The 72,089-nt window shown below is 34.2% G+C and overlaps 8 protein-coding genes and 1 long non-coding RNA gene across 9 annotated transcripts; 4 read left to right on the top strand and 5 right to left on the bottom strand.

Moving 5' to 3' along the window:
- Positions 1–21,415: 21,415 nt before the first annotated feature.
- LOC144560194 (ribosome biogenesis regulatory protein (RRS1) family protein) lies at positions 21,416–25,518 on the top strand. Its single transcript, XM_078309374.1, has 8 exons — positions 21,416–21,605; positions 21,680–21,830; positions 22,446–22,497; positions 22,578–22,706; positions 23,023–23,140; positions 24,033–24,219; positions 25,010–25,123; positions 25,242–25,518. The coding sequence occupies exons 1-8, from the start codon at positions 21,520–21,522 to the stop codon at positions 25,383–25,385; spliced, it is 981 nt and encodes a 326-aa protein (XP_078165500.1). The 5' UTR covers positions 21,416–21,519; the 3' UTR covers positions 25,386–25,518.
- A 738-nt stretch (positions 25,519–26,256) lies between these two features.
- LOC144560188 (uncharacterized) lies at positions 26,257–27,733 on the bottom strand. Its single transcript, XR_013513348.1, has 2 exons — positions 27,221–27,733; positions 26,257–27,068 (listed from the first exon to the last, which is right to left on the bottom strand). It is a non-coding gene; the product is annotated as an uncharacterized LOC144560188 (long non-coding RNA).
- A 2,400-nt stretch (positions 27,734–30,133) lies between these two features.
- Positions 30,134–32,566, top strand: LOC144569566 (mitochondrial ATP-independent inner membrane protease subunit 1a-like). Its single transcript, XM_078320292.1, has 4 exons — positions 30,134–30,358; positions 31,209–31,433; positions 32,009–32,119; positions 32,258–32,566. Exons 1-4 carry the CDS (start codon positions 30,167–30,169, stop codon positions 32,324–32,326), a joined length of 597 nt encoding a protein of 198 aa, XP_078176418.1. The 5' UTR covers positions 30,134–30,166; the 3' UTR covers positions 32,327–32,566.
- Positions 32,567–33,845: 1,279 nt separating this feature from the next.
- Positions 33,846–36,420, bottom strand: LOC144560177 (uncharacterized). Its single transcript, XM_078309363.1, has one exon. It carries the CDS (start codon positions 36,345–36,347, stop codon positions 34,425–34,427), a length of 1,923 nt encoding a protein of 640 aa, XP_078165489.1. The 5' UTR covers positions 36,348–36,420; the 3' UTR covers positions 33,846–34,424.
- A 674-nt stretch (positions 36,421–37,094) lies between these two features.
- On the top strand, positions 37,095–38,936 carry LOC144564245 (uncharacterized). Its single transcript, XM_078313861.1, has 4 exons — positions 37,095–37,547; positions 37,672–38,013; positions 38,197–38,585; positions 38,687–38,936. Exons 1-4 carry the CDS (start codon positions 37,095–37,097, stop codon positions 38,934–38,936), a joined length of 1,434 nt encoding a protein of 477 aa, XP_078169987.1.
- Positions 38,937–45,483: 6,547 nt separating this feature from the next.
- LOC144560158 (uncharacterized) lies at positions 45,484–48,280 on the bottom strand. The gene has a single exon (XM_078309341.1). The coding sequence runs from the start codon at positions 48,171–48,173 to the stop codon at positions 45,921–45,923; it is 2,253 nt and encodes a 750-aa protein (XP_078165467.1). The 5' UTR covers positions 48,174–48,280; the 3' UTR covers positions 45,484–45,920.
- Positions 48,281–55,323: 7,043 nt separating this feature from the next.
- LOC144560167 (uncharacterized) lies at positions 55,324–57,855 on the bottom strand. Its single transcript, XM_078309352.1, has one exon. It carries the CDS (start codon positions 57,753–57,755, stop codon positions 55,815–55,817), a length of 1,941 nt encoding a protein of 646 aa, XP_078165478.1. The 5' UTR covers positions 57,756–57,855; the 3' UTR covers positions 55,324–55,814.
- Positions 57,856–63,766: 5,911 nt separating this feature from the next.
- On the top strand, positions 63,767–64,810 carry LOC144564174 (uncharacterized). Its single transcript, XM_078313756.1, has one exon. It carries the CDS (start codon positions 63,767–63,769, stop codon positions 64,808–64,810), a length of 1,044 nt encoding a protein of 347 aa, XP_078169882.1.
- Positions 64,811–68,460: 3,650 nt separating this feature from the next.
- Positions 68,461–71,704, bottom strand: LOC144560149 (uncharacterized). The gene has a single exon (XM_078309329.1). The coding sequence runs from the start codon at positions 71,590–71,592 to the stop codon at positions 68,812–68,814; it is 2,781 nt and encodes a 926-aa protein (XP_078165455.1). The 5' UTR covers positions 71,593–71,704; the 3' UTR covers positions 68,461–68,811.
- Between the last annotated feature and the right edge of the window lie 385 nt (positions 71,705–72,089).

The raw sequence follows: 72,089 nt of genomic DNA, 5'->3' as shown, positions 1-72,089 counted from the left end.
AAATTTGAAATTTACATAAAATCATGATTAAATATTTTTTATGATAAATATACAAATTTCGCAATTCTTAATATGGGATCAGATTTTGAGGATAGGGAAGGGCGCAAGCTGACGAAGATAAAAGATGGTGACTTTGGTCAATTTTATTATGGGAATTTTAACAACGTAACCTTCTCTTATTTATTTAAAAAAAAAGTACAATCAAAATATCCTTCATTTTTTTTTTTTGACAAAATATTCTTGTGGACCCGATATGGGATTTTTTTTTTAAATAGAATTCCTTTAAATTATTTTAACGGAACAAGCCTAGTTTGATCGGATTTTCGAAAACTAGCCTCCACCGATCCTTAGGATCGGTGTAGAAAAAAAAATCACAGATGCACCGATCCTAGGGACCGGTGGAGTCAATATTTACCCCGCCACAGATATCCTGCACCAAAACCACACCAAACATCTGCACCGGTCCACAGAACCGGTGTAGGTTTGAATTGCATTAAATAATACTACCCCTGTGTTGATTTGCGTGACTTTTTGGGGTTGTGTGAGTTCAAACTTTGGAAAATTGCGATTTGAAAAATAAATGAACGGAGCAATTATTTTTTAATGCACAAATCTGCTGCGAACCAGATCCCTCCCTTCACATTCTACAATGCACAAATCTCAAGGAGCAATTATTTTTTATGTGCAAATCTCTAAACAAATGAACGGATGGATTTGAAATCGCAAAGATTGCAGGGATTTTTGGATCGCAGCAGATTTATTTCCCAAACTTTGCTTGAATTCCTTTCGGGTGCGTGACTATTTGAATTACAGTGTATGTAGCGAGTCATTGTTTGATGAAAACTGTATATCATTGCATGATTTTCATATTTTTTGAACGCATAAGATCAATATAATTCATTGATATCTTTGAATACTGTGCAAAATTTGAAAATCAAGCCTCCACCGATCCCTAGGATCGGTGTAGGTGTAGTATGGGATCTTCTGTGGTCAGGCTCTCTTCAGGTGTGAAAATTATTCCAAAATTGCTCCACTGATCCGTAGGATCGGCCGGTGTAGGATTCAATTTTTTTGCTCCACCGATCCTAGGGATCGGTAGAGGCTAGTTTTCGAAAATCCGATCAAACTAGACTTGTTCCGTTAAAATAATTTAAATGAATTCTATTTTTAAAAAAAAATCCCCGATATGCATCCTTATTTATTCTCGTTTTCTTGCTCTTCTCTCATCACCTTCCAGGGCCTTATTTTATCATGTCCTATCCGTCTCTCTGTTTGTTCGCTCCTGAATTCTCGTGCAGCCAGCACAATTTTTTTTTTCCGCATTAGGCCCCGCATACGCATCCCAATCCCAATCGCCGTTATTCGTACCTAACTTTTTAATATGCATGAAAATAATTTCTGCGAATCCATATTTTTTTTTTAGGTATAAGATCGAACTTACAAACTAATTTCTGCGAATCCATATTTTTTAATATGCATGAAAATAATCATGAAAATTTGCTGAAATAAATATTTGATTGTACTGTTAGAATAGTGGTGAGAATCATAATTTAAAAATTATAGTCATGAGAAAATATATTTTTCTTTTCTGAAGACTAGTTCTCAATAATAATTTTTTTGGTCAATTATAATAATCTAAAATTCAATAAAATATAATACTATTAGGAAAAGAAAATAAAATTAAATTATAAAAAAACGTAAAAGTAGTAAGTGATGGTGAGAAAAATAATTTATGAATATACTTAACAGATATCTATTTGCGGATGAAAACAATTAATCGGCCGTTTATTCCTGCTTATTTCCGTTTATTCCCGCTTATTTCCGTTTATTCCCGTTTATTTTTATTTATTTTAATTTATTCCAGTGAAAATATTTTCACATTGATTTTTTTTCTTCTATAGTGTGTAATAATAAGTTTAATTTATAAATCATATATTGTAGTTTTATTTGTATTTGGAGATACATCTAATATTTTTTTATATATGTTTTTGCTTCTTATTTTGAAATTGATTAATTCTTCTGTTATTTATATATCATATATATTTCTTACTCACTGATGTAATTTTTTCAATTAGTATTACATGTTCATTTATAAAATTAATTAAGTTGTTATTATAAACTAAATTTAGTAATTTTATGCTGGAATGTTTCATTTATTTCAAATAGTATGTTATTAGTATTTGAAAAGGCTTAACTTTTGAATATATTTTTTTATTAAATAAATGTGTTACTTATATGAGAGTGTGTTTCGCTCTTTATCGTACCAAATCGCACACGCTCTCTAAAGAGAGAGATGGATCAAACAAAAGTGTGCCAGCGGAGCTAGACGCTCTGAGGCGGGGAGGTGAGAAATGAGTAGGCGGCTAGGGTTCAACCCTCGTATCGCCTTGAAGTCCGCCCACTCCGCCACAATCTATTACTTGTCTTAAATTATTGTTTAGCTAGGGTTTCTCCTATCATATAAATAACATAATTCTTGTCACTTGCTTTTGTATTATTTTCTTCCAAGATCCAAAAATCTATTTAAATAAAAGTCTATGGTTATGGTATGATATTTACTAAGCTGAGCAGATATGCCGTCGTCATACTCATATATCAATATTCTCTTTGGCATTCAAAGCGAAAGCACATTTATGTCTATTTATCTCATTTTCTCATATGCCGTCATACTCATATGCTGTCGTCATACCTCATTTTCTTTCTTCTATCCCCTTTTAATTATTAAAATAATATTTTAATTATTTTTAAACTTTTATAGACCAAATTGCACTCTAGTTTCATATGAAAATTTTCATTGAACTTTTAACATGATTGAATTTACACAAGAGTTGAAATAATTCGTGCCAAATATTTCTTTCTGTCTATTTATCTTCTTCCTTCCATCCAGAACTGGTCCTGAAGATTTTGGAATCCGGGACGGAGAAAAATTTTGGGTCCTTTATATATACAACATTTTTTATAAAACCAGCTAATACACTTCCATATGTATTTCAACATTATATGCCTATCAAGTCATTTTTGCATTTTCAAAGTCCAAACAGTCGATCCGAACCATTCAATATGATATCCATATTAATACGTGCTTGATATGCCAATATATCATACCTATTTATAGAAAAATTTGAGCCTTAATATTTTATTTATTTTTAATATATACAAATTAAGTTTTGAGCCCTTTATACATACAAAATTGCGGCCTTAATATTTTATTTATTTTTAATATATACAAATTATTTTTTTATATTTTTATATATATACAAACATTTTCTTTTTCTAAGGCCCCTTGAATCTTGAGGCCCGGAGCAGTCGCCCTGGCTGCCCAGCACCAGAGCCGGCCATGCTTCCATCGCTATTTTTGTTTCACCTCCCTCTCCTCCTCCATGTTCTTCTACCTCTTGTTAACTCCTATCTTGCTCCTTTTGAACTAATCAAAGGTTCTCCTCTCACAGCCCAAGTTCTCGCTAGTCTGATTTTTGGAAGGACTAAAATTACATATGAAAAACCTCTTTAATCTTTTTCTATACCTGTATCACAGTACAAACCTAAATTTTGTTTATTATTAATCCATTATTGATTTTTGTGATTCTTGTACTTAATTATTATTCTTACGTATACATGTTTATTTTCTACCATTTTTGTATTCAACTTCAATATTTTGTTGTTACATTTTTTGCATTATATTTGATATTAAAGTAAGTTTGTACTTTCTTTTGGATTGCTAAATTCTCAGGATTTATTTCAAGTATTAGAATTATGGACCTATAATTGTTCAATTTTTTGAAAGCTTTTTATATTACTAAAATTAAAAATATACATATTTATAAATTTTTATTTTACTATAATTGTTTTTTTTTTATTTATAAATTCTGATCCAAAAGAGCATGAGTTAAATTTTAACGTCTAGTCTATCTCATCCTCGGTATTATACTTAAAAATAAGGGGGAATTTCACGTATACCCCTCAAAAACTTCAATATTACGTATTTCCCCCTCTAAATTTTAAAATTACATATTTCCCCTCTAAATTTCAAAAACTCACATATTTACCCATTTCATTGTCTTTTATATTAAAACTAGTTCTGAATTTGTAAAATATCTATTTTACCCTTCATTGAAAGTATAGAAAGCCCTACCGTCCAATCCGTGGGCATTGCAATAAGATTATTGCTTGTTCGTTTCAAGATTCGTACTAATCTAGCATACACGATTCTCAAATTAATTTTGATCTGCATGCATCACATTAAAATCTGTGCAGATTATTTCAATATTCGTGTGTTCGCTTCAAGATTTGTGCTAATCTACCGCACACAGATCTTAATGCAATTCGGACGGTGGAGGAACCTTCATATTCAAATTGGCGTCAGATGTGCATTTTATGCTTTTTAATAAATATGTGAGTTTTTGATGTTTAGAGGGGAAAATATATAATTTAAAAATTTAGAGGGAGAAATATATAATATTGAAGTTTTGGAGGGGCGTGGGAAGGGTTCGGCTGAGCCTGAACTTGATGACTACTCCCCGGTAAATCAAACAGACCCTCCAGAAATTGAAAGGGTAAATTTCCAGCCCGGGCATAGAGTTCATTGGGAAGACCAGAGACAACCGTCTCCTCCTGGTATCACCATGGAAGAAATCCAGGAGATGATAAGTTAACAAATGCAAATGATGGGGATCACCAATGATACGCCCCGATACTAAGTAGGGAAACCATATCCCCCTGCTTTTGACATACCAAGGTATCCACCGACGTATTCTGTCCCTCTCTTCACTAAATTCTCGGGTGATGGTACCAATGACCTTAACCCCAAACAACATATCAACCACTACATGATTCAATGTGGAGATTCGGCCAGGAACCCAGCATTCCTCTGTCGACAATTTTCCAGAAGTCTATCTGGACCAGCCTTTGACTGGTACTGCTCTCTAGAACCTGGTAGCGTACGCTCATAGGACCACATGGTGTCCCTCTTCAGCGATAGGTTTGCAACTACAACCAACCAAATCCGGTTGGAAGACCTTATCTAAGATTCAACCAGAAGGGCGTGAAAGGAAATGTTTGCAATAGTCTTGTCTCGCGCTTACGGAGACGGTTGCTTCTCCAACCTTGGGTTTGATATTCCATGGCAAACGACATGGAATCAGGTATTGTATTTCGCACTAAAGATTATGTTTTGGGTCTCTTCGGCATAGGATGGTCTTAGGTTAAGGTGGTGATTATTTCTTCTTTCCCAGGGTGTAAGTGTTTGATCCCTAGATGAGATGTAATTATATGATCTCTAGATAAGGCGTAATTATTTGGCCTTTATGATTCCCAACAAGGGATTCTATCGCGCATTGGCTAGCTAGGAGCCTAGGACTGTTAGGTTGATAATATTTTTTATTCTAAGAGAAGCCATAGGCCTGCAGAAAGGTGGTCGATCCGCCTAGATGCGGCTGTGTCAAATGTCGAATTTCCACAAAATCGTGGTTATTTGGTTTATTATTTTTTTGATTATAATGCACCCTCTTTTTATGCTCCTAACGTGCACCCTCACCTCATATTTTCATTTTCAAAGTTCAAATAGTTGATTCGAACCTTCCAACGTGTTCTTCATATTAAAATGTGCTTGGAGACCAAATTTTACATTTTTTTGGAAATTTTTTACTATGTTTTCAAAAAAAATTATTAAACTAAATAATAAAAAAAAAATTCAACAAAGTGATGATTTTCAAAAATTTTGAAAAAATAGTAAAAAATTTCCAAAAGATATAAAATTTGGTCTCCAAATATATTTTAATATGAAGAACACGTTGAAAGGTTTGAATCGACTATTTGGACTTTGAAAATAAAGATATAAGGGGAGGGTGCACGTTAGGAGCATAAAAGGGAGGGTGCATTTTAACCCTCTTATATTTAAAAATTCCGGGCAGTAAATATGAAGTAATAAAATATATATACTAAATGTTTGTCATAGTTACTGTGAAAGAAAGTTTGTGATTCAAAAATAATTATTAAAAGCTTAAAATTCGTAATTTAAATATAATACAACAAACTATTCGTGAATTATTTTGTATTATATTTAAATTACGAATTTTAAATTTTTAATAATTATTTTTGAGTCACAAACTTTCTTTCACTGTAACTATGACAAACATTTAGTATATATTTTTATTACTTCATATTGATTCCCCGAAATTTTTAAATATAAGAGGGTTACCTTGCTACAGTAGAGGTGGCACAGGCGGAGGCGCGATCCTTCTTCTTCGCGCAGGCTGAGGCAACGGTCTGACGTCTGCTCTATTTTCGCAGAGAGGATAGGGAATGGGAGAGACAGAAAGACAGAGAGGCTAGGGTTTAGGTTGACGATGATTCCCAGTGTCTGGCAAGAGAGAGAGACAGAGCGGCTATGGCGCGCGCGGCTAGGGTTATTCGATCTGGTGGGGAGGCGAATTCGAAGGCCCACATCGGTCGCTGTTATGGTCGCAGAAAGTCGATGAAGGTCTGGTCGTCGGTTCTTTGGTTAATTTCATTTTTTTTTGGAAAAAAATTAGTTTCTGTGACCAGCGTCAACCCCGGTCGCTGATACCGGTCGCAGTAAATCTGTTGTTGTTGTGAAAAAATATTGATACATAAAAATAAATATAAAATATAATAAACAAAATTATAAATTTTTTATTTATAAGGAGACTTAGCTCTCTTTTTTATTCCTCACTATCATATGTCCTTCTTTTAATTGATCTGGTTTAGAAAAAAAATTAAAGGAATATGTACTTGTTCTTAGAAAATAAATAATTTTATATATGAGGTTCAAAATTACAATGAGTATATCAGAAATTCTATTTTTTGTCGAATTACAAGTTCTTACAAACTATGCGTATGTTTTGTTTTAAGAAAACAATTGAAGAACTAAAATTTAAAAATTTAAGAAGTAATGCTTGCTTATTCACGATTAATAATTAGATAAATAAAGGTCATCAAGTTCATAACTAAATAAACTCGACCTTACGTGCTTGTTGGATAGATGAGGCTTAAGACATTACTCTTATTTATTCTCCTTACTCTCTTAATTTTTTCAAACATAGCTCTCAACGAGGACTAATTTTTGTATCATTTTGCCTTGTTATTTTGAACTTAAATATTTATTGTCTTATTTCTTAAGATATATTTCTTGTTTGAATATTTTAAACCTCTAATTCCATTTCACAAAAAGCAAACCAATGAGGTGATAGATACATGGTGAAGTAGATCCATGAGTCCCAAGTTCCATTAGATTATTGTGCACACGCTTCTGAGTTCTGACAAGAAGAGCGATTTCTTGTAAAATTGGTTGACTACATTGCATTAGCATTAGGTTCTGAGTTCTGACAAGAAAAACGATTTCTTGTAAAATTGGTTGACTACATCGCATTAGCATTAGGTTCTGAGTTCTGACAAGGAAAGCGATTTCTTGTAAAATTGGTTGACTACATCGCATTAGCAGTAGCATAGCATAGATAAATAAGCCTGTGCTCTCTCTTTGTCTCCTTGTGTTTGTGTTATATTCTATTCTTTGTTGCATTTTTATGTTAAAGCTGGGCCCTCCCACGTCATGCTTCCTCTTTTCATTTTCATTTCAAAAGCAGCAGTGCTCGTTCAAATTATTATATCCATATAATTAAAATTGCACGCATGGTTCCACCTATATATGATTATCCTCCCTAGCTAGGTCTTGATTTTTTTTTTAAATAGAATTACGTTCAAATAATTCAACAGAACAAGCACAGTTGGATCGGATTTTAAAAAAATCGTCTCCAACGATCCACAGGACCGGTGGAGCAAAAAACACACCTTCTACACCGGTCCTACGGACCGGTGTAGCATACTTTTCTAAGGATTGGTCCATGAGTTTTCAAAATTCTAACGGTCGATCCAAAACGTTCATCTTGTTCTTCATATTAATGTGTTTGGAGACCAAATTTTATGTTTTTTTGAAATTTTTTTATTATTTATTAAGATGGTTTGAAAGTCGTTGTTTTTCAATGATTCAGAAATTTAATAAAAACAACGATTTTCAAACCATCTTAATAAATAGTAAAAAAAAATTTCCAAAAAATTTAAAATTTGATCTTCAAGCACATTTTAATATAGATTAAACATCTAACAGTTTGGATTAACTATTTGGACTTTAAAAATCGGAAAACCGAGTCGTTTATTCCTGAGGCTAGAAACACACGTTTTGAGCTTAACCAATCTCTCTCTCTCTCTATATATATATAACACCGAAATTTTCATTTATACACTTTCATAAAAAAAAACTAAACCAAAACACAGTGTGCAAGGGGTTTTGAGAGGGTCTCCTCTTCCTCCAGTTCCTGTCGCTGCTAATAAATGAGGCTAAATTTGGAGGCTTCTCCTTGTTGTTACATGGAATGACAAGAGAGAGCGCCATTGGGAAACTCAAAGAGGAGACAAGGAGATCATCCCAGCGTGGCCTCACCTACACTTGCACTGTGTCTTTGTTTGAGGGAATGAAGGGATTCAACAGTGACGTAAATATATAGAAGAATATAAAACATAGGAAACTTCTCTAATGACAAGAGAGGGGTAGGTAATTAGGTTAAGTCGCTTCGATTAATAGTTACATACATGCCACTTTTTAAGTGTTTATTAAGTACTTTCAAAGGCAGGGCTTTCAATCAGATAACCTATGTGTAGAGTGGGCAAAATTGCACGGCGGAGACGGCTTCGTTACAGAATGACACGGTTATAGTACGGAACGGCACAGTATGCGTGTCAGTTACGTGCTGTGATTCGCGTGTCGTGTGCACGTGAAAAATCTAGTCACGGCATGAAACGTAGTAACGCGAGTCACGTGTAATTAGGACCATTAGATATTGATTAAATATTGAATCTTGAATAAACTAACATAACTTAAATTATGATTAAATTGTTACACGAGTCACGCGAGGCACGTTTGGTCACAGTGATAAGCCGAAATGATATATGTTGAAACCTAGGATTTGTTGTGTAAATTAAGCCGAGTTTTGTTGAAATTAGAATTTAATTAGGTTAGAAATGTTTAAAAGTTCAAGTTACTGCTCTAGTTATGTTTATTTTGTAGGTAATCAAGTGCTTGGAGCTTAACGGAGCAAGACGGGTGATCTGGAGCAAGACAGCACGAAGTTTGGACGAATTTTCCCATTTATTGCGGACCACAATTAATTTATTGCGGGCCGCAACCAACTTAGACAGAACAGCTTCCAGCCTGAATTTTCTGCACTTCCATTGCGGCCCGCAACCAAGTCTCTCTGCGCGATGGAATGAACTGCCCACTCATTTGCGGCCCGCAAGGAATTTATTGCGGCCTGCAATAACAGTTACAGAACGATATTTTTGCTATTATTAGTTGTTTTTATTTCTGGAAGGGGAGATAACTGTTTTTAAGGACGAATTTTAGACATTAGAAAGGGAGAAAAACAGAGGAGAAAAGGGAGAAAAAGGAGAGCAAAAGAAGAGAGAAGAAGATAGCGAATTCATCGAGCGGTTATATTGTTTTCTTTCTTTTGGAACTCTCTTACTCGTTTATTCTCTTTTGTGCTTTAGCCATGATCGGCTAAGGACATTTCTAGGGTTGATTAGGGTTATACTTGAAACTTTTGTCATGAATTAGTTGATTTTATATTATATTTTCTTGTTCCTTGTCATGATCTATTCTTTATATTATTTGATTGTGATGACTTAATCGAAATCGCATGAAACCCTAGGATTTGGTATTTGCAATCGAGAGATTGAATATTTAGTCCTGACCATAAAGAATAGGGTATTTGATAGGCTAAATACCGAGAGGCGACGCTTGTCCTATACGGGCTTTACCCGATAGGTTAGAAAATTGTACCAAGTACCGAGAGGTGACGAATAGCTTTCTATACCAATTGGGACAGTTAAGAACTTAATGACTTTAGATTAGTGTAGCCAAGTACCGAGGGGTGACGTTTATTCTAATTTAGAGATGGTATTAATATAGAGATATCACTTTGTACCTATAATATTCAACTGTGCCTTCATAATTACAAGAACAACTTTAATAAATCAATTAATCGTGACATCAGTGGATAGGAACTCTAAGAAAACCCTAATTTCTCATTCTTGCTTAAAAACCAAATTTCGCCCTTAGACTTTAGTTAATTCAGTTTGATCACCAACAAACAAACCTCTTAAACAAACACAAACCTTTTTAATTCACTTTTACTAAATTAAATAGCTAGGTTAGAATTAATATTCCAAATTGTCCCTGTGGAAACGATCCCTAAGTACTACTTGACTAGGTTGTACACTTGCAACCGAATTAAGTATAAACTAGGATTTATTACTTGCAATACAACACATCACACAGCATGTTTGGGCATGGTGTGACTCTCGTGGCATGACCATTCGCTTGCCATCACCACTCCTTGATATTTTAGTAATGATACGGCACGTGAAAAATTAATTTGGTCACAATATGATACAAGACCAAAGTCACGACACATGACATGATACGGCCAGGCCCAGCCCTGACCCAGGGTACCCAGGGCGATGGCCCTGGGCCCTAAAATCCAACAGGGCCCCAAGAAACGAAAATAAAAAAGCAAATAATAACCTAGTTCTGTGGTTCTCGCCCAAACAAAAACAAAAACGAAAAATAATAGTGCAAGGCCCAAACAACAAAGCGACAAATAATAACAATTCAGTAGGGCCCAAAAAAAAAAAAAGCAAACGATCTTTTATATATATGTAGTTCTAGTTTGTCGTTTCAAGTGCCCAAACAAAAAAGCAAACGACAAATAATTACTGTATCGCTTTAAAAAACCTAGTTCTGCGGTTCCCTTTTTTTCTCTGTAAATCACGAACGAGAGATTGAGGAAAAAAAGAAACTAAGAAGTTTAGCTTTTTTTTATAAGTCACAGTCTTTTTTACCATAGCGAGTGTGAGATAAAATATTGACTGGGTGAGGCGGAGGCGAAGGCAACGTCTTGTTAGGGCGAGACCGATTCAACGATGCATCGACATAGCGTTTGGACTGAGTGCGGCGAGGCGTCTGGACTGGACTGAACTAAGAATTAGATTAAGAACAAATCCAATTTTATAAAGAATTACGATAACAAATCAAGAGACATACAGAACATTGAAAACAAGTATGAGGGTATGTTAATTATTTTATATGTTTTATTTTGAAAGGTATTGGTTTTATGATTCCTCTATTTTTGTATAATATATTGACATATTAATAAAAAAAGATTGTACATAATGGGTCTAAATTATTCTTCCGTCCTGGGCCTTAAAATCTTCAGGACCGGTCCTGGATACGACACGTTTTTTCCACTGTACTTGTGTTATACGGCTAGTATATATATCATTAAATTGATTCAACAGTGACGTAAATAGAATACGAAACATAGGAAAGTTCTATAGTGACAAGACGGCTAGGTTAGGTTAAGTCGCTTCGATTAATAGTTACACACATGCCACTTTTTAAAAGTGTTTATTAAGTACTTTTAAAGGCAGGGCTTTCAATCAGACAACCTAACGTGGTTGGATCCTCTACATTTCTACGGCTAGTATCAGATGATGTAAGAGTGAATTAATCAATTAGAGGAGGGATTTTTTTGACAATGCTTATTTAAACTAAATTCTAAAATAAATTCAAACAAATCCAAACAAAAATAAATTATATTAAAATCGGAACTAAAGATGAAATTCTATATTGTGAAAGACTGTTACTGCATGCACTGGTTCTGTAGTGATTTTTATTTGTTAATCAAACTAATGCTATAACCAGTACTGTTGTAAATATATAACGTTATGCGGTTATTAACTAGATAGGTTACCATCAAACGATTAATCGTGAATAATCGATTATAATCAGAAATAATTGGCCAATTATTTAGAAAAATTCGTAAAAATTTGATTACCGCTAACGACTAATTGGCCGATTAATCGCCTTTTTACAATAATGGTTATAACAGCATGCAGGAGTCTTGAAAAATCAACGTACCAACTGGAAACTAACAGAGAGTAGTATATTACTGTCACAACAGCAAAGTATTGATGCTAAATAATTAATCATTATCATATATTCAAGAGTTCATAAATCACTACTCCAAAATAGACATTTTGCAACAAATTATTGCAATGAAACATAATTTTGATGCATTAGATCAATGATATTGCTACGAAATTAATTGGTTGTATTAAATATTATTTATTGCAACTAATTATTTTTATTACAACCAATTAATTGGTTGCCCGCAAAATGTAGTATTTGCTACCAAATTAAGTGCAATTGCAACCGAAAATATGTTGCTAAAAATATTCATGCGTTATTTCCTTATAATCATTCATTCTTTCAAAATTTCTGTCGCGCGTTGATTCATATCAGTTCCTTGCGATGTCTTATTCCAAAAGGATTAATTTTTCACTGCTTAACGCTTAATTAATTTTTTTAATGCACCACTCAAACACTTTTATATAGCATTTCTACATAAATAGATCATTTTTGTCCAAAAGCTTCGTCTGCTCATATTAATTCATTTTTTTCAATGCACCGTTCAAGTTTCTAAGAATTTTCATATAACAAAAATTATTTATTTGTTATCCCCATATAAACATGTGTCTTTACATATTGTGAAAATTCCAACCTCTTCCCATAATTTTTGCATAAATGGACTTCAATCATTATGTGATAATTTTGACAAATGTGACTCTAAAGGCACCGATCAGTAAGAACCAAAAAATAAAGAAAACAAAAATAGATTACTTACAGTTTAATATTAAAGCAATGCGCATGGATCATGAAGTGAATTGGAATATTAAGAAGACATACATTAGGATCCACAAATTATAAAATGAATTGAACAGTTCCAAACAGACATACATCATACGCGTTCCAATTCCAACAAAGAAGCGCCAAGCCGCCAAGCACCAGTTAGTAGTACAATTTTTTTTCTTTCTTGCATTATTCTTCTTGTTTGTTCTTTTTTTTTGGATAAACTGATTAGGGCTCCAATTTGTTTCCAATATAAAGGGTACCGTATTGGCTCTTCGCGCCAATTTTTGTAGGGAGTCAATTGTTCTTCGCGCCAATTAAAATTTTGTTTGCCGGTTCATGCCATAACCGCCAGGAAAAGATAATTAAAAGGCCTCTGTTTCCATATTTCACAATATCTTGTTTCCTTATTTCATATATTGTTTCCATATTTAATACAAATTATTTGGTATTTGAAACGAACTATTAGAATTGTACAAAACATTTAATAGAGAGAGGATTGACATAATTATTTGACAAAAATTTTAAAAATATTCATGAAAAAATTAATATAATTATTTGACATGGTTCATATATGTCCATTATAAAAAATATCACTTTTCGACTTTACTTTTATATAAATCAATAGATAAATACTTTTTGTAATTTTTTACATGTTCACAGTACACTGATAAAAACAAATATCATAATTAATAACTATAGTACAAATTGTTTGAAATATATTTACATAACTTGCTAGTTAAATTCTCAATTAACTCGACACTATGAGTATACTTGATAATACAATAACAATCATGAATTTTAGATTTTTGAACAAGAATATTTAAATCACTTATTAGTGAATAAGAAATTATGAATTAAGTCTTGTTATTTTTATAGATATAATGCATTTATTAGAGTGAGGCTACAGTAATTTGCAAAGGGAATAACGGTCTGTACCGTAGATTAATATATCCGTTTACAAAGTTTAAATAATTTATTCTAACTGTACAATGTGATCTTTGTATAAATATACTTGGAGAAAATTTTACATTTTGTAGAATTTTACTATATTTTTAGATAGGCAAAAATTCAACCAATCTAAATCACCCAAATATTGAGATTTCCTACCTATCTAAAAAATGTTGACCCAAAAATTCTAATAAATGTAATATTTTGTCTCCAAAATTAGCCAATATGGTCTAATTAGATCTTTTCCCCCTTCATGCATAGATTTCATAGACTTAAATCAGTCAATGTAATATTTTGTCTCCAAATTCAATCAATGTTATATTTTGTCTCCAAAATCAGTCAATGATTTTGGTCTCATATATATAAAAATTATTTAATGATACCTAACAAATTTTGTTCTTTTTAGATAAAATTTAATTCATTTTGGTATACTATGCTTAACATATATATTCAAATGTTTAATGATTGTTATAAGTAATTTTTTTTTTAAATATATATATATGTATGTATATGAGGAGGGTTCCAATGCCTCATTTTTTTTATACCTCATTAGACGTTATATTTTATATCTTCATTTTCTTCATATTCAAAGTCTAAATTGTTGATCCGAACCGTTCAACATAATATCCATACTAAATTATGGTTAGGGATGAAATTTTATAATTTTTGAAATTTTTTTACTATTTTTTAAAATGGGTAGAAAATCGCTGTTTTTTGAACGGTTCAAAAACAGTTATTTTGTACCTATCTTAAAAAATAGCAAAAAAATTCCAAAAAATATAAAATTTCATCTCCATGCATATTTTAGTATAAATATTTTGTTGAACGGTTCGGATCGACAATTTGGACTTTGAAAACGAAAATATAAAATATGAGGTATGACCCTAGACGGATAAAAGAATAACTAAAAGAAAAGAAATCCAATCTATTAGTTAGTTATTTCCAACCAAAAAGAAAATAAAAAATAAATTAATTTTTTTTGACATAGTTCATATATGTCTATTAAAAATATCACTTTTCAACATTCTTTATTTATAAATCAATAGTTCAAAATATCACTTTTCGTAATTTTTTACATGTGCATAAATTAATAGATTTGGTAGAGTTTCCTAGTGAAGCCTAAGTTTTAATATTTCAATTATTAAAATATAAAAAATAGATTTAGAAAATGTTATGTAAATTTTAAGTTTAACTAATGTGGCTAAATTTAAATTCATTAAGCGTTTCTAGCTATAGATCCATAAAATGTTATGATTAATATGAAAATAATGCTATTAATTTTATAGAGTTATTTAAGAAATGTTATTTGGTCTAATTTTTTTTATGAAAATTTATCATTTTGTATAATTTTTTTGTTGTTCTTTTATAATATTTCCATTGCAATGCACAAACACAATACTAGTAAGTTGTTCGTATACATAACTTGCTAATTAAATTTTCAATAATTCGACCCTTTGAGTGTAGTTGTTGACCAGCAAAATATAAGATGTTTGGCAAAATAAAAATAATTCGACAATTTAAGTATTGTTGATAATACAACAATAAATAAATTAAATTCTCAAATAATTTAGCACTCTGACTTTAGTTGATAATACAAAAAATAATCATGAATTTTTGAGGATTTTTTAAATGTTTAAATTACTCAGTGAACAAAAAAATATATATAAACTAAGTCTATTCGATGTTGGCCAAGAAATGAAATACTGCACAACTTATATAATACATTTATTATATAAATTGTATTATAATGTTAAATTTTAAGTTTAAACTATTGATGTGGCTGAAATTTAAATTCATTACATGTTTCTAGATCTATAAAAATGTTATGGTTGATATGAGGACGATGCTATTAGTTTTATAGAGAATGGACGATAGAAAAAAGTTTTAGAAAAATATTTAGAATATACTTAAAAACTATTTGTCGAAAATATATTTTTACAATACGAACAATATTTTTCCAAATCAAATTAATTTAAGAAGTGCGCATGGTTTCATGCTATTGGTTTTTTTTGTTTTTGTTTTCCTTATTGATAATTAAAAAGTATATTACATGTTGTTTATAATACAAAACTTGCTAATTAGATTCTCAAATAACTTGACACTTCGAGTATATATACTTGATAATACAACAATAATTATGAATTTTATGTTTTGGATAAATATTTAAATTACTTAGTAAATAGCAAATTGTAAATTAAATTATATTGTTGTATAGAAATAATATATTTATTATATAACTTATACTAATTATAAAGTTGTTATATAATATATTTATTATATAACTCATACTTATGAAGTTCTTAATAGATTTGAAGTTTAAATCAATGCGAATAATTTTTAAAGAAATATTATAGCTGGCATCCAGGATATCTTTCCAATTTTTTTGATTTAGGGAAAGACGGTAAATTTGGGTGATATATTGGGAAAGTCCATCTAAATTGTCTCCATAATTCCCTCCGCTTGCAGACATCTATACTAGATGTCTTTCTCAATCTACAATGATTTTGTCGTATTTGAAAGTTTTCTCTAAATTGTCTCCATGCTCTCCGGCGCTAGGAGGCACACATTCAGGCGTACCACTAGAGGCAATTCAGTAGTGAAAAGACGATAATATTTTTTTATCATAATTTAGTTTGTTCATTTATCATGTTATCTGCTCTTTTTATGTTTGGAAATTACATAGGGAGGCAGTCCAAAGGAGCTTGATTTATCATATTATCTGCACAGAGGTAATTCGAGAAAATTTTCTATACTTTGAAGTTTACTTGAACGAAGAAAGAAGGGTCTTTTTGTCCATTTCTCTGATTCTCTATTTATTTATTTTCAGGGAGAATTCACATTAAAGGTTGGAGAAGCACAGTACGTCTTTCTCATTACTCTTTTACTAATTTTGTTATTTCTCTTGAAATCAAATTTGTAATTTTCTTGAATTTATTTTTTCCAAATCCTCATTTAAACATCTGATGTGTTCTTCATTATGTTTTTTTTTTTGCAGTTTATCATGTTTTGAAAGGGATTACAAAAGCAAAATATAACCAAGACACATGATCCAATGTAGGAGGTGATTTTTCATCAAACGTACAAGATAACAGAGGAAGGGTTTGTAAATATTAGTCCAAGCTGTAAAAATTCTTTGATTTTATGGGAAGTAAAATATCAAAACATGTAAATTGTAGTTGATTTTTTTTGTTATTGATCAATGTAAATTATTATTGTTTATGAAAGCCTTTCTTTGAATATTGTATTTTTATTTTGTATTAGAATTAGAATTAATATTATAAATTTGAGAGCATTTATTAATATCAAAAATCTGCTATTTGATTTTTGAATGACTAATTGCAACAAAATATTGACCGAAATAAATTGCGTTTGCATATCAATTTGGTTGCATTAAATTATTAACGAGTTGCAACAATGAATTTTGTTCTGATATATTAAATTATTGCTATCATTTTTCGGTTGCGTTAAATACACAATAGCAACTATTTATTTAGTTAGTTGCAACAAAATATTGCTACGCATTTCTAACAACAAAAATTTGGTTGCATTTATTTAACAAATTGCAACCATAGATTTTGTTGCAATACGCTATCTTATTACTACCATTTTTCGGTTGTATTACATACACAATAGCAACCATTTAAATTAAAAATTGATTTGGTGAATACTATATATACGGTTTATTAATAAACCGTATATATAGTATTCACCAAATCAATTTTTAATTTAAAATTTACACTATGCTCATAAATTAGTATCCATCGTACCCGATCATTGTGCGCATAAAATTAGTCTGGACATTGATACGTACAGAGATGATTAATTCAACATGGACTTGAGGATATAGGTCCGATCGATGTCTATCTGATTTATTACTATGATTTGATAGATTTAATGATCGTCCAATCTAATTTAAGATTCGTGGGCAATATTTTAAACTTTGTGTAGTGTATCTGCTTCGATTTTTGTGTCCACAGATCTTAAGGCAGATCGGACAGTAGAGTGCGAAAGATTGTATGGCGAAGCTAGCTAGTTCCCTCATGGAACCGCACAATTATGGTACAGTACGGCATGGCACATATGCCGGTTATGTGTCGTGACTCATGTGTCTCGTACTGTGACTATTCGTATGCTGTAACCATCTTTATAAAATTTGACATGGCACGTCATGCAAAAGATGCAGTCACGGTACAGCACAACACGTACATGGTTATACGAGTCACATGTAATTAGAACTGTTATATCATATTCATATAGTAAATCTTTAATAATTTGACCTAAATTATAGTCAAATATTCATGCGAGTCACGCAAGTCATGATTGCTCATGGCACGTTTGGGTACGACGTGACTCACATGGTATGATTATTCATGTGTCATGACAACTTGATATATATTTGGGTCACAGTACAGCACGGTACGTAAAAAATTTATTTTGATCACAGCACGACACGAGACTAAAATAACGTCGTATTAATCACAGTACAACAAGTTATGGTATATTTTTTCCACTCTATCAGATAGTCATAGAACCTGTTGAACTCAAAAATAGATCCGTTTACTTTTGTTTTTACGTCCCCAAAAAGGACCGACAAAAAATTAATAGCTTGTATTCGCTTGAATCGGCTTGATTTTTTTTTCCTTTTTTCAACTTTTGAATATACAATCTGTCTCGCTACAGCAAGTTGTCCCATTGATTCCCGACATTGCCCCTCATATACAGCTATCTAGACAAGTTGTATTCTCAAATCTGATGGACACTATTCTTTGGATCAAGATGGAGCTCAAATGGAATGTACTCATCTAACTATGTTTACAAGATACGTACTCATATCCGGAGGCAAAATCAATTGGAAATTCCAATTTTTTTGGCGGTGTAATGCTCCTCTAAAGGTGAAGATCTTTGCTGTGCTGGTTTTTAGAGAACGGATTCTAACTCATGATGTTATGGCACGTAGAGGAATCCAGTGCGAGATGCGATGTTATTTGTGTGACTCATGTGAATTTGAAGATGCAAGTCATCTTTTGTTCGACTGTTTGTATGCTCAGAGGGTTTGGAGAGTAATGGCTGCCATACTAGGCTATAGATTGATGTGCATGGGAGATTCGATGTCACAGACTTGGGATAGATCCCATAGAAATGTAATGCTTGCTGGTGTATCAGAGAAGGAATGGGCTACGAGATTTATATGTGTGTTGTGGTTTGTGTGGAGACAGAGGAATGAAATAATTTTCAGAGGGTCCAATTTACCAGTGGAGATTCTTTGTAATCGAATTAAGTTGGAAGGAGATCTATGGATGAGGTTTTGTAGAGGAGATTGCACAGAGAAGAAGTTCTAGTGTGTCGTTTATTGTTATTTTTATTCATTTTTAATTTTTCAATGCTGTAAGCTGGTAGCTTCTACCATGCCTCTCAAAAAAAAGAACTCGGAATCTTTTTACTGAATTTTATGAATAAAATTGATTCCAACACTAAATTACACTAAATCTGATACATAATATATCAGCTAAGAGTATCTCCATCCCAACAATTAATTAAAATAAATTTTTAAATAACTGTTAACCACTTTTTAAAAATTAAAGTTTTTAAAATTTCTAAACCTTTACATTTCTGAAACTATTTTGGAGTTTCTATTAAGTCACGTCAAAGTATAAATCATATATTCTAAATAATTTGAGTGGATTGTTTGGCCAAAAATCATTTGATCACATATTGGCCTATCAGGTGATAATAATATAAAAAAATAAACAAATTATTAGTATTCAAAATTCAATAGAAAACCTAACTAAAATGCAATTTTACATTTTTTATTTATTTTGATAACTATGTGGTTAATTATTACTATTGTCAAACAAATTTATTAACCATATAAATTATCCCGCGGCATATTTACTAGTTTTCACCTTCATGGGCTAACGGGCCAGAACCCACGGCCCGAAGTGAAAGATGAAAGCCCGAGTCCCACTAGACTCCCAGTCAAGACGAGTATTGGACGTCTACAAATACACATCTCGTGTACGAAAAATCAACACCTCAAACATTCAAATTTAACACTTCGTGAGACAATTAATGACACAAACAATATTCATATAATGTCTCATGTTGGGTCTATCGAATGACGCATTATTTAATACATATCCATGAAATTAAACTAATACTGTTGACATTTTATTTGTAAAACACAATTAATATTTAATTCTCATGCTAATTTTGTAATAGTAAACTAGTGTTTCTTACTAATTATCAAAGTTAAGAACAATTTAGAGTTATTACCATACTTTAATTACGGAGCTTCACAATCAAGTTCTCGACTAAAACCGATTCATAAATTTATTAAACTTGAGAAACAAAACGATATATATCATTCAATATATGAACAAAATTTTAGGATACAATAGTCTAGGGGAGGAGATATTAAGGATAAATAGGAGTCAGTTCATTTTTATTTATTTTTCAATTTTTTTGTATTTGTGTATAATTTTCTATATAGTTTAGAACAAAATATTATAAATAGAGCAAAACTAAGGTATGGTATGCTTATCAAGAGAGGTTGGTGTGCATATCTACAAAAGACTATCGGATTGACTACGAAGTACGAATTCAAATCATTAAAATCTATATACTTCGTGAGTGATGCATGTACATGCAAAAAATTTAAAATTTCAAGTTCATTTAGCACATGATTAAGTGGTCAAAATAGTGAATATTTTGTAAGTTGTTTTTTAAATTGTTTTATATATTTATTTTTCATTATTTTTTTGACCACTTTGATCATGTACTTGATGAATTCGAAACTTTAAAAGTTTTGCATGTACATGTATCACTCACGAAGTGCATGGATTTCAACAGTTTGGTTTCGTAATTCGTAGTCAATCCGATGGCCTTTTATTCACTGGTTTTAAAATTATATCAACCTAGTTGATTATTATCAAAGGTTTAAATAGCGTTTATCGCATCATAGTGAAATAACTAAGAAACAACGTTATATCCATATAACATCACTATAACAACATAATTTTTATGGTCTAAAAACACTATAACAGCACTATAGTATGATGCGTGCTATTTAGAACCTTGATTATTACTATTCTCAAACAAATTTATTGACAATATACCTTATCCTTTACAAGCATATCCACAAATTTATTTGTCTAATTTTGATTATCTTGTTTGGTTGTAGAAATTATTAATATCCCTTCCGTATATTAATAACACTATTTTTGTTGACCGGCAGACTCACAGTCACATTGACTACTTTTCACGTTCATAGACTAACGGGCCGTATCCCGCCCATTAGCAGAGCCCAAGAACCAGAGTGAAAGGTGAAGCCCACCCAAGCCCAAGTACCACTAGGTTCCAACGGGAGCTAAGGGTGTCCGAAAGACAAAGAGTCCAGATGCTCTGAGGTATCTCAAATTTTGGTTTCAAATTGGGGACCGTCTGAATGCTCGATCAGAATCTGGACCAATCTGAGCCGAGGTTGAATGCGTCAGTTTTCTTTAATAATCGTGCTTTAGCAGATCGGACGGTGTAACTATAAACCAAAAATTTGAGTTACCTTAGTTTCTGTAAATTACCACAGACATCGGACTGAGGTGGACCGTTCGATGTACCTCAATATTAGTGCTCTCGATTAAAAGGTTAAGATTTTAATCATTCTCACGAATCATAATGTGAATTGAATGATCTAGACCAAGTATACTCTTGCCAAATTGTTCGTTTTCTTTCCAAAACCCTAACCCCTCCTCCTCCCTCTTCCCGACGGCTCTCCCATTAGAGGAAGAAAACAATTTGATAAGGAGATAATGGAGGGTTCCAGTTATCAAATCGATCTTGGCAATCTACTAGCTTCCGATCCAAATCACCATTTCCAATCCATCCCTTCCTCGCGGTGAATTCTCTCTCTCTCGTTGTAGACTTGATTTCTGTTTTTGTATTTTTTCTCATGGATTTGTTGTGTTTTAGGGAAGAACTGGTGAGACAATGCTTAGAGAAAGGAACAGAACTGGTACAAGCAATAGCGGATTCTCTTTTCTCCTTGCCTTCCACTGAAGATCGTGATGGACCTCTCGTTAAGCTTCCTCCACCAATTACTAAACTTCCCCGGGAGAAACATGTAATTTGCTCCTTGTTTTCTTTTTGTTCTTTTTGTTCTTTTTTGTTTAATTGCTGTATGTACCATCCCAAAATTAGTATCCCACTGTTTTTGTTTCTTGTTCTTATTTGCAAAACCAGTTTAAACACAACTTGGTAATATAATGTTTTACCAGTATAATCGTAAGTTCATAACCATAGAATACATCCCTAATCAAAATTGATTAATCAGCCAGAAATCAAAACATGTGATAACCAAAAATTCAATGTGTAATCTCAGCATTCAATGTGTATTCATTCTTTCTATTTTATTTAGTTCCTAACAAATTTTGAAGTTTTCCTGCCTCCACCAATTACTAAGTTTCCCCAGGAGAAGCATGTAATTTGCTCCTTGTTTTCAATCTGTTCCTCTTTTTTGTTTATATGTGAAATCTAACTTCTACTCTCTCAATGTTTAATTGCTGTATGTTCCATCCCAAATTAGTATCCTGCTGTTTTTATTACTTGTTCTTATTTGCCAAACCAGTTTAATTCATTTTAGAGGACTGATTTTTCCCCCAAGTTTGCTTACATATTTATGAAATTAATGCTTTCTTTTTTTGATTGGTATATATATTTTTTTAATTTGCTGTTGCAGCTACCTAGGCCGAAGCCACCTACTAAGTGGGAAGCGTTTGCTAAAATGAAAGGTTGGTTTATACAAATTTGGATTTCTTTAGTACATTTTTTGGGACTCATTGCTAATTACATGATTTTCTTTTTGATATAGGAATCAAGAAGAGAAAGAAAAATAAGAGAGTATGGGATGAACAGACCAGTACATGGAAAAGAACCTATGGCTATGACCGTGTAAATGATGACAGAGATATTCCTATTCTGGCTGCAAAACCTACTGACGGTATATATCTTGTTTCTGTTTATATTTGTTTCCAAGCTAGAAATTATACCAAACTGTTACAGAGATTTACTGCACAGGAGGCAACTCTAAAGTTGGTTTTGAACATTTTGAATCAACTATAGGCATTTTATGGAATCAATATACATGTATTTTGTGTATTTCCAGAATATTATGAATAGAAAATATGCACAAGTTCGAGTTCAAATTGAATAAAAGAAGGAAAAACTGTCTCAAAGCAATGCTTGGTTTTATATTTTTTTTAAACTGTGCTCCTTTTGTCTAATATTTTATTTTTTTATTTTTGGGTTCTCTATAGAGGTAGGAGAGGATCCATTTGCTAAGAGGAAGGCAGAGAAGAAGGAAGGGGTTAAAAAACAAGAGAAGAATAGGCTTGAGAATTTGAAGCGATCTGCTAAGACTGGTTATTTGCCTAGGTTTAATTTTCTTCTCTTTTTCCCGTTTTACCCTTTTTGTTGTTTGTAGCACATCAATTGCTCTTTTCTTATTAAAATAAATAAACTACTGTTCTCTTTTGGGTAGTATTGAATTCTAGAAAGAATCAAAAAATTATCATTACTGGTAAATTACTGTATATCAATGCCCAATTTGTGAAATCCTTAGAGCATCTGTATTGGGATTTCTTTTTCATTTGTAAAAGTATGTGTCGCATTTCTATTCTAATTTAGAAAGTTTTTTTTTTTTTTTTATAGAAATCACTTTCTAATTGTTTCTATTGGCTCTCGTTTTCTCTTTTATAGTACGTGGCCACTAAAAGAAATTAAAAGTTAATTGCACGAGTGTGGAGGTTTAGAAAACTAAAATTAACTAAATATCTTTTTAGTACTTGACAGCTGTTTTAATTTCTTCTGAATTTTACTAATGTAGATGCTCTTAATTGCAGCATTTCTGTCATCCTTTATATTTGTAAAAAGAAAAAGAAGATAAAATCTAATTTGGATTCGTATTTTAACAATCGATCCGAACCATTCAACATGATATTCATATGAAAATGTATTTGGAGATCAAATGTTATATTTTTTAGAATTTTTTACTTTTTTTTTTAGATAGGTACAAAATCACTTGATCTAAAGATTCTAGACCATCCGATTTTTTTTTAGACCTATCTAAAAAAATTGTTTTAAAAAAAAATAATGTAAAATTTGGATTACAAGTACATTGTAAAAAATTATCATTACTGGTAAATTAATGTTGTCAATGCCCAATTTTGATAAATCCTTAATTGCCACATGTCTGTTATCCTTTATATTTGTAAGAAAAAGAAAATTTAAACCCAATAATTTAATACTTGTTTTCATTTCATTGCAGCCATATACAATTGGCAGCGACATCATTGCCAATTACTGGTACTAAAAAAGAGGTGCCAAAGAAAGCTAGTAAGAAAGAGTTGGAAAGTGTGGCCGGTATGGTTGCAACTTCTACTGCAAGTGGTGGTAAATTTGACAAAAAATTACCAGGAGAGAAGCCTCCAAAGCACTCCGGGAAACATAGAAAGGTGTGTATTAATTTTTTTTTATATTTTGTTTATTGTGTTAGAAACTGATTTAAATAAAATTTTGGTATTTTTTAGTTTGATCTTTCCATGGGTGATCTGATTTGTACCTGTCACTTGCTAAACTGAACTGAATTTTTTAATTCACAAACAACAGTTTTATGAATTTTTTTAAATTTAAAATGAATTTTAATAGGAAAGGCAAAAAAATTGGGTAGTTTTGTGAGTTTCTGAAATTGAGAAGGGTAAATTTGATATTATGAATTTTATAGGGGAAAGTACGTAATTTTGATGTTTTTGAAGGTTTACATGAAATTCATGCATTGAAATTTCCCCAAATTTTTAGTTCACCCAAGGAAGTAACAAACAACAATATTTCGGTTCAATCTATTTGGTACTGGTTTATATCAGTCAATACTGCTACAACTTGACTGGTACACTTATTTATTTTATATAATAGTCTCATTTCCTTCTTAATCAATGCTGGGTATTTGGGTATGTGTTTTTGAAATTTAGAAGGGTAAATATGATGATATTATGAATTTCAGAGGGGAATACGTAATTTAAAGTTGTTTGAAGGGTATACATGAAATTCCTATAAACAGCTATATTGCGGTTTAATCTGTTTGGTACCAGTTTGTATCAGTCAGTACTGTGACATTTTGAGTGGTACACTTATCATTTGGTATGATAGGCACATTTCCTATCTTAATCTCTGCCAGTATTTTTTTCCTGTATTATTTATTTTTTTTCTTTTTTTGACCGAACTAATTACAGTATTATTATTGTGTAGTTTCTGCCAAATGTGGAGGGTAAAGGAATGGGATCTAAAGAGAAGCAACAAACAGACAAGATACTTAACCAGTTGCTCTCTAAGAGTTCACACGAAATTCTTGATGTCAACAAGGTATCAAATTATCTCCTATACACCGCTTATATTCTTTAAATTATCTTGTAAAATCTAAAATATATTATCTGTTACATGTTTTTGACAAATTTAAAATTTATTGTTGTTTGTTGTTTAGGCTGTTACTATGTTTAATGTGAAGAAAGAGAAGCAAAGGAAGAGGGAAAAAGATGCAAATCCTGGAAAATCTGGCAAATTTAAACCCAATAAGAAATCGTTCAAGAAAACCCCCTCGAAATCTCCTGCAAAAAAGAAACCGTAGAATTATATTACTGGGGTTTTAAGTTTCCTGGTGAATTTTTGTTTAAGTTGCCAATTTTAGTTTTACCTTTTTTTGACTCGAGTTTGTACTATCTATTTATATATGAAATGCAAGTTAGGTTTTTTGAGAACAAGGCTTGAGAGTAACTGTAGCCTGCTGACAGCATCATTTTTGCATGATATTTAACCTGGATGCAAACAATAAATTTGCAAAATATCCAACCTGATTATATTTACAAATGTACAGATAAGTACGTTTTACGAAACTTTGAAATTGTTCATAAAATTAAGCACAAAAAGTTTGGTTTTGCACAGGACCAGTCCTGGATTATTCTTACAAAACATAACTTACTAATAATATGTGAAAAAAAAAGATGAGTCTGAATCTACTGTAATTCTGAGTGGAATTACATGATCTTGAAATCCCGATATCAAATGTTCAAATTTTTCTTTGCATGGATCTCAAAAATGTTATCGGAAAAATAAGTTTTTATGCACACGTCTAGAAAAAGACCAACGGTTGGAATCGGAATTACAGGCGAATTACATCAGATTTATTTTCGAAAAAGAAAGCGGCTTGCATGCAGAAAAATTTGATCTTTATTTTTTATTTTATTTTTCTTTCAATATTAATAGATCAGAGAAAGAACAAGCACATCGTAGCTGTTTCATACTATTCTTTTATTGTTAACACATCCAAACAAAATACAAGTATAATGAATACCGACATATTCCAACAAAATGAGCCAATTATTTGTGTTCAACTATCTTTAATCTTATTCATTATTCGTTTGTCATTTTCACCACAAAAAGGAATTGACCTAAATAATGGGGAAAAAGATCAATGGCAGGTGTAAAGCAATAGCATGTGATGTCGTTTAAATTTGAAAGAAATGCCACTTGTTTCATTAACAAACTGGTTCCAACTACAAGATAAAACAACTATTCTTTAACTATTCTAAAAGGCTAAAACTAGTACCACATGTACCAGTACATTATAAAACAGCTACAACCTAATTTACATCGTATTGCCTGTACCAGTTACTCATTTACAGACCAAGAACAGTATAAACAACAACCAAACATTTTGTAAGTCTTGTAATCTTGCAGAGTTCATGGAATTATCAATCCACCGGATCTAGCATGAGAATATAAAAAAAAAAAAGAAAGAAAGAAAGATCAGTACTGCTGTTATACTAACTGATTAATTTAATTCATATATTGTCATTGTTCACCAAGTGAGAATTCTAATACTATTATCAAATGAACTTTTTTTGAATTGAAATCAGTTGATTCTATATGTTTTCACTTTCCAGTTAACAACTAAATCAACAAATTTAATATGAAAATAGATTTTTCACTTACAATCCTTGTATATACATATTGGTATTCTTTGTAGATCTAAAATAGGGTAATTGGAACTTCAACATATTAGCACAAAAAATACCAGATCCAGCTTTTTACAAAACCAATAGGAATCCTGTTTCAAAGTCTCCCAATTTACCTGAGCGCTTCAATCTAACAAAGTTAAATCAGGTCAGATAAGTTAAAATAAAAGAATACCGACTTGATGAACTTGAAATCAAGAGATCAGTCGATGCTCTGATTTCATCAACAACAGAGGGAATCAACTGATCTTATAAATCGCCTCCTCTTCCTGTGACTCACAATGAACTTGAAATCCCTAAGATTCGGAAATAGTTCCAATTAATCTCAGATCCGGGATAATCAATCAGGCAATATAACAAACAGAAAAGCTGCATCGTTCTTGCAGGAAAGATAGATCAGATTGAATCGAATCGAATCAAAAATGATAAGATTTTCAAGATATCCAACCTGTCTTTCCTTCAAGAGCAATACAACAGATCTGATTTCATCAACGACAGAGGGCACCTACATCTCCAAAAATTGGCGATGAACTCGTCAGCCGTCTTCACTTAAATCTCCAAAAACTCGAGCTTCGTTCCAATCAAACGGAAAAGCTGCATCGTTCTTGCAGGAACGATAGATTGGATCGGATCGAATCAGGCACGATCAGATTTGCATTCTGTCCAACCTATCGTTCCTTCAAGAGCAATACAACCAATCTGATTTCTACAACAAATCATAGATCGGCACCCCTTGCTTTGATTCACGATGAACTCCATTGAATCTAATTAATCAGGTAATATAACGAACAGAAAAGCTGCATCGTTCTTGCAGGAAAGATAGATCGGACGAGATCGGATTGGATTTGGAATTGGAAGATATCCATCCAATCCAACCTATCTTTCCTTCAAGAGCAATGCGGCGGATCTGATGTGGGATTCAAGATATCCCAGCAGCAACTGGATAGAGGCATGGAACACGAGATGTGGTTTGAGGTGCTATATATACCCCGATTGGACGCTCCCATTGCTTTGTATGTTCATATTACCTAAGGTACCTTAAATGTATTGTTCGGATCCGAACCGTTAGATCTATTTAGACACGAATATTTGAGGTTCCCAGTTCTGATCGGATGGTCTAGATACAAAATCAAAAGCTGAGATACAACAGGGAAATAACGCCGCATGATCTGATGAGATATTTAACAACCGCATCGCTCAGAACACGACAGCCGATTTGCAATTGGATCGACAAAAAGAAAGATTAGCGGGCCTTGTTTCACTTACAAAACTGCAAATCGGTCCACTAACCTTTTTGACAACATTTGTATATGGGCCGAAGCCCATAGTGCATGTTCTATTAGGCAGTATCCAAGGCGAATTCACATCCCCTCAGATTACCTGACTGAGTACAATTAAATCGGACGGCTCAAGATTGGAAATTTTAACTTGGCACGAATATCAAAGCACAAATAATACTGGCCCCCTCCATCATCCCAAATAGGCACCGGCTGATATTCAATCTGGGCCGTTCATTTCAATTATTTGAGTCAGGTACCTGGGAGGATACGGATCCAAAATGATGACTCAGTCAGGTATTGCGCTGGATCTGAATTCCAAGCGTCACGAGAAGGAGAAAAAATTAATTAACAAAAGCAATGCAGAACGTACTTGAACGGTTGAGATTTGTGCAGAACGTATTTGAACGGTTGAGATTTTCCAAATAAACACTCAAATTTTGAGATATATCAGAGAGTACGAATTCAGTGTAAGAAGAGTTTGTATTTTAGAAACATCAATTTAATTGATTTTGTCTGGTAATTATGTAATAGACTTTATTAAGCTTGTTAATGAATATGAGGATATCCATATTCCATATTAGACATTTTACCTAAAATCTAACATTTGATTGATTTATTTCTAAAATTCACATGATTGGAATCTGAATATCTGATCCATTGATAGGCGCATTTAATAAAACAAAATATCTGAATTGCGATCCGCATTGATTCTACCGGAATTTAATATTGGAATAAAAATATCGGAAATAAATCTGCTACAATCCGAATTACATAACAGTAATCCTAAAATCTCTACTTTTCTAAATTCAACCGTTCAATTTTTTTTGTGTACGCATCTCCAAACAGTTGATTTTTCTGCATATGCATCTCAAAACAAATCGACAGCTGAATTTGAAAAAACAGAGATTTGAGGGTACTGTTCACATGTGAAGAATCGTAGCAGATTCGGATCCAAAAATATCTGACTGAGGCCCAAGCTATTAACACATGGATATCATTCTTATGTGTACCGGATAGGTGAATCTATTGAGTCACATAATGACAAATGAATTATTCAAATTTGATTCGGTGGGATCAAAATTTTGTGATTCAAGTATAATTCAATAAAAATTTGAAATTACACATTAAATCTAGATCGAAGATCTACAAGCGAGAAATTTTTTTGCAAATAATTCATAAAATCAGAAAAAGTTTATAAAATTTGTAAATTATTCACGAATAATTAGGTAAAAGTTTGGTTAACCGAATAATTCGTTCTTTTGTTTGCATGCACCTGAAAAACGAACTATTCATGAATTATTCGCAAAATAATTCGGATTAAGAGAATTCAGAAACATGATTCGCTACACAAAAGGCTTTACACAATTCTCTAGTACATAACATAATGCATTGCTCATGTGTTGCTTGCGGAAACAAATCTGCTGTGATTCTTGAGAATCACATGACCCTGTTTTTCCAAATCTATCCATTCATTTGTTTTGAGATTTGTGTATATAAAACAACAGATTTTGAGATTTGTGCATTTAAAAAAAAAATAGATGGGTGGATTTGGAAAAGCAGGGCCCTGTGATTCTTTTGAGAATCTCAGCAGATTTATTTCCGTTGCTTGCATAGTGACAAATGAATTATTCGGGTTCGGTTCGGCAAGATCAAAAATTCGTGATTTGGGAATAATTTGGGTATAATTCGAGAATGATTCGGAATTATTCGTAGTAGAAATCTTAGTTCTACAAGGGAGCAAAAAATAAAAACAAAAAAAATTAATTGTTCTTGGAAAAATTCGGAAAAAATTCATGAATAATTCATAAAATTCATAAAAAGTTCATAAAATCCATAATTATTCGGGTTTAATTCAATCAAAGTTTGGTCAACTGAATAATTTAGCGTTTGATTTGATATCATCCTAAAAAAAAATCAAACAGATATAATTCAGGTATAATTTGTGTATCTTGTCAATATGGTTGTTGTACCCGGTTGACTCTGTACCAGTTGGTAGTTGGTACAAAAAAGGATGGGCCCAGTGAAGGTGTTTTACTTTGTGGCCCAGTTCGAATTAAATAAGAGGTTACTGGACACTGGGATAGTGAGAGAACGAGTAGGCCGGGAAGGAGACAATGGGATCGCTGCGGAGGCGACTGGCGCAGCTGCCGTGGCGGATGGCAGCGGCGGAGGCATGGAATCCAACGGTAGCGCTGCTGGTCGGACTCAACTTGGGTCCCATGGACATCGGATCCCAGTTGCTCCCCTTCGTCAACGGTCTTTGCGCTTTAAAACTCATCCGCTCTTTCGTCGGCGAGTTCACTCTCGTACGCCTCTCTCTCTCTCTCTCTCTCTCTCTCTCTCTCTTCTCTCTTCTCTCTTTTTGAAACTAGACAAGGCCACCTATGAGATCCTTACAAATCTTACATGATTTTTTATTATAATTAAGGTGACTGACAAGGCCACCTTTATTTGACTTTAGAAATCCCTGGGAACTGGATATGATTTTTTTTGTGATGGGTGACAAAATGTATAATGCTTAAATAGAAACATATTTGAAGAACACAAGATTATAATAAAACATTATATAATGTATTAAAAAAGTTTTTTTGTTTTTTTCAAGGCCAGTGACTTTTATGCTTACTATTAATTCGATTGATAAAAATGTATTTACAATGTCAAATGATTCTAATTCTTAGATCTATTTTTTTATTCTCACAAAATCCTCTAAATTACTCAAAATTACTCTAATCAGCTTTAATCACCCTCTAAATTTCAAGGTCTATTATTTTACTAGATCTACTATTCTAATCTTATTTATTACTCATAATCACCTAATTAATACCTTAATCCCCATCTCGCTCCACGACTGGATCCGCTCTTTCGACCGTCGTCGCACTCTGACGACCAGATCTACTCTTTGAGCTTCAATAATACTGCGTTCTCGGCTCCGGTTGGCTCTCTCCCCTCTCGCTCATTCTTCTCTTTGCTCAAGGAGGTAGAGACGTGAAAGAAGGGAATGTATCGTTGTGTTTGAGATTTATTTTTTTCTAAAAAAAAATATTATAATTAAAATGAATGATGAGTTTTTAACATAAAAAAATAATAATGTGAAATATATATATAATCTATGGACTATATATTGCTCTTGACATACATTTGTCTATATGTGGTCAGGTGATGGGTCCCAGCATGTTGCCAACATTGAACCAAGCAGGAGACATACTTGCGGTGAACAAGGTTCCTAAGTGGTGGGGCCAATTCAATACAGGAGATGTGGTGCTGATGCGCTCACCAGGAAACCCTACATTGCACTTTGCCAAAAGGATTTTAGGGGTTGAGGGAGAAAAGGTCACCTATCTGATTGATCCTAACAATAGCAAGACAACTAAGACTGTTTTGGTATGACACTTAGCCTATGAATAATGTTTGTTTGTTGAACTTGGATTTCACTGGGTCGTTTTTTTTTTTTTTTTTTAACTGTGAAGTTGCGAGGGGGAATCGAACTCTCAACCTTTGAGTAACTAACAGTTCTAAGAGCTTTTTTAAACCAACTGTGCTACCTCTCTTTTCAGATTTGTGGAACCTCTCTTTTCAGATTTGTGGAACCTCTCCTTTCAGAACCGAAAATTACGTGAACAAATCCAAACGGCTCATCACTGCGTGTTTGGATGCAATCCCGGAAATAGCAAGAATAGCGCTAGCCTGGGGTTAGCGGTATTCCATTGTTTTGATGGGTTAGCAAGAACAACACTAACTTCAGGAATAGCTCTATTCTTAGGGTGATCCAAACATAGAATAGTGGAAAAGAATAGTCACTAATCTAAGAACAATGCTAACCCCATGTTATTCTTGACGATCCAAACGCTCCCGGTCTTATAAGGCAAATTAATTTCTGATCTAATAGCTTGCAGTGTTTATAATTCAACCAGGCTTGTGTTAATTTGTTACTCATGAGCCTTATGTTTTCCTATAAGGTGCCGGAAGGGCATGTTTGGGTACAGGGAGATAACATCTTTGCTTCGTATGATTCGAGAAAATTTGGGCCAGTTCCTCGAGGCCTTGTTCAAGGCAGAATCTTTTACCGGGTGAGTATATATTTTTATGTGCTGCCATTGCTCAACTTTGCTGTTAGTTCACTCTAGATTACATATTTGGTGAAATTTCTATGGTTCTAATACCTGTGTAAGTGTTGATTTATGTTTTGCCTTGTTTCCCTTTTATAGGTTTGGCCACCAGAGAAGATTGGCCCAATTGATTCAAAGGTGAATCCAAATGAACCACCAACTAAATGACTTCTTATGTTCATCCCATAGCATTTCCTTAATGTTTCGTTTTCTAGAAGTTTTTACTGACAAATGAAACATGCTAATTCATTAGGCCTTGCTTGTTTCAGTAAAACAAATTTAGTTGTACCAGTGACTACTTGATATGGTTAACATAGGTGTAATTAAGATTTCCAACAATCAAGTTTTATATTCAAGATCATTGATCACATTAGATTTTTGTATGAATTCATTAGGCATTGGCATGCTTGATTAATCTAATCAACAAATATTACTGAAAATACAATAAAATATTTAATGGTCAGAATACAACAGCTAGGATCGCTATCAGTCTAAGAATTCCATAACAAAGACCAAATTAATTTAGTTTAATATATTTATATTATAATAATTTGTTTAGAACCGGTTTAAACTAAAAGTCTAAGACCCGTCATATGCTTGGTTCATACTAAATCAATCATGGACTACCCACAATTAATTATTTCATAAACATACAGAATTCATATAGTCAAAACTTTTCCAGCTAGACCTTGAACAAGTCTTCTTTGAAATTGCAAAGCAAGACCTCATTACCGGTCGGTTCGGTTCAAACCGAAGTAAAATAGTCAAACCAGACTTTTTTTTTTTGGTATTCTTGATTACCTCTGTATTCTTGATTCTGACAAAGCATATTGAAAATGGAGATACAATTTCTGGGTGCACTTAGCAAAAGTGAAACAGGAAAACTTGCAAATTACACCCAATTCTGAAAAAAGGCAAAATATTCAACTGCTCTTTAGTCCAACGGCTCTTTTGAGTCTTGTATCTTATAAATAGGATTTAGAAGTATTGTTAATGTATGAGCAATCAATGAAATCTTTCATTCAATTCAATCTCAATTTCTGACAAAGCGTAGTCTTTTGAACTAGTATGTCCTTGACACATCTTCATAATGCAAAATATTCATTTTTGTAATCCATACTTTACCAATAATATATAATGCATAACTGGCCGCTTCAATTCAATCAAACTTAACTTCAATTAAACTAAGAGTTAGGCTGGGGTGCTATGGATAGCATAGTGGCCTCTATGCTACGGCTCAATATTTGAGTTTTCAAAATCCAAACGGTCGATCCGAACCGTTCATCTTATTCTCCATATTAATATCTGCTTGGAGACCAAATTTTAGAATTTTCTGAATTTTTTACTATTTATTAAGCCACTTTGAAAATCGCTAATCCAACGGTTTTACTGTTTTGTGCAGCCACCGTTGGATCAACAATTTTGTAAAATACTTAATAAATAGTAAAAAAATTCAGAAAAATGTAAAATTTGGTCTCCAAGCAGATATTAATATGGAGAATAAGATGAACGGTTCGGATTGACTGTTTGGATTTTGAAAACTCGAATATTGAGCCGTAGCATAGAGGCCACTATGCTATCCATAGCACCCCAGCCTAACTCTTAAACTAATGTACTAAAACTAATAAGCATATATACCACTTAACATACATAAGGTGAATTCAATTTGGTGCTTTTCTTAGCCGAAATAGCAGGGATAGCAGGGACTTTAGAGTGTAATATGGTTTAGATCATACTGTTCTTTGTAAAGTTAATGGATTTGATTAAAATAATAGCATATGGGGTGTCAGATGTTGGTAGAATATAGATTTTCTTCAGCATAAGAAAAGTTACTTCAGTGAGGAATTTCATCAAACAGTTTGAGAGCAATGCAATTATTACAAAAATAAACTTGTCCAACGGATCAGAGACAATTAAAATATTGTGAGCAAGATATATAATTATAACAAGTTTGCAGCTATTACCAAATTAAATATGACCAACCAAAAGGGACTACAAGCACCCAATACCTAATTACCGAATTGGCTACTTATACATCAGCCTTATTCCTTGTCAAGTATTCCGCTATCTAAAGAGGCAATTGCATCTGTTATGATTATGTAACCAATGGAAAGACGAGAGCATGTCCTCTTACAAAATACAACCACCTCTATAAAGGGCTCATCGACGAATTTGCGAAATCGTTTCATTGTATGATAACCAAAAACAAGTTGAAAGTAGAAGCAGCTCCTTTGTCTTCATAACTTTTTAACTATTCTTGCCCAGCCTATCTATAAGCATTAGGTGTGTACCCTTTAGAAATCATTTCATGCAGCAACTCCTTTGCATTCAAAATTTCACCTTTCTTGAACAACGCATCAATAAGAATGTTATAAATAGTAGCATCAGGCTTGCACCCTTTGGAAATCATTTCATGCATCAACTCCTTTGCCATTGTAACTTCACATTTCTTACACAAGCCATCTATAAGAGTGTTATAAGTCACGACATTGGGCTCGCACCCTTTGGAAATCATTTCATGCATCAACTCCTTTGCCATTGTAATTTCACCTTTCTTACACAACCCATCTATAAGAGTGGTATAAGTCACAACATCGGGCCCGTGCCCTTTGGAACTCATTTCATGCATCAATTCCTTTCCCTTGGTAACTTCACCGTTCTTACACAACCAATCTATAAGAGTGTTATAAGTCACGACATTGGGCTCGTGCCCTTTGGAAATCATTTCATGCATCAACACCTCTGCCTTAGTAACTCCACCGTTCTTACACAACCCATCTATGAGAGTGGTATAAGTCACGACATTGGGCTCGTGCCCTTTGGAAATCATTTCATGCATCAACTTCTCTGCCTTGGTAACTTCGCCGTTCTTACACATCCCATCTATAAGAGTGGTATAAGTCACAACATTGGGCTTGTGCCCTTTGAAAATCATTTCATGCATCAACTTCTCCGCCTTGGTAACTTCACCGTTCTTACACAACCCATCTATAAGAGTGGTATAAGTCACGATATCAGGCTCATACCCTTTGGAAATCATTTCATGCATCAACTCCTCTGCCTTGGTAACTTCACCGTTCTTACACAACCCATCTATAAGAGTGGTATAAGTCACGACATTGGGCGCGTGCCCTTTGGAAATCATTTCATGCATCAACTCATCTGCCTTGGTAACTTCACCGTTCTTACACAACCCATCTATAAGAGTGGTATAAGTCACGACATTGGGCGCATGCCCTTTGGAAATCATTTCATTAATCAACTCCTTTCCCTTCGCAATTTCACCTTTCTTGCACAACCCATCTATAAGAATGTTATAATTCACAACATTGGGTTCGTACCCTTTGGAAATCATTTCATGCATCAACTCGTTTGCCTTCGGAATATCACCTTTCTTGCACAACCCATTAATCAACGAGCCATATGTATTAGTATCAGGTATAAACCCGGCATGATGCATCTGTCTATACAAACCAAATGCATTAGCGAGTTGACCCGCCTTACAAAGCTCATCTATAACAATGTTGTACGTGATAACACAAGGTTCACACCGACCGCCATATTTAACCATCCTGAAAAATAACTGAAGGGAAAAACCAATCTTGCCCTTGGAGCAAAGACCCTTGATAAGAATGTTATACGAGATGACTTCAGGTATACATCCCAACTTAGGCATTTTGTAAAGAACAATAGCTGCAGCCTCACTTGTCCTATTCTCAGAACAAAGACCCTTGATTATTGGACCAAATATCACGGCCTTAACCGTGTGGTTCTCTTTGAGAAGCCTTCCGAGAAAACAAAAAGCTAGGTCGAGACGATTCGTTTCGGCACAATACTTAATCATGAGACCATATGTATAATCATCAGGACTATTTCCATCAGTTTGGGTTATAAGGTTGAAGAAGGAATAAATGGCAGGGTCGGAGTTTTGAACCAAGGCAGCCAGGAGCACATTGAAGGGACGGATTGAGGTTGGAGGATTCTTGGAAGACAACAGAGAGTGATAATGCTCTAGGATCTCTTTGTAATGCGAATTAGTTGCAGAGTGTGGTGGTGGTTTTGGTTTGTTGTTGATTTGGAGGGGTTGAAATTTGGAATTGGGGATGGCATAGCAGAAAAGACAAAGGTCACGACGAGAAATTGAAGGTGAAAGGGAACAGAAAGAGGTGAGGGACAGCACGGGCATCATCTTCTTCTTTCTCTTTTTTTGTTTTTTGTTTTTTGTTTGAGCGTTTCTTTGTTTAGAAAGAGCGCGGAGAAGATAAAGATTGAGATAAGCAAGCGATGGAAAAATTGAAATGGAAGGATCAAAAGAAACTTGAATTAATCACTTATTTTATTAATATCTCAATCCTGGGCCGACATTTCTGGCCCAAAATCCTAAATTGGCTAATTGGTAAATTATTTGCTTTCTGTTTGGGCAAACTTAAAAAGACATTTCTGTAATCAAATTCTCTTCTGCGCTGTATTGAAATCAATTGATCTAATGTGGTTCTTATATAAATTTATTCTTCTAAGTGAACTATTTTGGAGAGCTCTATGATGTTACCTGTCGGAAATTCATCATAACAAGCATGATGGGATGCCAGATTAAAAATAATCATTTATATATAGGAAAACAAAAAAATAAAATAGGGATTCGTTAGATTCAATGCAAGTAGAATTGTGACCCAGCAATTCTTTTTAACTAAACCCTTGATTGAACAATTGTTCCATATTTGCCTGTGGAATATCATAGCATATATATTAAGTAGAATTATGACATATACCTTTAACAGTGTATGGCCTCCCACCTAACTTCTCTAATTGGATCATGTCCTGTATCAAATCTGCACACTTCACGATACAATTTCAGGAATCTGGTGAAGGCTTCATCACACCGACTCGAGGAATACGTTAAGGTTGTTCGCTATTACCTTACATTTTCATCCTCAGCATGAATATTTTAAATTCATTGCTTCAACAAGAGCTTAGGCAAGGCAGAATACAAGGATTGCAACTAGCTCAGTCAGCCCCCATACTGACTAACCTCATGTATGTGGATGATCTATTGCTTACGGGAAGTGCTGAGACACATGAAGTAAGGCGTATTCACAACACCTTACAAACCTTTTGTTCTATTTCGGGGCAAAGGGTTTCACCTGAAAAGTCTAAATTGTGGTTTTTGAGAGCAACAACGCTAACTCAAATGCAATCGGCTCTAAGAATTTTTGGTGCAAATTTTGCGGGACATAATGAAAAGTACCTGGCAGTCCAGTTAATGTTTGCAGACCATCTGCCTTTCAACAACTTCTTGAGAAAGTTGATAACAAGCTACAGACATGGAAATCGCACTTGCTCTCTCCATCTGGTAAAATTGTCCTTCTCAAGTCTGTTATTGAGGCCATTGGTATCTATCATATGAGCACCACTCCTATTCATAAATTGGTTCTTGAAAAGATACAATCTAAGCATGTGCAATTTTTCTGGGGAAAACAAAATAAGAGATCCATATGCTTTGTAAAATGGGACAGACTAACTACTCCCAAATCAGAGGGTGGATTAGGCCTTCGAAACCTACATTGCTCAACCAATCACTGGTACTGAAAAATATTTGGAAGTTGGCCTCTGAACATGACGCGCTTTGGGTTAAGATAATGGCAGCCAAGTATTACCCAGTTTCAACATTCTGGCACTCACATCAACTTCATGCCTGTACTGTTCTATGGCGTGCTATGTTGCAAAACAGGGATATGGTGGCAGCAAATCTGAGATGGTTAATTGGAGACTGCCAAACCTGTGCAGCCTATGCCCAACCGTGGTTTGCCGATTGGAGTGAGGTACCGGTACCCACTAGGCAACAGAAACAACTCAAGGTAGCTGACCTTTTTAACAGTAACTTGTAGGCTTCGAACTGGACAGCTCTTGTTCAGTTTGCGGGTCCGGTACTTGCACTCAATATTCGGGATGAACATGTGGGTTTAATTCTGCGAGGGGGAATTCAAGATGGGCCACCAATGGAGAATTTTCTGTGAAAAGGGTATCAAATGATTCAACAGTCGAACACGATAATCAATCCGACTGTGGCTGATGAAGACAGGAAACTGTGGAAAACTATTTGGAAGTTAAAAAGCATCACACCTGGGGTCCAGATGTTTATCTGGAAATCCCTCAATGGAGCCTTACCAACAGGGGCAGAATCGGCAAAAAGACTACAGGGTTTTCCTTCAGCTTGTCAGTTCTGTCAGTGCCCAGTAGAAGATGTCATTCATGAGATTTTTCTATGCCCTCATGCTCGTGCAGCGTGGTTCTCTTCTGAATTGGGATTTCGCTCTCAAACAGTTTCAAACATGATGTGCAGGGAGGCACTACAGTATTTGTGGGAACCCTTGAACTCATCACAAATGGGTTTCACCCTTACACTGGCGTGGCAAATCTGGAAAACAAGGTGCAAATTTATCTTTCAGAAAAAACCTTGTAAACCAGATTCAACAATAAGTGCTGAAAACATGCTTCTGAGCTCTAGCTTACAAGATTTCCATCTAACAGACCCCCTTCAAGTTCAAATGAAGTGTTAATTAACAACTCAATAGACAACAGGAATTCAGAATCATATTTATGTTTCCTGGATGGTTCTCTTAAATCACCAGATGAGGGTGGAATTGGATTTATTATTGATTCACAAGGGGTACTAATCAGGTATGATAATGCGTACTGTAATAGAGCAGAATCACCACTTCAAATGGAGGCATGGGCATTGCTAAGTTCTATGGAGGCTGTGATGGCATTGGGTATCTGAGACTGTCAATTTGTCACTGACTCTGAGGTACTGGTACGGACGCTGCGTCCTCAAGGATGAATGCAATCACTGTTGATAACGGATTGGAGAGCATACCCCTATCTTGTCAGGATTGTTCAAATATTGAGTAGTCATGTGCAATTCCGCTGCATCTTCAGACCCAGAGAAGAGAATGAAAGAGCCCATAATCTTGCAAATTTGGCTAGAACCTTAAAAGTTTCTTACACCGGTTATACATACCCTCTCTTCTTGTTCAGATAGGCAGCAGATGTGTAATACTTGTTTACCAGTTTCAGCTGTTTTGTAGAATAAGGCTATGTCTTGCTATAACTTGATGTAATATGTACTCAGGCTTTCTGTTAAATGAATATGCCCAAGGGCTTTTAACCCAAAAAAAAAAAAGAATTATGACATACACATATACATATACCAATTTGCGCAACCAAGCATCTCTTTTATATTATACCACATAATTATATACAAAAATGACCAAAATGCCCCCAACTTATTGAAGTGTACAACATTACAAGATTTCGTAACTATAAGCATTCATCAATTTATGCTGAAGGTTAGAAAAGCTATTGATTCATTCCTTGTCTCTTGATTTCTTCTATATGCTTCAGTAACTATGAATAATAGGAGGAGCTTTGCCAATGCCACTTTGAACTCTTCAGGAAAAAATGAGACAACCATATATAAGGCTTAACTGAAGCATGATATAAGAACTGATAGTCAATGTCAATGTTAATTGAAGCACACATGCAAATTTTAGCTTGATTAAATGAAAAGAGAAATCAATTTAAGTCAGCTTTACAGTTCAAGTCAATTGATGACGATCAAGCTTGTTTTGGTACATGTTAGACATATTGCAACTTGTAGTAAAATTGTGCCTTACTCTTACTGGTACGGTTTTTATTCTGACCAGTACAGAAAAAAAAACTTAATCTAAAACACATCAAAAGGAAGTTATAATCTCTGTAACTGTACCTGCACAACAAAGAGATATCTACTGCACGACTACACCAAGCCCTTGATCTCCGTTCAACAAATTTTGATAGTTGTAAAAAATAAAAATAAAAAATTATTATTCTGTGATCTGTTTTTACTGAAACAGAAGGGTCCGTAGACTTATCCATAAGAAAATTAACTTTTCTGTAGTTCACTCTAGGTTACATATTTGGTGAAATTTCTAAGGTTCTAATACCTGTGTAAGTGTTGATTTATCTTTTGCTTTGTTTCTTTTTTATAGGTTTGGCCACAAGAGAAAATTGGCCCAATTGATTCAAAGGTGAATCCAAAAACTAAATGACTTCTTATGTTCATCCCATAGCATTTCGTTAATGTTTCGTTTTCTAGCAGTTTTTACTGACAAATGAAACATGCTAATTCATTAGGCCTTGCTTGTTTCAGTAAAACAAATTTAGTTGTACCAGTGACTACTTGATATGGTTAACATAGGTGTAATTAAGATTTCCAACAATCAAGTTTTATATTCAAGATCATTGATCACATTAGATTTTTGTATGAATTCATTAGGCATTGGCATGCTTGATTAATCGAATCAACAAATATTACTGAAAGTACAATAAAATATTTAATGATCAGAATACAACATGCTAGGATCAGTATCAGTCTAAGAATTCCATAACTAAGACCAAATTAATTTAATTTAATATATTTATATTATAACAATTTGTTTAGAACCGGTTTAAACTAAAAGTCCAAGACCTGTCATACTCTTGGTTCATACTAAATCAATCATGGACCATCCACAATTAATTATTTCATAAACATCCAAAATTCATATAGCCACAAGTTTCTAGCTAGACCTCAAACAAGTTTCTTTGAAATTGCAAAGCAAGACCTCATTACATGGATTAGACCATTATCAAGTACGACTAGGGTTGTTCAACCAGTCGGTTTGGTTGAAACCGAAGTAAACTAGTCAAACCAAACTTTTTTTCGGTATTTTTGATTCTGACAAAGCATATTGAAAATGGAGATACAATTTCTGGGTGCACTTAGCAAAAGTGAAAGAGGAAAACTTGCAAATGACACCCAATTCAGAAAAAGGCAAAATATCCAGCTGCTCTTTACTCCAGCGGCTCTTTTGAGTCTTGTATCTTATAAATAGGCTTCAGAAGTATTGTAATGTATGAGCAAAGCGTAGTCCTTTGAAGTAGCATGTCCTTGACACAGCTTCATAATGCAAAATGTTTTGGTCCGAGTCATCCGAGTTCAGCCGTGCCGAAAAGTTCCAAGCCGTTTTTCTCTTTTTTCGGAGAGGAAGTTCACGCCATTTTCGTTTTTTTCTGAAGAAAGTTCCAAGCTGTGTTTTGAACCGAAATTTTTATTAATAGGAAATATATTAAAAAAAATATCCAGATTAGATAACGCTTTTGATTTTTTTCGAGATATAAGGAAAACGTTTTGATTTATCACAGTCTCTGGCCGTTATGGCTTATTACGGCCAGAATTAGCGCTTAATTAACCATTCTAACTATATTAACTATTTTTTAACTAAACCAGAAAAAAAAACCCCAAAAAAACCCTGTCCGCGATATTTAGAAACGGCCAGCTCTGTCCATGGTATAAAGCAACGGCTAGGCAAAAAAGAAAAAAGAAAAAAAAGCTGTCCGCGATAGATAGCAACGGCCAGGCGTGAAATTTTAAAAAATGAACCCCTGTCCGTAATAGGTGATAACGGCCAGCGAAAAAAATTTATTTCATATTGATGCTCATTTTGTCTTGATTTTAAAACTGATCAATCAACGATTAATTATATTATATACAAAATTATTTTATAATCATTCATAATATTTTTTTATATATATTAAAATAATTTTATATATATTAAAATAATTTTATCTATATTAAAATAATTTTGTATATAATATAATTAATCGTTGATTGATCAGTTTTAAAATCAAGACAAAATGAGCATCAATATGAAATAAATTTTTTTCGCTGGCCGTTATCACCTATTACGGACAGGGGTTCATTTTTTAAAATTTCACGCCTGGCCGTTGCTATCTATCGTGGACAGCTTTTTTTTCTTTTTTCTTTTTCGCCTAGCCGTTGCTTTATACCATGGACAGAGCTGGCCGTTTCTAAATATCGCGGACAGGGTTTTTTTGGGTTTTTTTTCTGATTTAGTTAAAAAATAGTTAATATAGTTAGAATGGTTAATTAAGCGCTAATTCTGGCCGTAATAAGCCATAACGGCCAGAGACTGTGATAAATCAAAACGTTTTCCTTATATCTCGAAAAAAATCAAAAGCGTTATCTAATCTGGATATTTTTTTTAATATATTTCCTATTAATAAAAATTTCGGGTGTTTTGAACTTTGAAGAAGAAAGACTAATTGACAAATATTATAAATAGACATGGTGTATAAACTTCCTATTTCTAGATATCAATGCATTAATAGGTTTATGCACACCGGGATCACAAAACTAAAAATCATGACATTTATTACCCCATTTCAACTTCCAAGACTACAGTTGTGGGCTAGTAAAGGTTAAAAAAAAAAAAAAAAAAAATTCACTGAGAGCCATTGACCATTCACCCAAACTAGATCAACGGCTAAGATTGCGCACAAGAAACACACCTTAGTCTCGATCCGCCGAAATTTTTATTAATAGGAAATATATTAAATAAATATCGAGATTAGAGAATGCTTTTGCGTTTTATCAAAATTTTTATTAATAGGAAATATATTAAATAAATATCGAGATTAGAGAACGCTTTTGCGTTTTATTGAGATATAGAAAATCGTTATGGTTTATCACGGCCTCTGGCCTTTATGACTTATCACGGCCAGAGTTAACACCTAAATTAACAAGCTTAACCATTCTAACTGAACCATAAAAAAAACCGGAAAAAAAACCCTATCCGTAATAGATTGGAACGGCCAGAGAAAAAAAAAATCTGTCTGTGATAAACAGTAACTGCCAGACCCGAAAATTTAAAAAATAAAAATTGTTTCACTAATGGCCGTGATGGGTTATCACAGCCAGCCTTTTTTTTTCTTTCTTTCTGCCTCTGGCTGTGATAGATAGTAACGGCCAGGGTTTTTTTTCCGGTTTTTTTCTTGCACGGTTCAGTTAGAATGGATAATGATTAATTAAGTGTTAATGCTGACCGTGATAAGCCATAACGGCCAGAGGCCATGATAAACCATAACGGTTTTCCTATATCTCGATAAAATCCAAAAACGTTCTCTAATCTCGATATTTATTTAATATATTTCCTATTAATAAAAATTTTGGCTCGATCCGTGCCTTTATATAACTCCCATTAAGAGGGTTCCATGTGGATCTCTTTAAGTGGCTGATTTTTTCAATCATTCATTTGACTTAAAATATTATGCTAAATATTTCTCGTCAAGTAAATACCGGTGCAAAATACCAAATTTAGTACATTTTTAAATTAATAATTTCTGGGTGTATTTTTATTGTAAAAAGTCCCAATATAATGCTACAGCCTACAAGTTTGATTGTTATAAAAATATAGAATATAAATTATATATTTTATTTCTCTTTTGTGAATATTATTTTTTTATTATCTTACGGAATAATCTATTTCATTTTAAAATCAGATAAATTTTAATTTATAAGTGATTACATACAAAATTTATTGTTATCCGTTCAAATTTAATTATTATAAGGGTTATTAATATTTAAATAGTTAATTACCATAGAATGAAAATTTTGAGAATGGTTCTATAGTGAATTATTTTAGTGTAACTTTTGTTTTAACATAATTTTTTAGCAAATTATTTTTTTAAGTACAAAACAAGCTTATGTTAAAAAAATTCGAGTTTCCGATCCGATTCAACCAATTCTGACCGATTCTTCCGATTCCGATTTCATAGTCAAATATCCGATTCTGATTCTGATTCTGATTCTGATTCCGATTTTGAGTTTCGAAACCATGATGTTGAGTGCTTCAGATCAATCATTTTGGACATTGAAAACGTAAAAACATGTTATAATCATATGCTTATGAAAGTAGAATATCCAACCTCTAACTTTACTCGTACCCGATATAATTTTATTTTTAAAAATTATCTTATATGAAAATAGGAAAGATAATGGAAAAAAAATCGTTATACGAAAAAATTATATATCTGTACCCGAAAAAATTATATAACTTTACCCGGTACAAAATTATATATCTATATATATAATTTTATTTTTAAAAATGATCTTATACGAAAATAGGTAAGATAACTGAAAAAAATCATTACACGTACCTGATAAGCTAATGAAAGAAAAATCTTACCTTGTGTTTTCAGACACGATACAGGTCGGAAAAATGGGTAATAGGGTGCCATTGACCCGAAATTTTTATTAATAGGAAATATATTAAAAAAATATCCAGATTAGAGAACACTTTTGATTTTTTTCGAGATATAGGGAAAACGTTTTGATTTATCACGGCCTCTGGCCGTTATGGCTTATCACGGCCAGGATTAACACTAATTACCGCACTTATTAAAAAAAAAAAAAAAAAAAGAGTTCCTGGCCGTGATTGATAATCACGGCCAGAATTCAAATCCAGTGCAATATCTGACCGTGTAGAATGAGATCTGAGTTTGACCGTGTAGAATGAGATCTGAGTTTGTCCATTTAATATGGGAAATATGCTGGCCGTGATTATCAATCACGGCCATGAATTTTTTTTTTTTTTTTTTTTTTTTTTTTTAAGTGCGGTAATTAGTGCTAATCTTGGCCGTGATAAGTCATAACGGCCAGAGGCCGTGATAAATCAAAACGTTTTCCCTATATCTCGAAAAAAATCAAAAGTGTTCTCTAACCTGGATATTTTTTTATTATATTTCCTATTAATAAAAATTTCGGTGCCATTGACACCCCTATGTCCAATCGATCAATAGTACTATAATCAACCATAGATCACCTTTTGTTGAAAACTATGTAAACCATCAATTCCTGACTGAAAGCACAGAATATATGGGTGAGAATCTGCTGCGATCCTACGGGATCGCAGGGTCCTGCGATCCTACGGGATCGCAGGGTCCTGCGATCCTACGGGATCGCAGGGTCCTGCGATTCCAATTTCAACCCTTCATTTATTACAGTGTGGGAATCTTAAAAAGAGATAGTTTTTGTGCACGAATCTCAAAAAGTATAAACGGCTGAGATTAGAATCGTAGGAACCCTGCGATCTTGTTGGATCGCATCAGATTTATTTCCTGAATATATACCCATAGTTTTCTACAGACACTTTCATTAGAAAATAATATATAATGCATAACTGGCTTCAATTCAATCAAACTTAACTTCAATTAAAAATAAAGTACTAAAACAAATAACCATATATACCACTTACCTTACATAAGGTGGATTCAATTTGGTGCTTTTCTTAGACGAAATAGCAGGGATATCAGGGACTTTAGAATGTAATATGGTTTAGATCATACTGTTTTTTGTAAAGTTAATGGATTGGATTAAACTAATAGCATATGGGGTGTCAGATGTTGGTAGAAGAGAGATTTTCTTCAACAAAAGAAAAGTTACTTCATTGAGGAATTTCATCAAACAGGTTGCGAGCAATGCAATTGTTACAAAAATAAACTTGTCCAATGGATCAGACAAATTTTGTCCAATGGATCAGAGATAATTAAAATGTTTTGAGCAAGATATATAATTATAACAAGTTTGCAGCTATTACCAAATTAAATATGACCAACCAAAAGGCACTACAAGCACCTAACACCTAATTACCAAATCGATTACTTATACTCCAGCCTTATTCCTTGTCAATTATTCCGCTATCTAAAGAGGCAATTGCATCTGTTATGATTATGTAACCAATGGAAAGGCGAGAGCATGTCCTCGGACAAAATACAACCACCTCTTGAAAGGGCTCATCAATGAATTTGCGGAATCGTTTCATTGTATGATAACCAAAAACAAGTTGAAAGTAGAAGCAACTCCTTTGTCTTCATAACTTTTTAACTATTCTTGCCCAGTCCATCTATAAGCATTAGGTGTGTACCCTTCAGAAACCATTTCATGCATCAACTCCTTTGCCTTCACAATTTCACCTTTCTTGAACAACGCATCAATAAGAATGTTATAAATCATAGCATTAGGCTCGCACCCTTTGGAAATCATTTCATGCATCAACTCCTTTGCCATTGTAACTTCACCTTTCTTACACAACCCATCTATAAGAGTGGTATAAGTCACGACATCGGGCTCGCATCCTCTGGAAATCATTTCATGCATCAACTCCTTTGCTTTCGTAACTTCACCATTCTTGCACAACCCATCTATAAGAGTATTGTAAGTCACGACATCGAGCTCGTACCCTTTGGAAATCATCTCATGCATCAACTCCTTTGCCTTCGGAACTTCACCTTTCTTGCACAAACCATCTATAAAAATACTGTAGGTCACGACATTGGGCTCGAACCCTTTGGAAATCATTTCATTCATCAACTCCTTTCCCTTGGTAACTTCACCATTCTTACACAACCAATCTATAAGAGAGTTATAAGTCACGACATTGGGCTCGTACCCTTTGGAAATCATCTCATGCATCAACTCCTTTGCCTTCATAATTTCACCTTTCTTGCACAAACCATCTATAAGAGTATTGTAAGTCACGACATTGGGCTCGTTCCCTTTGGAGACCATTTCATGCATCAACTCCTCTGCCTTGATAACTTCACAGTTCTTACACAACCCATCTATAAAAATGTTATAAGTCACGACATTGGGCTCGCACCCTTTGGAAATCATTTCATTAATCAACTCCTTTCCCTTGGTAACTTCACCGTTCTTACACAACCCATCTATAAGTGAGTTATAAGTCACGACATTGGGCTCGTATCCTTTGGAAATCATTTCATGCATCAACTCCTCTGCCTTGGTAACTTCACCATATTTACACAACCCATCTATAAGAGTGCTGTAAGTCACGACATTGGGCTCGTACCCTTTGGAAATCATCTCATGCATCAACTCCTTTGCCTTCGGAATTTCACCTTTCTTGCACAAACCATCTATAAGAGTATTGTAAGTCACGACATTGGGCTCGTATCCTTTGGAGATCATTTCATGCATCAACTCCTTTCCCTTGGTAACTTCACCGTTCTTACACAACCCATCTATAAGAGAGTTATAAGTCACGACATTGGGCTCGCACCCTTTGGAAATCATTTCATTCATCAACTCCTTTCCCTTGGTAACTTCACCGTTCTTACACAACCCATCTATAAGAGAGTTATAAGTCACGACATTGGGCTCGCATCCTTTGGAAATCATTTCATGCATCAACTCCTCTGCCTTTGTAATTTCACCATTCTTACACAAACCATCTATAAGAGTGCTATAATTCACGACATTGGGTTCGTACCCTTTGGAAATCATTTCATGCATCAACTTGATTGCCTTCGGAATATCACCTTTCTTGCACAACCCACTAGTTAACGAGTTGTATGTAAAAGTATCAGGTATAACCTCGGCATGATGCATCAGTCTATACAAACCAAATGCCTTAGTGAGTTGACCTGCCTTACAAAGCTCATCTATAACAATGTTGTACGTGATAGCAGAAGGTTCACACCGACCGCCATGTTTAACCATCCTGAAAAATAACTGAAGGGAAAAACCAATGTTGCCCTTGGAGCAAAGACCCTTGATAAGAATGGTATACGAGATGACATTAGGTATACATCCCAACTTAGGCATTTTGTAAAGAACAATAGCTGCAGCCTCACTACACCTATTCTCAGAACAAAGACCCTTGATTATTGGACTGAATCTCATGGCATTACCCATGTGACCCTCTTTGAGAAGCCTTCCGAGAAAACAAAAAGCTAGGTCGAGACGATTCGTTTCAGCACAATACTTAATCATGAGACCATAGGTATTATCATTAGGACGGATTCCATCTGTTTGGGTTATAAAGTGGAAGAAGGAATAAACGGCCGGGTCAGAGTTTCGAATCAAGGCACCCAGGAGCACATTGAAAGGATGGATTGAGGTTGGAGCATTCTTGGAAGACAACAGCGAGTGATAATGCTCAAGGATCTCATTGTAATGCGAATTAGTTGCAGATGGTGGTCGTGGTTTTGGTTTGTTGTTGATTTGGAGGGGTTGAAATTTGGAATTGGGGATGGCAGAGCAGAAAAGACAAAGGCCACGACGAGAAATTGAAGGTGAAAGGTTACAGAAAGAGGTGAGGGACAGCACGGGCATCATCTTCTTCTTCCTCTTTTTTTCTTTTTTTTTGGGTTTGTTTGAGAGTTTCTTTCTTTCGAGTGACAGCGCACGGAGAAGATGAATATTGAGATGAGGAAGCGATGCGAAGATTGAGATAGGAAATGAAAGGACCAAAACAACTTGAATTAATGACTTATATTTTTTATTAACATCTCCATTCTGGGCCGACTTTTCTGGCCCAAAATCACTTCTTTTAGTTACTTTAGGTGAATGTCCGAGTTTGATTTATATTTTAAGTGCTTCAAGTGGATTTGAAATTCTCTGAGGCAAGGCATCTTGCTAAATAACATGTCGCTAGACTCTGACAAACAATCTGACAAGTTCAAATTAGAAAATGTATAAAAATATATTCTAATTTCTTATATGAGTAATGGAGGAACAAAATATCAATCTCAAAATGACAATCTAGATCAGGTTTGTCTGAATCCCTTACAATTTGCAAATAATCTTGATGGCGCTGCTTTGGCTTCATGCAGTGCACAAATAATAAAATTGAAATGAACAAATATATAACTCGTGTGTTGAATGAAATCAAAATAAGAATGCCAATTTCTCTATCTAAAATTACACTGCAACATGTATATTAGATGTGTTAAATTCCGTATTGATCCAATTTATTTTTTCTTTTTCAACGCCGATCATATTGAGATTTTTATTTTTACCCAAAAAATAATATTTTTTATTAAAAATAATCACGGTTCAGCAAAATTTTTAAAAATATCCAACCCGCAAAAAAAAATCTGCGGCCCGGGATTTTTTATTCCACCCCGTGGAAAATATCCGCGGCTTGGAAATTTTAATATATATATATATATATATATATATATATATATATATATATAGGAATATGCTAGCATGCTATGCATAGCATAGAGCTCCTCCATGCAACGTCTTGGATTTCGACTTTTCAAAATCCTAACGGTTGATCCGAACCGTTCATCCTGTTCTCCATATTAATATGTGTTTGGGAACCAAATTTTACATTTTTTGGAATTTTTTTACTATTTCTTTAGATTTATTGAAAACCGCTGTTTTAGCAAATCTGGACCATAAAAAAATAGCGATTTTCAATAAATCTAATGAAATAGTAAAAAAATTCAAAAAAAATGTAAAATTTGGTCCCCAAACACATATTAATATGGAGAACAAGATGAGCGGTTCGGATCGACCGTTAGAATTTTGAAAAGTCGAAATCGAAGGCTTTGCATGGAGGGGCTCTATGCTATGCATAGCATGCTAGCATATTCATATATATATATATATATATATATGAGGAGGGTTCAAATACCTCCATATTTTTGTGCCTCCATCTCTCTCCATCATTTTCGAAGTTCAAACAGTCGATCCGAACCGCTCAACCTAACCTCCATACTAAAATGTGTTTGGAGACCAAATTTTATATTTTTAGGAATTTTTTTACTATTTTTTTAGATAGGTACAAAAATACTGTTTTTAGATGGTTCAGATTTACTGATTTTGTACCTATCTAAAAAAATAGTAAAAAAATTCCTAAAAATATAAAATTTGGTCTCCAAACATATTTTAGTATGGAGGTTAGGTTGAGCGGTTCGGATTGACTGTTTGAACTTTGAAAATGATGGAGAGAGATGGAGGCATGATGGAGGCACAAAAACATGGAGGCATTTGAACCCTCCTCTATATATATATATATAGAGAGAGAGAGAGAGAGAGAGAGAGAGACGGGCTACGGTGAGTTGCGAAGTAAAACGCGTTTCTACTTCACGCCGTATTTTTATTTTGAAAGTCCAAACGACCGATCCGAACTGTTAGATGTTTAATCCATATTGAAATGTAGTTGGAGACCAAATTTTACATTTTTTGGAATTTTTTTACTATTTATTAAGCATTTTTTAAAATTGTTGTTTTGCTGTGAACAGTGAAAAATAGTAAAATTTTCGGGACCATCAGATCAGCGACTTTCAAAATTACTTAATAAATAGTAAAAAAATTCCAAAAAAATATAAAATTTGGTCTCCAAGCACATTTCAATATGGAGAACAAGATGAACAGTTCGGATCGACGTTTTGAACTTTAAAATCACAAAATATGAGCGTGAAGTAAAATAGTCGCTTTACTTTGCAACTCACCGTAGCCCATCTCTCTCTCTCTCTCTCTCTCTATATATATATATAGTAAGGCTTGGGTGCTATGGATAGCATAGAGGGCCACGACTCAATATTCGAGTTTTCAAAATCCAAACGGTCGATCCGAACCGTTCATCTTGTTCTCCATATTAATATGTGTTTGGAGACCAAATTTTACATTTTTTGAAAATTTTTTACTATTTTTTTAGCTAGGTAGAAAATCACTTGATCTAAAAAATTCTACACCATTAAGATATTTGATTTTCTACCTAGCTAAAAAAATAGTAAAAAATTTTCAAAAAATGTAAAATTTGGTCTCCAAACACACATTAATATGGAGAACAAGATGAACGGTTCGGATCGACCGTTTGGATTTTGAAAACTCGAATATTGAGTCGTAGCACGGTGGCTCTCTATGCTATCCATAGCACCCAAGCCTTACTCTAAATGTATATATATATATATATATGAGTAAAGCTAATATACACTTAAGTGTACCGTACACTTAACTTTATGACCGTCAAATTTCTTTAAAAGTCGTGTAGATTTTTTAAAAGTCGTGGTAGCACAACTTTTAAAGAAATCTGATGGCCCTAAGGTTAAGTGTACGGTACACTTGGTACACTTAAGTGTATATTAGCTTTACTCATATATATATATATATATATATATATATATATATATATAGAGTACGGCTAACGCGCTTCCTCTAGCATATGGACCGAAATGCTTCCGGTGGAAAGTTGAAATTTCAAAATCCAAAAAGTCGATCTGAACCGTTCATCTTCTTCTCCATATTAATATCTGCTTGGAGACCAAATTTTACATTTTTCTGAAATTTTTTACTATTTATTAAGCCATTTTGAAAATCGCTGATCCAACGGTAGATTCTGATTTTTACTGTTTGGTAAGCCACCGTTGGATCAGCAATTTTCAAAGTGGCTTAATAAATAGTAAAAAATTTCAGAAAAATGTAAAATTTGGTCTCCAAACAGATATTAATATGGAGAAGAAGATGAACGGTTCAGATCGACTTTTTGGATTTTGAAATTTCAACTTTCCACCGGAAGCATTTCGGCCCATATGCTAGAGGAAGCGCGTTAGCCGTACTCTCTATATATATATATATATATATATATATATATATATATATATATATAATACACACACACACACACATATATATTTTTATAGATTATGCTGTTCAGTTTGTTTGAAATTTAGATTAGTTTGAATTGTTAAGTTGGAGGTTTGTATGAATTTTATTTGTATGAATTGTTAAGTCAGAGTGCTTCTGAATCCAACTTTGCATCTCTGGTTAACATAGCAAAGCATCTTCAAAAATCATGAAAATTGACCAACATGCAGTCTTGATATTGTAGAACAAAACTGTGAAGTTTCACACAAAATCTCAAAACAGATCGTGAGATATTATCTCTCAAAAATTGCCCAAACTGCTGAAGAGTCTTGACATTGTAGAACAAGACTGAAGTTTTATGCAAAATCTCAAAACAGGTCGCGAGATATTATATCTCAAAAATTCTCGAACTGCTGAAGAAGTGCTTCTGAGCCCAATTTTACACCTCTGGTTAACATACGAAAGCATCTTCAAAAATCATAAAAATTGAATGACATACAATCTTGACATAGTAGAACATGACTGCGAAGTTTTACACAAAATCTCAAAACAGATCATGAGATATTATCTCTCAAAAATTGCCCGAACTACTGAAGGAGTGCTTCTGAGTCCAACTTTGCACCTCTGGTTAACATAGCAAAGCATCTTCAAAAATCATGAAAATTAACCGACATATAGTCTTGATATCGTAAAATATGACTGTGAAGTTTCACAAAAAATCTTAAAACAGATCGCGAGAGATTATCTGTCAAAAATTGCCCGAACTCCTGAAATAGTACTTCTGAGCTCAAATTTGCACATCTTGTTAACATACCAAAGCATCTTAAAAAATCATGAAAATTGACCGACATGCAGTCTTGACATCGTAGAATAAGACTACATGTCGGTCAATTTTCATGATTTTTGAAGATATTTACCTATGTTAACCAGAGGTGCAAAGTTAGGCTCAGAAGCACTCCTTCAACAATTTAGGTAATTTTTGAAAGATAATATGTCGTGATCTGTTTTGAGATTTTATGTGAAACTCCACAGTCATATTCTACGATGTCAAGACTACATGTCGGTCAATTTTAATGATTTTTTAAGATGCTTTGGTATGTTAACAAGATGTGCAAATTTGAGCTCAGAAGTACTTCTTCAGCAGTTCGGGCAATTTTAGACAGACATCTCTCGTGATCTGTTTTAAGATTTTTTTTGAAACTTCACAGTCATATTCTAGGATATCAAGACTGCATGTCGGTCAATTTTCTGATTTTCTGATTTTATGATGTCAAGACTACATAGGTAAATATCTTTAAATAATTAGTTTGAATCTAAAAGTAGTATATATGAGATAGGCTAATGTGCTTTCGGTGGCTTATGGGCTGAAATACACACGGTCCAAATTTGAAATTTCAAAATCCAAATGGTCGATCCGAACCGTTCATCTTATTCTCCATATTAATATCTGCTTGGAGACCAAATTTTACAATTTTCTGAATTTTTTTACTATTTATTAAGTCACTTTGAAAATCGCTAATCCAACGGTTTTACTGTTTTGTGCAGCCACCGTTGGATCGACAATTTTGTAAAATACTTAATAAATAGTAAAAAAATTCAGAAAAATGTAAAATTTGGTCTCCAAGCAGATATTAATATGGAGAAGAAGATGAACGGTTCGGATTGACCGTTTGAATTTTAAAATTTTAAATTTGGACCGTGTGTATTTCGGCCCATATGCTACCGAAAGCATATTAGCCTATATATATATATATATAGGACTTGGCTACTGTGCTATGGGTAGCTAAGAGGCCTCCCGTGCTACGGATCAATATTCAAATTTTTAAAATTCTAACGGTTGATCCGAACCGTTAATCTTGTTCTCCATATTAATATGTGCTTGGAGACCAAATTTTACATTTTTTGGAAATTTTTTTACTATTTTTTTAGATTTATTGAAAATCGCTGTTTTTCAGACAAATCTGGACCATAAAAAACAGCGATATTCAATAAATCTAAAAAAATAGTAAAAAATTTCCAAAAAATGTAAAATTTGGTCTCCAAGCACATATTAATATGGAGAACAAGATGAATGGTTCGGATCGACCGTTAGGATTTTGAAAAGTCAAATATTGAGCCGTAGCACGGGAGGCCTCTTAGCTACCCATAGCATATTAGCCAAATCCTATATATATATATATATATATATATATATATATATATATATATATATATATATAGTGGCTAATATCAAAACGTTTACACCACGCCTTCGTGCAACCAAGTCATTTTCTGATTTTTTAAGTCCAAATGATTGATCAAACTGTTAATCTTGTTCTTCATATTAAAATATGCTTGGAGACCAAATTTTACATTTTTTATAATTTTTTTATTATTTATTAAGCCACTTTGAAAATCGCTGATCCAACGGTAGCTGTTTGGAACAGTAAAATCAGAAGCCGCCGTTGGATCAGCGATTTTCAAAGTGGCTTAATAAATAGTAAAAAAAAATTCCAAAAAATGTAAAATTTGGTCTCGGAGCACATTTTAATATGGAGACCACATTTAACGGTTACATTTATCATTTAGACTTTAAAAATATGAAAATAACTTGGTTGCACAGGAGGCGTGGTGCAAACGTTTTGATATTAGCCACACACTCTCTCTCTCTCTCTCTATATATATATATATATATATATATATGGCGAAATTAGGATCACGTTGTTGTGTATTTGTAAAAATATTAAACGAATTATTTTTATAGACATTTAGTTATTATGTTTTATTATTTTCTAGTTCGGATAAATATAAATAATTCTCGACACGTGAGATGATTGTATTGAAGTCACATGATGCATTTTTATACAATCATCAGACACACCCGTACTAGGAAAAAACTTTGGCAACCAGTGTCTCCTGCTCAAGTTCTCATTCCTACATCAGAAAATCACACGTACCAGAAAAAAAAAACTGGCCAGTACCAATTTTCTGTTATACCAACAAATAAACCCTGCTCACACTCGAAAAAACCACAAAAACAAAAAATCAGAAATCAGCAGAACCGATCAGCAACATCTGTTCCTACAGATCAGAACCACAAAAAATAAATTAAAAAAAGGGCTTCATCAGTCTTACCAGAAAATACCCTAATCAGCAAAAACCAAAAAATTACCATGAACTAGGAAACCTTGAGTTACCTCCATAAAATACTCAGTGAGTATCAATCCTCCACATCCGAGAACCTTGTCACAAAAAAAACCTCAAATACCAGCCTTCAAGGTGAAGGGAAAATATGCACAAATTGCAAAAAACAAAGCCATAATTGAGATCGGTGTTGGATTTTATTTCCCAATCTCCGGCCGAGAAACCAAAAGCGACGGAGAATAGAGGAGACCGGAAGAGGTACACGGTGGAGACGGATTTGAAAAAAAAAGGTGAAGAGGGGAGACGCTATTAGCGTCGGAGTAAAGTAGGGAGCTCACAGTGGGGGCACGCGGTGTGGAATCAAGCGACACGCGGCTGGGAGCTGATGAGTAGTGCAGTGGGGAAAATTGAAGGGTTGGATGGAGTTTGAGGTACGTTGTGAAGAGGAAGCTGAAATTGATTACGTTCGATGACATCACTGAAAAAAATCTGAGTCGTATATTACTGGTCAAACGGCAGGTAATAGGGGTGTTACTGTTCTTTGAACTTTTAGATATTATAATGCATAACTGGCTTCAATTCAATCAAACTTAACTTCAATTAAAATAAAGTACTAAAACAAATAACCATATATACTTAGGTGGATTCAATTTGGTGCTTTTCTTAGACGACATAGCAGGGATAGCAGGGACTTTAGAGTGTAATATGGTTTAGATCATACTGTTCTTTGTAAAGTTAATGGTTGGATTAAAATAATAGCATATGGGGTGTCAGATGTGGGTAGAAGATAGATTTTCCTCAACATAAGAAAACTTCGTTGAGGAATTTCATCAAACAGGTTACGAGCATTGCAATTATTACAAAAATAAACTTGTCAAATGGATCACAGAAAATTTGTCCAATGGATCAGCGACAATTAAAATGTTCTGAGCAAGATATATGATCATAACCAGTTTGCAGCTATTACCAAATTAAATATGACTAACCAAAAGGGACTACAAGCACCTAATACCTAATTACCGAATTGATTACTTATACCTCGGCCTTATTCCTTGTCAAGTATTCCACTATCTAAAGAGGCAATTGCATCAGTTATGATTATGTAACCAATAGAAAGACGAGAGCCTGTCCTCTTACAAAATACAACCACCTCTTTAAAGCACTCGTCGATGGATTTGCGGAATCATTACATTGTATGATAACCAAAAACACGTTGAAAGTTGAAGCAAGTCCTTTGTCTTCATAACTTTTTAACTATTCCTGCCCAGCCCATCTATAAGCATTAGGTGTGTACCCTTTAGAAATCATTTCATGCAGCAACTCCTCTGCCTTCACAATTTCACCTTTCTTGAACAACGCATCAATAAGAATGTTATAAATCATAGCATCGGGCTTGCACCCTTTGGAAACCATTTCATGCATCAACTCCTTTGCCTTCGGAATTTCACCTTTCTTGCACAAACCATCTACAAGAATGCTGTAAGTCACGACATTGGGCTCGTACCCTTTGGAAATCATCTCATGCATCAACTCCTTTGCCTTCGGAATTTCATCGTTCTTACACAACCCATCTATAAGAGTACTGTAAGTCACGACATTGAGATCGTGCCCTTTGGAAATCATTTCATGCATCAACTCCTTTGCCATTGTAATTTCACCTTTCTTACACAACCCATCTATAAGAGTGGTATAAGTCACGACATTGGGCGCGTGCCCTTTGGAACTCATTTCATGCATCAATTCCTTTCCCTTGGTAACTTCACCATTCTTACACAACCCATCTATAAGAGTGGTGTAAGTCACAACATCGGGCCCGTGCCCTTTGGAACTCATTTCATGCATCAATTCCTTTCCCTTAGTAACTTCACCGTTCTTACACAATCCATCTATAAGAGTGTTATAAGTCACGACACTGGGCTCGTGCCCTTTGGAAATCATTTCATGCATCAACTCCTCTGCCTTGGCAACTTCGCCGTTCTTACACAACCCATCTATACAAGTGGTATAAGTCACGACATTGGGCTCGTGCCCTTTGAAAATCATTTCATGCATCAAGTTCTCCGCCTTGGTAACTTCACCATTCTTATACATCCCATCTATAAGAGTGGTATAAGTCACGACATTGGGCTCGTGCCCTTTGGAAATCATTTCATTCATCAAATCCTTTCCCTTGGTAACTTCACCATTCTTACACAATCCATCTATAAGAGTGGTATAAGTCACAATATCAGGCTTGTACCCTTTGGAAATCATTTCATTCATCAACTCCTTTCCCTTCGCAATTTCACCTTTCTTGCACAACCCATCTATAAGAATGTTATAATTCACGACATTGGGTTCGTATCCTTTGGAAATCATTTCATGCATCAACTCGTTTGCTTTCGGAATATCACCTTTCTTGCACAGCCCATTAATTAACGAGTTGTATGTAATAGTATCAGGTATAACCCCGGCATGATGCATCAGTCTATACAAACCAAATGCTTTAGCGAGTTGACCCGCCTTACAAAGATCATCTATAACAATGTTGTATGTGATAACACAAGGTTCACACTGACTGCCATGTTTAACCATCCTGAAAAATAACTGAAGGGAAAAACCAATGTTGCCCTTGGAGCAAAGACCCTTGATAAGAATGTTATACGAGATGACATTAGGTATACATCCCAACTTAGGCATTTTGTAAAGAACAATAGCTGCAGCCTCACTTGTCCTATTCTCAGAACAAAGACCCTTGATTATTGGACCAAATATCACGGCCTTAACCGTGTGGTTCTCTTTGAGAAGCCTTCCGAGAAAACAAAAAGCTAGGTCGAGACGATTCGTTTCGGCACAATACCTAATCATGAGACCATATGTATAATCATCAGGACTAATTCCATCAGTTTGGGTTATAAGGTTGAAGAAGGAATAAACGGCCGGGTCAGAGTTTCGAATCAAGGCAGCCAGGAGCGCATTGAAAGGATGGATTGAGGTTGGAGGATTCTTGGAAGACATCAGACTGTGATAATGTTCAAGGATATCTTTGTAATGAGAATTAGTTGCAGGGGGTGTATGGCTTAGTTTTGGTTTGTTGTTGCTTCGGAGGGGTTGAAATTTGAAATTGGGGATGGCATAGCAGCAAAGACAGAGGTCACTGCGAGAAATTGAAGGTGAAAGGGAACAGAGAGAGGTGAGGGACAGCACCGGCATCATCTTCTTCTTCTTCTTTTTTCTTTTTTTTTTTCTTTTTTTTTTGTCTGTGGGTTTGTTTGAGCGTTTCTTTCTTTCGAATGACAGCGCACGGATGCGAAGATTGAGATCGGGAATGAAAGGATCAAAACAACTTGAATTAATCACTTATTTTATTATTAACATCTCCATTCTGGGCCGACTTTTCTGGCCCAAAATCACTTCTTTTAGTTAGTTTAGGTGAATGGCAGAGTTTGATTTATGTTGAAAGTGCTTCAAGTGGATTTAGATTCTCTGAGGCAAGGCATCTTGTTAAATAACATGTTGCTAGACTCTGACAAACATTCTGACAAGTTCAAATTAGAAAATGTATAAAAATATATTCTAATTTCTTATACGAGTAATGGAGGAACGAAATATCAATCTCAAAATGACAATCTACATCAGGTTTGGCTGAAGTAAGGTTACGAGTAATCTTGATGGTGCTGCTTTGGCTTCATGCAGTGCACAAATAATAAAATTGAAATGAACAAATATATGACTCGTGTGTTGAATGAAACCAAAATAACATTGTCAATTTCTTTATCTAATGCACTACAACATGTATATTAGATATGTTAAATTCCGTATTGATCCAATTTAATTTTTCTTTTTCAACGCCGATCATATACGCGAAGCTCGTGAAAGAAGTTTCCTCATGAGTGTTCACGTTACGTTCATTTTTAAATATATCCACTTCGAGTTTTTTTTTAAATATGTTGTTTAAATATTAATTGGAATAATTAGTTTTAATCTAAAAGTAGTTTATATATATATATATATATATATATATATATATATATATGGTGAAATTAGGATCACGTTGTTGTGTACGTATTTGTAAAGCAAAAAACTTCGTCACGCAAACTACATTTTTTTAAAGCAAAAAATGTAGAGATTAAGTCTACAAATTTCATTAATACGAACACCTACACATCTAATATCAAGGTTCTGAATAACACACTATAGCATTTTCAAACTATAAAAACTATGATGTTATAGCGTGCTATTTCACAATATAACATCGCTATATGAACATAGTACTATTTTTTTAATTGCTCCGCTATGACACAATAAACACTACTTATTAAATCTTTGTCTAATATTAATTTGTTTTACAAGCTCTAAAGGCTCCCTTTTAGAAGGCATAAACAAGGTAGAGTAAAAAGTAGATGAAAGATTCATGCCATGCAAGTGCATTTTACTACGTGACCGATTTTAATGGTCTTTTTGTGTTGTTAATATTGTGGAACAATGTGTGCTGTGTAGGGATGGCAAAAAAAGTCCAATTGGTCCATCGGCTCGGTTTTACTTGCTCGGCCAATCCTTTATCTAGTCGGCCCGACACTGTGATGGGCCGGGTAAGGGTGGGTCAACAGACTGGGCCGAATCTGAGCTTATGTCGAAGTCCACAGGCAACCCATGGATCTGTATGTTAAAAAATAAGTAGACTAGCAGCCTTTATTTGCTATTAAATTATAAATTATTTTGTTGCTCCAATAGCAAAATCACTTTGTTATTTGTTATTAAATTATGAATTTTTTTTTTCATTAGAAAAATCACAATATGAATTATTTTGTTTTTTGTACGATTCATTTAATGTGGTTTAATAAGGATGGGCCAGTGGATATGGACGGGCTAGGCAGGCCCATGGGCTAGGACAAGCATGGGCGAGCCGGGCATAGATTTTCAAGCCCATCAGATTGGACTGGGCAGGTGGGCCATCATTTTTTAACAGGCAAGCCAGACATAGGCTTAGTAAAATACCCGTAGGCTGGCCCATTGCCATCCTGATGCTATACTCTAAACATACTTTATTTGCTTCTAATGGCCATCACACAAATCTTAAAGTGCATCGGATCGAAACCATCAAACTCAAATTTGTTTCTAATGGCCATCAGCCCCAACCTTTCTTTATTTTTTACAGATTTCAAAATTGCCATGTCCTCTTAACTTGTTTGTTGATTTTCCTATCAATAATATTTTTTTTAATAAGAAAAATAATTATATTGGCAATTAATTTTTTTTTCACAATCATTGTCGAATTTATAAAAATGATAAACCCTTCTCCCTAATTAAAAATATTGTATCAAATTTGACTTGATCTGCATAGTTAATTTTTCAAATTGATGTTAGATGATCGATATCATTGGTTTTTTAAATTGCACAAATTATTACATGCAACCAATCTTAGTCCCTAGTTTTACGACAATAATTTGAGTTTAATATTGATCAATCATGTCAGTTATCATAAATTATCAAGTAAATTTTATTGTCAATATAAACAATCTCTTTTAAAATAATAACAACTTTAATTAAACTATCAATCGAAAATCGGACGCTGAAAACCTTTATACGACGTCAGCAAATAATATCAGCAACTAAAAAAATGGGTCTCGTAATGAGTCATATCATATGCATGCGATAAAAAATCATATAAATTATTATATGTATATGACTCATTAATTATGAGAGAATCAGTAGAAAAGTACTTCTATTATTAATATAAAAAGACTGGGATAGACACTTAGATCCACAATTTCAATTTTTCATCTAGTAGAAACTCACAATTAAACCATACAAAAATCAACACAGCCGGGTTTTAGTTTTATGGGGGAATGTCTTTTTTTGAGAACCAGGTAGCAGCTACTAGGATTACATAATATAAATTTGTTTACAACTTCTAGATTCTAATTTCATAACTCTCAATTTAATACACAACTTCCTGCACTACCACTTTATGGAGGAATGTCATGTATCCCCTCAAAAGTTTCAATATTACATGTTTCCTCCTCCAAAATTAATAATTACATATTTATCCTTTCAAAGTAAATACTCACATATTTGTCCAATTCACCATAGTTAACACCATTCTGTAGTTGATGTTACATTGAGATGCAGCTGAGGTGTACTTTGCACAATTAGAATTTATTTAGGTTTTTATGTCCTTAAATACAACAAAGACGTAAGAAAATTTGTTTAATGTTCCTACTAATTCTTTTTCATTGCTTACAATGATTACTTGAGTTCAGCGATATGTCTAGGGACTAAGAAGGATAGTGAGGAAAAATCATCCAGAAAAGGACAGTGGTTGATAGAATAAATTGTATGTTCTTAATTAATTGATAATTGTTGGATTGGACTTTGTATATGGTGAAATCCCTTTCTTGCTTTTTTTTTTTTCTTCTATCTTTGCCAGATTTGGAAAATTATTGATGACAGGGGTACTTATGGGAATCCTTTTGATTATCATGCCTTAAACCTAATTGATTTAAGGGGTGTTAGAAATTTAAATCCAGCTTAATGTTGGGTTGGAGTTAATAAAAAATGTACTGGGAGTTGATATTAACATTATTATATTAGTGTTTGATGCATAAAAATGAAATAGAACGACTTCAGAAATCATTTTTTTCTTACAATTTATAATTTTCTTGAGAAAATGGGGATCAATTTGAGAAATAAACCAGCACAGCTCTCCATCCACATTGGCTGCTCATTATTGCACACTGGTTTACTTTTGAAAGGGTTTTCCTACATTGTCATTAAAGACAAAATTTAGTCTAATAATACAATTTAAATCATACTTGCTTGCATTAAGCCTCAACACTGCAATTTTTTTTGTTTAGTAATTTTAGTCTGTGTGCTTGATTGCAATAAAATTGAAGAAAATTAGTAGTACAGATTTGAAATTGAGGATATATAAGAGTAGAAAAGTGTGCTATGATGGTTTCTGACCACCGGTGCCAGTTCGATATCAGCCAGTTATATCATCTGGTACGGTGTACCAACCGGTACCCGTTTTTGTCGTCAGTCATCTGGTACCAGTAAGTTAAAGTGTATGCTAATACGGGTACACACTCATGCACTAGGCTCAGCCATTGCTACGAGCCTATGAAATTGGATTTTACCTGAAATGCATTTTTATATTTTGTTTATGAATCTCACAGGTTTGGTTGGTGTTGGGACATTGTTACAGGCTAGGAGTTGTGATTTTCAAAAGGTTGATAACTTAGTTTATAGACAATTTTTATTCAATATGTAAACTAATATTTATATGATTGGGTACAGTTTTTGTTGTGTTTTGTTTTGTTATATTACCAACAACTCATACAACATATCATCATACAACCTGGCACCTATCAAAGCCCTGAAGAAAAAGCTAGAATGCTTCAAAAACCTGGAACCTTAGGTGTAGCAAGGGCATACAAGAAGAAAAAAAATAATGTTAAGGAAGTTCAGATGGAGTATTTGATAATTTGAAGACACATGACCCATTGTCTTTTAATCATGCTGAGGCAGTTGTTCTTGCAGCTGGGGTTGAAATGATGAAGGTCAAGGGAATTCTGGCTATTTGAAACATTAGGGAATGAACTTCTGTCTCAAGGAATTTTTTTAACTCATGGAATATAGAACGCACATAAAAATTATAAGCTGGAATGTGAGAGGATTGAATGAAAGAGACAAGAGACTTGCGGTTAGACAAACTTTCTTCTTTGAAAAGCCGGACATAATCTGTTTACACGAGACAAAATTGGATGAAATCAATGATGTCATGAAGAAAGAAATTTGTGGGAGAAGATTAGGGGAAGCAGTAATTTTAAAGGCACAACACACAAGAAGGGGGATCCTTATTGCATGGAGACATAGAAGATACCGCTATATCACTTATATTGAACACATATATTGCCTCTCTGTTCGATTGATAGATTCCTTCACAGGTGCTGAATTGGTAATCATTGGTGTTTATGGACCTTCAAGGCCGGGTTTGAGAGAAGGGTTTTTTACCGACTTAAGGGATGCAAAGCCGATAGATGATTGTTATTGGCTAGTTTGTGGCGATTATAACATAACCATTCACTCTGATGATAGAAACAGAGAGCACTCGGATTGGAGGGGACCTCTACAGTTCTCGAACAATCAGTGAACTTGAATTAATGGATATACCTATGCAAGAATTTTTTTTATAAACCATAAATAATTAAATGAATTTTACGGAACCAATACGATTACTTTTTTTTTTTAAAAACCATAAAGACCGGACGGTCCGTCCGGTCTCACATCTGTTTAAAAAAAAAAAAAAAATTGAGACTGAACGGTCCGTCCGGTCTCAATTTTTTTTTTATAAAGCACAAATTTTTTAAATTTTTAAATTTTTGTATTAAAATATTAGAAATGTTGAATATATTTCTTTGAAAATAGATGACATACAATATAATTTGATTTATTAGAAAGACTGCAACAAATAACCCGGATCAATATTTCTCAGATCGGGTTTTTCGCGGCTGTAAGAAAAATTAATATATTTCTTTATGTGTTATTGAAAGAAAATAAAAATACTTAGATTCTGAGTTATTGATCCCGGTTCAAAAGTCACTTCTAGGTAATCCAGAAAATATTGTGATCCTTCTAGTACATTTAATTTATGAAAAGTTGTATTTATTTTTGAAAAAAAATAAAAACTTTAAGTTATTTAATGATTATTATTAAAAAAGAATTCTCAAAATAGATACAACTTTTTATAAATTAAATGTCCTAGAAAGATCACAATATTTTCTGGATTATCTAGAAGTGACTTTTGAACCGGGATCAATAACTCATAATCTAAGCATTTTTATTTTTTTTTCCAATAACACAAAGAAATATATTAATTTTTCTTACAGTCGCAAAAAACCCGATCTGAAAAATATTGATCCGGGTTATTTGTTGCAGTCTTTCTAATAAATTAAATTATATTGTATTTCATCTATTTTTAAAGAAATATATTCAACATTTCTAATATTTTAATACAAAAATAAATAAAAAATTTAAAAATTTCTGTTTTATAAAAAAAAAAATTAAGACCGGACGGATCGTTCAGTCTCAATTTTTTTTATTTTATAAAACAGATGTGAGACCGGACGGTTTGTCCGGTCTTTATGGTTTTTAAAAAAAAAAGTAATTGTATTGGTTCCGTAAAATTCATTTAATTATTTATGGTTTATAAAAAAAAATTCCCTATGAAAGGAAGGAGGTTTACATGGAGTAATGCAAGAGAACAACCATCGATAGCCAAGCTAGATTGGTTTTTACTGTCTACAAATTGGAGCCTTTTGTTCCCAGATTCTACCCAAAGGACACTACCAAATTTTTCTTCGGACCACTGTCCAATTTTGTACAAGGCTTCAACCAATTTCAGAAAATCCAGCGTGTTTCGAGTTGAAAATTTCTGGTTGCAATCCGAACAATTCAGAGATTTTGTGCGCAGCAAGTGGACAGAGATGCCGACAGCTGAAAACCCTACTCAGCTACATAGGAAAATTGTGACCATGCAACGGGAAATAACAGCTTGGACGAGACATAAAATTGGCAATATCAAAAGGCAACTAACTGTTTGTAGAGATTATTTCGAATGGGTGGACGAAGTGCAAGAAGTAAGGGTTGTCACTGATCTAGAAAAACTAATCAAGGCGGTTTTAAAGAAAAGATATACTGAGTTGTCAAAATTAGAAGAAAAAATGTGGAGACAATGTGCTAAAATCAGATGGGAGAAGGAGGGTGATAAGAACTCAAAATTTTTTCATGCTTACGCCTCAACATCAAAAAGGAATAATTTCATTGGAAGAATTGAATACAATGATAGAATGTGTGCGACCCAAAAGATGAAGGCTAGAACTTTTTTCGATTATTTTGCAGAATTAATGGGCAAAAATTGGCAGAGCAGCACCGATATTGATTGGTCAAAGCTGTATCCAGAAGCACATAATTTAACAACTCTAGCAAGACCAATAGAAGCTGACGAGATATTACAAGTGATTGTGCAATGCCCCAACAATAAAAGTCCAGGGCCCGAGGGATTGACAAGTGAGTTCTACAAGGAATTTGCTCATGTGATGCTACCTGATCTCATGGCAGTGTTTACAACGTATCATAGTAGATATCAGTGCCGAAGCAAAGTGAGCCAATTTGCTAGTTTTCTCTTGAAAGCTGGATCCTTGCGTTGCTTTAGCAAAAATAAGGACCTTAGTCATAGGGTGAAAAAACAGGTTGGGGTTTTTAACTAAAACCCGGTTACAAAACAGTTTTAAAAAGGACTCAAACATCTTGTGTCTTGGGAAATAAAATTTGAAGATCAAAGATACCAAAATAAATTAAAATGAACTACTGGCATACTCAGAAGAAAAAGCATCTAAATACCCCAGGTGTCTGAACCTATTCATTTACTACTATTTACCAGTAATTGGATAGCAGCATGTACCATAATTTGGTTCATCCACCTGTAAATAGAGTGGGAAAAATGGCACGGTGGAGCCGACTCCGTCACGGAACGGCATGGTTACGGCATGAAACGGCACGGCACGTTTGTCCGATACATGCTGTGACTGGCGTGTTCCGTGTCGCGACCATTCGCATGCCATGACCTTCTTTTGAAACTTTGGCACAGCACGGCACGTCACGTCACATGAAAGATCTAGTCACGGCACGGCACATCACGTAGTCACGCGAGTCATGTGTAATTAAGACCATTAGATATTGATTAAATTATGGTTAAATGGTCACGGCATGTTTAGGCACAGTGTGACTCACGTGTCGTGACCATTTGCGTGCCGTGACCACCCCTTGATATTTTAATCACGGTACGGCATGGCACGTGAAAAATTAACTTGGTCCCGTCACGGCACGGCATGAGACCAAAGTCACAGCACGTTTTTTCCACTATGCCTGTAAGCATTAATTAATTCCGATTCTGCCCCTGTACTTTAGTCTAATTAAGTTATTCCATTGTAGTTAGGCTTCATCAAGCAGATCATCCATATGCAATTTTGTAATATGAAAAACTTAAACTCCAAAGAATCATTGATATATTGTATTGTATCAGAAAATTTTAAAAGTCGGTACAGCAAGTTTCAAAAACACAATTGCAGTACCTGATAAGTGTTTTAAACATACAAAATGCTAATATGGCCAACCATAATCACAACCAAAAAAATGATTACATATCAACTATTAGACAGTCAAATGCATGGCATCACACGGCTTCAATAAAATTCTAAGTTTAACTAAGAAATCAGAGATCCATCAAATTTTGGTCATCTAACATTCATTGGTGTACTGATTCTGTAACAGACTTCTCGTCTTAACAATTTATGTTTGCATAAATAAATGAAAGTGATGTAACTACAACTATATAAACATTCAAAGTTGAAGATACACATAATAAACATTAAATAATTGGCATGCCAGATGAAAATTTGGAGACAAGTGTCTAAATTTCATTTCAATAGGCAGATGACATTAAACATTAAACATTGATCTCTAACAATCGTATGTGAATACAGACATTGGTTTAATCAGAATTCTGGGGCAAATACCAGAAAGTTAGTGCTGACATGGTTCAATCACAGAGAATACCTTGATTGGCTCTTTTTTTTTTGTCTTTTACTCATTCCACACTTCTTTTGTAGTTCTTTTTTAGTTTCCTTCTTTTGTAATATGAGACACCACTGGTGTCCATAAATGAAAATCTGAAAATTTGGAGGCTTCTAAAAAAAAAATACAATGATCTCCCATCTAGGTCTCGAGGAATCACTGGCTGGCAGCCAATTCTACGTAATCAACATTGTGCGGAACAAATAGAGAGAGAGGCGATTCAACATCCCATGCCATATCGGATAGGGAAGAGAGAAATCTGTGAGTGGGGTGGCGGGGAGAAATCCATGATTTTGCATTGGAGCGGGAGGTTTGATGCCTTGGAGAGAATCTGATGGAAAGAAGGGAAAGACCAAAGAGAGAAAGGAAGGGTATAATCGTCAACAGATATTAATTAATATTGTAAAATAAATTTCAGAGTTTTAAAAATATTATTTAATTACCTTTGAAGATATTTGAAGTATTATAGAATTAGATTGGACAAATACGTTAGTTTTTACAATTTAAAGAATAAAAATGTAATTACTGATTTAAAGGGAAAAATATCTAATATTGAAACTTTTCAGGGGATATATGGCTTGACTTTAAGTGGTTTCTCATAGTTTCCATTCACACAGAACACCCTATAATTAAAAATCCAGGTTTTAACAAAATCTGCATAGCACTATGTGCAAAAACAAAAATGTTGTATGTATTACTTCATACAATTGTGTAATTCATTATCAACTAAGAAAGGTACGTTTCCTGTCCCTTGTGATCACAGTGAATTTTAGTATGGGCAGTCTACAATTCTTCTCTATAAATAGCCAACGTCAATACAAAACCTCATTGTATATGTACATTCATAACGTTAAAAAAATAGCTTCAAGTATAAATGCATTACACTAAAAATATGTTAAAGATAATTCGAAACGGACACCAAAAAAAGTTGATTATCCACTAGTAATTAATAAAATTTGGTAGTAAAATTCAATTAATGAAGATAAAGAAAATGTTAAAATCAACATTCCAAATGTAAATAATTTTTTTTATTAAAAAAGCAAAATTGAAAGGGGATTTTCTAGTTCTTACTCGAGTGCAATCGCCAGTTGCTAAAGACCCCCAGAAAACCAAAAAAGAAAAAAAAAATATAAAAGCATCGGAGACGAACCCTTTCGCGACCGGTGCCCATAGTCTTCTTCAACCGGTTTGGCCCGGTCGCTAAAGGGTGCCCCTGAAAAATCCGCGCCTCTCTCTCTTTCTACTCCCGCATTTTATATCTAGGTTAGCCCAAAAAAACAAAAAAAAAAAGCTACGCCGCCCACGCCGCTGGTCCGTATCTGCTGCACGCCAAACGCCCCCGCCACACGCCGCTAATCCACGATCTCCCAGTTACGCCCCTTCTCGCTCTCCCACTCATGCCGCTTCTTGCTCAGACATGCTGCGCTCTCCCAGTCGCGCCTTGCCTCGCAATCGCTCAGCACAATCGACGAATTCAGGTAACCCTAGATCTCACTCTTTCTCTCCCTGCTTGCTCAACCGATAAACACCGATCCCTTTGTGTCTCTCTTGACTACTCTCCTCTCAATAAATACTATCAATGTCTTCTCTCATCTTTCTACAATCCCCCTATTTTCTCTAAAATATATAAAAAAAAGAGAAGGGCAGAGCTCTCTAGTTCGCTGTGATTAGCCAATTTTAGGTAATTGTCTATATATATTATCTCTTTTCAGAGATTCTTTGAATCACAATCAGTGCCTAAATTTATCTGGTACTTTATATCTTTCCTGTATTTGTTGATTTATTTGACAGTAAATCTGGTTGCTACTTGAAGTTTTACATGGTTGTATAAGCTTTGTTAAAACTTTGGGTTTGCTTCCAATATCTCTCAAATCTGTAGCTTTACCACAAATCGGAATTTCAGATGGCATATGCATGACGAATGGGAACGGTTTTTTTATATAATATGGGCATAGATACTTTTTAAATTTCGCATGTTTACATGGAATTGACCTATTCATGCTTAAATCTGTAGGTTGGTATTTTTGTTTGGAGTTTTGCTTGCAATAAATTACAGCAGCAGTCATGTTGCATAAATTTAAGAATGGAATTACCAAAACAATCAATCCTAGGCAAGATTATAGGTATTGTATACTCAGTTATGTTTAGTATGTATAGAATAATTTCGGTCCCACTGCTGGTAGAAGATGCATTTTCTTCAACTTAAGAAAAGCTACTTCATTGAGGAATTTCATCAAACAAGTTGCGAGCATTGCAATTATTACAAAAATAAACTTGTCCAATGGATCACAGACAATTAAAATGTTTTGAGCAAGATGTATAATTATAACAAGTTTGCAGCTATTACCAAATTAAATATGACTTAACCAAAAGGGACTACAAGCACCTAATACCTAATTACCGAATTGATTACTCATACCTCGGCCTTATTCCTTGTCAAGTATTTCTCTATCTAAAGAGGCAATTGCATCTGTTATGACTATGTAACCAATGGAAAGACGAGAACATGTCCTCTTACAAAATACAACCACCTCTTTAAAGCGCTCATCGATGGATTTGCAGAATCGTTTCATTGTATGATAACCAAAAACACGATGAAGGTTGAAGCAACTCCTTTGTCGTCATAACTTTTTAACTATTCTTGCCCAGCCCATCTATAAGCATTAGGTGTGTACCCTTTAGAAATCATTTCATGCAGCAACTCCTTTGCCTTCACAATTTCACCTTTCTTGAACAACGCATCAATAAGAATGTTATAAATCACAGCATTGGGCTCGCACCCTTTGGAAATCATTTCATGCATCAGTTCCTTTGCCAATGTAACTTCACCTATCTTACACAAGCCATCTATAAGAGTGGTATAAGTCACGACATCGGGCTCGCACCCTCTGGAAATCATTTCATGCATCAACTCCTTTGCTTTCGTAACTTCACCATTCTTGCACAACCCATCTATAAGATTGGTATAAGTCACGACATCGAGCTCGTACCCTTTGGAAATCATCTCATGCATCAACTCCTTTGCCTTCGAAATTTCACCTTTCTTGCACAAACCATCTATAAGAATGTTATAAGTCACGACATTGGGCTCGTACCCTTTGGAAATCATCTCATGCATCAACTCCTTTGCCTTCGGAATTTCACCTTTCTTACACAAACCATCTATAAGAGTGGTATAAGTCACGACATCGGGCTCGTACCCTTTGGAAATCATCTCATGCACCAACTCCTTTGCCTTCGGAATTTCATCTTTCTTGCACAAACCATCTATAAGAATGTTATAAGTCACGACATTGGGCTCGTACCCTTTGGAAATCATCTCATGCATCAAATCCTTTGCCTTCGGAATTTCACCTTTCTTACACAAACCATCTATAAGAGTATTGTAAGTCACGACATTGGGCTTGTACCCTTTGGAAATCATCTCATGCATCAATTCCATTGGCTTCAGAATTTCACCTTTCTTGCACAAACCATCTATAAGAGTGTTGTAAGTCACGACATTGGGCTCGTACCCTTTGGAAATCATGTCATGCATCAACTCCTTTGCCTTCAGAATTTCACCTTTCTTACACAAACCATCTATAAGAGTGGTATAAGTCACGACATCGGGCTCGTACCCTTTGGAAATCATCTCATGCATCAACTCCTTTGCCTTCGAAATTTCACCTTTCTTGCACAAACCATCTATAAGAATGTTATAAGTCACGACATTGGGCTCGTACCCTTTGGAAATCATCTCATGCATCAAATCCTTTGCCTTCGGAATTTCACCTTTCTTACACAAACCATCTATAAGAATGCTGTATGTCACGACATTGGGCTCGTACCCTTTGGAAATCATCTCATGCATCAATTCCTTTGCCTTCGGAATTTCACCTTTCTTACACAAACCATCTATAAGAGTATTGTAAGTCCTGACATTGGGCTCGTACCCTTTGGAAATCAACTCATGCATCAATTCCTTTGCCTTCAGAATTTCACCTTTCTTGCACAAACCATCTATAAGAGTGTTGTAAGTCACAACATTGGGCTCGTACCCTTTGGAAATCATCTCATGCATCAACTCCTTTGCCTTCGGAATTTCACCTTTCTTACACAACCAATCTATAAGAGTATTGTAAGTCACAACATTGGGCTCGTACCCTTTGGAGATCATTTCATGCATCAACTCCTCTGCCTTGGTAACTTCACCATTCTTACACAACCCATCTATAAGAGTACTGTAAGTCACGACATTGGGCTTGTACCCTTTGGAGACCACTTCATGCATTAACCCCTCTGCCTTGATAACTTCACCGTTCTTACACAACCCATCTATAAAAATGGTATAAGTAACGACATTGGGCTCGTGTCCTTTGGAAATCATTTCATTCATCAATTCCTTTCCCTTCGTAATTTCACCCTTCTTGCAGAACCCATTTATCAGAGTGTTATAAGTCACGACATTGGGTTTGCACCCTTTGGAAATCATTTCATGCATCAACTCTTTTCCCTTCGTAATTTCACCCTTCTTGCACAACCCATCTATAAGAGTGTTATAATTCACGACATTGGGTTCGTACCCTTTGGAAATCATTTCATGCATCAACTTGATTGCCTTCGGAATATCACCTTTCTTGCACAACCCACTAGTTAACGAGTTGTATGTAAAAGTATCAGGTATAACCCCGGCATGATGCATCAGTCTATACAAACCAAATGCCTTAGTGAGTTGACCTGCCTTACAAAGCTCATCTATAACAATGTTGTATGTGATAACACAAGGTTCACACTGACCGCCATGTTTAACCATCCTGAAAAATAACTGAAGGGAAAAACCAATGTTGCCCTTGGAGCAAAGACCCTTGATAAGAATGCTATACGAGATGATATTAGGTATACATCCCAACTTGGGCATTTTGTAAAGAACAATAGCTGCAGCCTCACTACACCTATTCTCAGAACAAAGACCCTTGATTATTGGACCGAATCTAATGGCATTACCCTTGTGACCCTCTTTGAGAAGCCTTCCGAGAAAACAAAAAGCTAGGTCGAGACGATTCGTTTCAGCACAATACTTAATCATGAGACCATAGGTATTATCATCAGGACTGATTCCATCTGTTTGGGTTATAAGGTGGAAGAAGGAATAAACGGCAGGGTCAGAGTTTCGAATCAAGGCACCCAGGAGCGCATTGAAAGGATGGATTGAGGTTGGAGGATTCTTGGAAGACATCAGACTGTGATAATGTTCAAGGATATCTTTGTAATTGGAATTAGTTGGACGGGGTGTATGGCTTAGTTTTGGTTTGTTGTTGCTTCGGAGGGGTTGAAATTTGGAATTGGGGATGGCATAGCAGCAAAGACAGAGGTCACGGCGAGAAATTGAAGGTGAAAGGGAACAGAAAGAGGTGAGGGACAGCACCGGCATCATCTTCCTCTTCTTCTTCTTTTTTTTTTTTTTTTTGGTTTGTTTGAGAGTTTCTTTCTTCGGAGTGACAGCGCACGGAGACGATAAAGATTGAGATAGGAAATGAAAGGATCAAAACAACTTGAATTAATGACTTATATTTTTTATTAACATCTCCATTCTGGGCCGACTTTTCTGGCCCAAAATCACTTCTTTTAGTAACTTTAGGTGAATGGCAGAGTTTGATTTATGTTGAAAGTGCTTCAAGTGGATTCAGATTCTCTGAGGTAAGGCATCTTGTTAAATAACATGTCGCTAGACTCTGACAAACAATCTGACAAGTTCAAATTAGAAAATATATAAAAATATATAATCTAGTTTTTTACATGAGTAATGGAGGAATGAAATATCAATCTAAAAATGACAATCTAGATCAGGTTTGGTTGAATCCCTTACAAGTTACAAATAATCTAGCTTGATGGTGCTGCTTTGGCTTCATGCAGTGCACAAATAAATAAATT

This window comes from Carex rostrata, chromosome 1, assembly GCF_964058835.1.
Source record: "Carex rostrata chromosome 1, lpCarRost1.2, whole genome shotgun sequence".
In the NCBI taxonomy this organism is placed as follows: domain Eukaryota; kingdom Viridiplantae; phylum Streptophyta; class Magnoliopsida; order Poales; family Cyperaceae; genus Carex; species Carex rostrata.
The sequence above is the reverse complement of the archived record's forward strand: the minus strand, read 5'-3'. Positions and strand labels throughout refer to the sequence as shown.

What these genes read in the sequence shown, in the direction of transcription:
- LOC144560194 (XM_078309374.1), top strand. Translation starts at nt 21,520, where the DNA reads ATGGAGGGTTCCAGTTATCAAATCGATCTTGGCAATCTACTAGCTTCC. An exon ending in GGCTGCAAAACCTACTGACG is followed by an intron (nt 22,707 to 23,022) that starts GTATATATCTTG and finishes GGTTCTCTATAG; the next exon opens with AGGTAGGAGAGGATCCATTT. An exon ending in AAGACTGGTTATTTGCCTAG is followed by an intron (nt 23,141 to 24,032) that starts GTTTAATTTTCT and finishes ATTTCATTGCAG; the next exon opens with CCATATACAATTGGCAGCGA.
- LOC144569566 (XM_078320292.1), top strand. Translation starts at nt 30,167, where the DNA reads ATGGGATCGCTGCGGAGGCGACTGGCGCAGCTGCCGTGGCGGATGGCA. An exon ending in TCGTCGGCGAGTTCACTCTC is followed by an intron (nt 30,359 to 31,208) that starts GTACGCCTCTCT and finishes ATATGTGGTCAG; the next exon opens with GTGATGGGTCCCAGCATGTT. An exon ending in AGACAACTAAGACTGTTTTG is followed by an intron (nt 31,434 to 32,008) that starts GTATGACACTTA and finishes TTTTCCTATAAG; the next exon opens with GTGCCGGAAGGGCATGTTTG.
- LOC144560177 (XM_078309363.1), bottom strand. Translation starts at nt 36,347, where the DNA reads ATGATGCCCGTGCTGTCCCTCACCTCTTTCTGTTCCCTTTCACCTTCA.
- LOC144564245 (XM_078313861.1), top strand. Translation starts at nt 37,095, where the DNA reads ATGAATATTTTAAATTCATTGCTTCAACAAGAGCTTAGGCAAGGCAGA. An exon ending in GTCTGTTATTGAGGCCATTG is followed by an intron (nt 37,548 to 37,671) that starts GTATCTATCATA and finishes AAAATGGGACAG; the next exon opens with ACTAACTACTCCCAAATCAG. An exon ending in GGCAACAGAAACAACTCAAG is followed by an intron (nt 38,014 to 38,196) that starts GTAGCTGACCTT and finishes ATGATTCAACAG; the next exon opens with TCGAACACGATAATCAATCC.
- LOC144560158 (XM_078309341.1), bottom strand. Translation starts at nt 48,173, where the DNA reads ATGATGCCCGTGCTGTCCCTCACCTCTTTCTGTAACCTTTCACCTTCA.
- LOC144560167 (XM_078309352.1), bottom strand. Translation starts at nt 57,755, where the DNA reads ATGATGCCGGTGCTGTCCCTCACCTCTCTCTGTTCCCTTTCACCTTCA.
- LOC144564174 (XM_078313756.1), top strand. Translation starts at nt 63,767, where the DNA reads ATGAAAGGAAGGAGGTTTACATGGAGTAATGCAAGAGAACAACCATCG.
- LOC144560149 (XM_078309329.1), bottom strand. Translation starts at nt 71,592, where the DNA reads ATGATGCCGGTGCTGTCCCTCACCTCTTTCTGTTCCCTTTCACCTTCA.